The 71,815-nt window shown below is 44.9% G+C and overlaps 2 protein-coding genes across 4 annotated transcripts in view; one reads left to right on the top strand and one right to left on the bottom strand.

Annotated features, from left to right (window-relative positions):
• Window positions 1-18,833: 18,833 nt before the first annotated feature.
• On the top strand, window positions 18,834-57,732 carry PSMF1 (proteasome inhibitor subunit 1). 2 transcript variants are annotated; one of them, XM_080685665.1, is made up of 8 exons: window positions 18,834-18,952; window positions 19,058-19,201; window positions 24,958-25,110; window positions 26,470-26,552; window positions 38,516-38,701; window positions 52,624-52,677; window positions 53,790-53,948; window positions 54,487-54,957. In XM_080685665.1, exons 2-8 carry the CDS (start codon window positions 19,073-19,075, stop codon window positions 54,536-54,538), a joined length of 816 nt encoding a protein of 271 aa, XP_080541791.1. In that variant the 5' UTR covers window positions 18,834-18,952; window positions 19,058-19,072; the 3' UTR covers window positions 54,539-54,957. The 2 variants fall into 2 exon arrangements, with proteins under 2 accessions (XP_080541791.1, XP_080541792.1); XM_080685666.1 differs by lacking the exon at window positions 54,487-54,957 and adding an exon at window positions 55,694-57,732 and having other exon boundaries at window positions 18,898-19,201.
• A 12,531-nt stretch (window positions 57,733-70,263) lies between these two features.
• Window positions 70,264-71,815, bottom strand: part of TMEM74B (transmembrane protein 74B) — a 5,324-nt gene continuing 3,772 nt past the window's right edge. For both annotated transcript variants that reach the window (XM_080686868.1, XM_080686869.1), the window contains exon 2: window positions 70,264-71,243. In XM_080686868.1, the coding sequence (XP_080542994.1) occupies window positions 70,504-71,202 (699 nt within the window). In that variant the 5' untranslated portion in view covers window positions 71,203-71,243 and the 3' untranslated portion in view covers window positions 70,264-70,503. The remainder of the gene's footprint in view (window positions 71,244-71,815) is intronic.

A 71,815-nucleotide genomic window follows, 5' to 3' on the forward strand; every position in this document is an offset into this window, starting at 1 on the left:
CAAACTCATTAGTCAACAGAGCGGCAAACCTTTGTTCTAGGCCGCAGTTTGCAGACCACTGGCCTAGAACAAAGAACCACCCTATAGAGGGTCCTGGGAACACTGCCTGTCACCCATTCTCTGCCCCTTCCATGTGTCCTCTGCAGCCTGTTCCTCACAGCTCCTCTGAGGACCCAGTTCCCACCCTTATAGGATCAAGGTTGCAGCTGGGCCAGTGCACAGCCTGGGATAGACCTGAGCCTGAAACATCTGTACATGTGGGGATAGGGCAGCAGAGGGAGCAAGATGCTCAGGAGCTGGGGAATGTGGGGCAGAATGAAGAGGCAGAGGATGGAAAATTCAGGAAAGTAAGAGGAAAGGGAGGAATGGGGAGGGAAGAGAGAATCAAATAGGCTAGATACAGCATGTAAACAACACTTCAGAATCTGGCTTCTCTCCTGGCCCATCCCTGTGGATCCCATTCTATAGCAACCTAGGTAGCTCCAGCCTTTGATCCCAGGGCTGCACAAAATAGTGACAGTCATCCAGAAATCCCAGCAGCAGTTTGGGGATTCACTCTAATTGGCTCTCAGTGCCCACATGCCCAAGCCAATCACTGTGACTAAGAAATACTTAAGTCCAGTGCTCCATTCCCAGTCCTCCTGGACAGAGGGAAGGAAACCAGGGCATTTGCCAGGAGAAAAGGGAATGGATGCTGGGAGGATGGAGTCACAACCATGAATGCCCCTTTAGAATTTACTGGCTGGTAGGATTTCCTTTCCGGTCCCTTCCTTGTACAAAAGGAGAGATCAGGTTCAGAGGGGGGAGGGATGTGCCTATTGTCAGACAGCTTGTCAGTGGTGCTATGGCCTGAATGGCTGTGAGCCTCTAAAACTGATATGTTAATGCTCTGACCTCTAACAGAATGGTATTAGGAGGTGAAGCCTTTGGGAGGTAATTAGGATTAGATGAGGTCATGGGGGCAGAGCCCCATGGTGGGATTAGTGGCCTTGAAAGAAGAGGAAGAGACCAGTGCCCTCTCTCTCTTACTGCCACGTGAGGACACAGCAAGAAGTCAGCTGTCTGCAGAACAAGAAAAAAATCTCATCAGACAGTGACTCTGCCAGCACCTTGATCTTGGACTTCCCAGGTTCCAGAACTGTGAGAAATAAGTGTTATTTAAGTTCCCCATCTATGGTATTTTGTTACAGCATCCTTAAGGGACCGAGACAGTGACAAAGCCTGGGCAAGATTCTAGGCCCTGCTCTCTGGCAACTGTCTCCTCAGGGGCAAGCCAAAAGAGCCAGGCCCCCAGGGAGCCAACGGGTCTGAGGCCACCAGTTAAGATGTCCAGGGAGGGGGCTGTGAGGTCTTACCAAGGGCTTGAAGTATGGGCCGACTTTGTATGTGTGGAGAGCAGGGAGGAGGACAGGGATTTCCTCAAAGGGAGTTCTCTCTCCCGGCTTTCTCTCCTTTGAGAACCTAACAGTCTGGTGGCCGAATAAGACAGGTGGACAGACAGTCGCCACAGAGTATGACCAAGCTAGAATGGGAAAAGCATTTAGAGAGGGTGTAGGGCCCTCGCCCAACTTGGGGAGATCAAGGAGGCTTCCTGGTGGCAGTGATGTTTAAGCTGAATTTTGAAAGATGAGCACCAGTTAGCTAGGAAGAGAGGAAAGGCCTTACCAGTGATGGGAACATCATGTACAAAGGCATAGAAACACAAAAGCTCATGATGTGGTTGTAAAACAGAAAATAGTTCCCTATAGCTAGATGTGCCAGAGAAAAGTAGGCAAGGAAGCTGGGGATGTAAGCAGGTGCTGATGGCACAAACTGTGTCTGAAGCTGGCCAGAGCCCTAACTTTATTCCCCTAGCTCTGGGGGAACAGGGAACGGTAGAGTGTAAGATGGGCAGTCGCCACTCGTAAATATACAAGTGGCTTTGCTCTTGGGAGGCCTGGAAGTGGCACAGGTATGTAAATAAGGACTCCTGGTTGTAGGGGGCAGAAGCTGGCCAACTCAAACCGTCTTGGCCCAAAGAACAGTTTGGGAAGGATTCTGGGATGACTTATGTTATCCATCCAAGTTGTGTGAAACATCTGTGGGGAGATGACTGTGTAACTTGGTACTTTCTTTCTGGAAGACAGTTGAGCAATATGAGCTAAAGCCTAAAACATACATATTCTTCAAACTTCAAATTGTACTTCTAAGAATGTATCCTAAGAAAATTAGTAAGGATGAAGGCAAAGGTTTAGCCTCAAGGATGTTCATTGCAACACTATATAGGAAATAACTGGAAACAATCTGAATGTCCAACAAATAAGAGTCTGGTCTGGAAATCTGATGATGGGCTATGCTTTACTCATTTGATCTGTTGCTGTGGTCAAGATTGACAGTTCCCAGATGTTTGTCCATGGGCCAAGGCTGCTCAGTAAAAAGTGTTTGCTAGTCTGTGGCAAAAATCAGAAAAATAGGAACAACAAAAAGATGTTCATAAAACTTTTTTTTCCTGTAACATTATCTCCATTTTACTTCTTTGGCTTGATGATGATCATGGATAACTTTTTACTTCTTTCCAAGCTGCACATAACAAAATATTATTTCCAAGGTGGCATAAACAAATAGGAGCTTATTTTTTTCATGTTAAAAGAAGTCTGGAGACGGTGACCACAGGGACGTTTTGGTGCTCAGCAATGTTAGGCAGATAGGAGTCTCTGTGATTCTTTTGCCCTTTCCCTCAGGTCCCAAGAAGGTTGCCACTGCTCTTGGCATTCTACCCATGGGTCAAGGTAGGAAGAGGGGGGATGAGATGGTACCAATGACATTTTGTGTTTTACAGGAAAGCAGAAGCATTCTCAGAAGTCTCCAGTAGACTTCCTCAATGTGTCATTAGCTAAATTAGGTCACAAGGCCACTCTTAGCTGCAAGGAAGTCTAGGAAATCAATAATCTGGCAAAAGGAAATGAGATTACTATGTTGGGTTTACTAATGACAATTAATTGTCTGGGATTGAGTACATGGCCCCTCAAATAAAACCAAGAAAAAAAGGGGTAGAGAGGTAGGAAACAACTATTGAGAGGGGAGCGAGCCATGCCTGCCACACTTGATGAAAAAATAGTTGGTAACTCTAGATTTTTGGAAGGTAGAATTTACTAGTCCATGAAATGGTAAAGACTAGGAACCAGGGGAATAAGATGACTGGTTTTCAAATCAGATTCCTGTGTTGCCCAGAGTTATGTAGAGGCTACTGTTGCGTGAGAAAGTGGCAAGAAGGGATGGAGGTACTAGCCCCCAATCTTTCTTTAACCCAAGCACTTACACATTTATCTGAATATTATAGAGTATCCACATAAAAATCTACTTGATGTATGTGTATATGTATGCTTGTGTATATCTTTATACATATTGGTACATGTACATATATGTGTACTTTAGATAGATTGATAGATAGATGATAGATAAATAGATAGATAGATAGATGATAGATAGATAGATAGATAGATAGATAGATAGATAGATAGATCTAGTTAGATAGGCAGCAATGATTTCAAACTGGTGACCCTTGGAGCCCAATTCATAATTTAAAATCTCTTTAACTTTTAAATGTCTACACTGGCTATCTATTACTCCACAGATTCAAACATTTCTGATATTTTTAAGATCACATTTCACATATTTATATTAATTTTTATATAAATTAATTTACCCTACTCACACATTTACATTCATTTTAATACCATCCAATTCACATTACATTAACTGCCTGGCCCCTGAGCATTTGGCTTATGACTCCTGAATATGCCAGGCATTAACAATGGCTCTCTCTGGATCATGGTCGTTTTTAATTTTTTCTTTTTCCTGGTCTGGCCTTTCTAATTTTGCTAAAATAAACAGACATGGCTTTTGTAATAAGGGAAAAAGACGCCCTTTTAATTAAAAAGTAATAACAATGCGGCCTGTGATCCTGAGGGCTGTTTGGGCCACGCTCCATCTGCCCCCACTGAGCCTGGCTCTTCTGACTGCTGCCTCCCCATCCTGCCTCAAATGTGTCGCCAAGTGAGTGGCTGGGGTCACGCCCTTGCCCTATGAGTGAGGCTCTCCCCAGAGGTGTGAGTGGGAGCTGGGGGCTGGACAACCTCTGAAGAATGGGCCTTTCCCAGAAGAATCTGTAAACCCAGTTGGAGTCTGAGGCCCTTTCGAACACCAAACTCAAGCGTGGGGGACTCAATTCCTACAAATGCCAACTGCTTTGCTCTGATGACTGGGGCTGTTGATAGATATATTGCTCTCAGCTAGTGTGGTATTATCACACCACAGTTTCACTCTCTGCTACTGCAAGTCACCAGGACAACATCTGCTTTGAATCTTTTCTCATTATGATCTAAAAAAAAAAAGAAAAGCTGAAATCTAAGCCACCCCTTAACATGCTGTGTCTCTTCCTCCTTTATTCCTCTTCCTTCTCTTTCTCTCTCTCTTTTCTTTTTCACTCCAGAAACTTCACACCAGGTCTGAGTTTTGAAACTGTCCAGCCCAAGTGCCCTTCTGCCAGTTCAGCAGATGAGAACACTGAGGCTCAGTGAGGAGCAGGGATGATATCACAGAGGTTCTTAACTGACCTGCTAAGTAACCAGTGGCAAACAGCTTGAGTCCCTCCGTTTCCTTATCTACAGGGCAGGATGGTGCTAACAACCCTCCCACCCCATCTCCTTCCAGGATCCCGTGCAATAGCAGATCCGATGGTGGACAGAAGGCCCTGGTGATCAGCAAGGCTATTGTCATTGTCACTCAAGGGCTTCTAGGTAATTTGAGACAGAATTAGGCATTTCTAGAACTCAAAAATCCCCTGATTTCTAATTGTGGCATCCTCTACAATGTACTAGGGAGGAAGGACTGAGAAGACAATAACAATAAGATCTTCTAGCCTAGAAGTGTTAACTCAGTGCCTTACACAAAGGGCAGCTTCACATACGAGCAACGTTCTGCAGTCAAGCTCTGACCTCGAGCAAGCACAGCACTCTCTCTAGCTCATTTTCCACAGGTGAAAAATGAGGGTGAATGGTGCCTACCTAATGAGCTTAGTATTAGGATGAAATAAAAGCATGTGAGCCCAAGGTAGCACAGGCATTCAACAAAATCACGTAGCTTCCAAGACCAGACTGATTCGGGTCTTCCCCCAGTTTGTACTTACTTTCAGAGCAGCTGCCACCTTTGTGAGTCTCAGTTTCCTAATCAAAGTTTATAACAGTCTCCTCTGTAACAGGTTGTGAGGATGAAATGAGGCAACACACACAAAAACACGGTCCTTCAGCATGGGATGGCTTTTCCCCACAAGAACAGTCTGAACCCTAAAAAGAGACAACAGCTTGCTCTGTGCGAGGCCCCATTCTAAGCACTCTACCAGCTCACTTCACCTTCACAACCACCTGGGAGGCAATATAACTAGTAACCCCATTTTGCAGATGAGGAAACTGAAACCCAGAAAAGTTGAGAAGAACAGCACTTTCCCTGGGTGAGAAGTCTGGAATCTCCGGGCCAAAATGGGCTACAGACAAAATTATAGGACACCCTTCTGCGGTCTGATTCTGGCCCTGCTCATTGTCTTTGAGCTCTGTTGTGCCTCTTTGGATAGTGTAGGTAACTGATACAAATTCTGTCTAGTCTGATACAACTGACTTTCCTTCCCTTGTGGAAAAACTAACTGCCTCCATTTAGAATTCAATTCCCTTACTCTGTACACATTTGCACTTTTCTTACTTTCCCTTTGAACCAATTATAACATCTATCTGGTTCTCTCACTGTTTAACAAGTAAAATAAAATCTTTAACACATGATCATTTCTATATTGGTAAGAGAGTCATGATTTTACCATGTAATGAAAGTTTCTTTTAACGGGGCTTTAGAAATCAGTGTCTGATTCTTATGACAATAGTCCCAGATATCAATCCTTCCATTGCCCCCTCCTCACCTCTAGGGCTCAGGACTCAGCCCTTTCATGTGTATTTTCTAGATGATCCTCATACAGGTAGGAAATTGGAGCCTAGAGAGGCAAGGCAACTTAGCCACAGTTACACAGCTAAGCCAACACTTTCTCTTTCTGGAGGAGTGTGTGTGTGTGTGTGTGTGTGTGTGTGTGTGTGTGTGTGTGTTCTGCCTCCTTGAATAGATTGTGAATCCAGCTCCAGGTAGAAACCAAAGAATTCATTTGGACCCAGTGATCCCACTTCTAGGAATATATCCCAAGAAACTAGAAACACCAATCAGAAAGGATATATGCACCCCTATGTTCATAGCAGCACAATTCACCATAGCTAAGATTTGGAAACAGCCTAAATGCCCAGTTCTTACCATTTGTAACAACATGGATGGAGATGGAGAGCATTATGCTAAGTGAAATAAGCCAGGCAGAGAAAGATAAATATCACATGATCTCATTCATTTGTGGAATATAATGAACAACATAAACTGATGAACAAAAATAGATCCAGAGACAGAGAAACAGCAATCAGAATGTCAAACCTCAGGGAAGGTTGGGGAGGGTGGGGGTAAGAGGGAGAGATCAACCAAAGGACTTATATGCATGCATGTAAGCTTAATCAATGGACATAGACAACAGGGGGGTGGGGGCATGAGTGGGAGGTGGGGGGTAAAAGGGGAATAAGGACACATATGTAATACCTTAATCAATAAAGAAATTTAAAAAAAAAAGAATTAATTTGGGAATTTCTAGTGTGTGATGGGAGCCAGGTGATGCTGTGGTTAAAGAGCAGGTTCCAAAGGCGTTGGCAGGTTGCTCAATCTCAAGGGAGTGAGGCTGCAGCATCACGGTTGGTGGTGTCCTTAATTCCTCCAAATCCTGAAAAACAGTCCAGGCCTATGTGGTGGCTCACTTCTGTTCCTTCCTAGATCTCTCCACTGAGAAACTTGCCCAAGGTCTTAGTATTTGTAAGTGATGGAGACAGGCCTTAAACCCAGAAAGTCTGACTTTGCTTCAGTCTTCAAGACCTGGACTTACACCCAACTTTGTTCTTCTCCACTGTGTAATCCTGGCCAAGTTACTTAACCTCTCTGAGCTGCTTAATCTTTCATAAAGTAGTTACAAAAATTGAATCTATATCTATAAAAGCCTAAGTGACCAAATGACCGAATGACCAGTCAACCAGTTGCTATATGCGCACTGACCACCAGGGGGCAGACGCTCAATGCAGGAGCTGCCCCCTGGTGGTCAGTGTGCTCCCACAGTGGGAGCACCGCTCAGCTGACCCACAGGCGCCAGACACAGGGCTCACGGCTACAGCGTCACTGCAGCGTCTCTTCCAATCAGGACTAACTGGGCGTGAGCCTGCGGCAGGCGCAGCAGGGCCGGGGGATGAGCAGGAGCGGCAGGCAGGAGTGGCAGGCGGTGTTGGACTGCTGGTTTAGGCCCGATCACCACAGACCACACCAAGGGACCCCACCAGTGCACGAATCTGTGCACTGAGCCTCTAGTTAGATAATAAAAGCCAGTGTCAGACACATGGTAAATCCTCAATAAACAGCAGCTGCTTTCTAAGGACTCATTATCTCAAATAATGAGCCACCACTTAAGAGCCCCTGGCATGTGTCAGGCACTATGGGAGGCACTTTAGTGGCATCACCTTTAGGAATCATCCCAACCCCTGGGAAAATACCGTTATAATCCCTATTTGACAATTGAAATGATGTGACCAAAGTTGCACAAAGGGTAAGTAATGAGGCCGAGATGTAAACCCAGGTTGCTTGACTCCAAGACCTAGACACTTTTCCACTCTGTACATTCACTAATTTATTCATTAATTCAACAAATTTTTATTGGGCGCCTACCATGTGTGCCAGGCACTGTTCTAGGAGCTAGAGGTACAGCAGTGAATCAAACAGACACAAATGTCTGTGCTCATGAAGCTCATATTCTAGTTAGGGGAGCATCAATAAGACAAAGCTTCTGGCCTTTAAAGTAAGACCAGTTGCACATCCCCCCTGCCTGACCAAGGTGGGGCAAGTGCCTGAGGGGGCTTTGGGGCTGAGGCTGGACATGGCTGGTGTTGGAGGCATGGGAAAGGATCAGAACCAAGTCTATGAAAGGATGGATACAAAGATGTCTGCTGAAGGGCATGGAGGATGTGGGAAGGAGAATGGTCTCAGAATCAAGCACAGCTGACCATCTGTGCCCCCGGGGACTTGGGTTCTCTGAGGACTGTCTCTCTTTGGGGGTCAACAATGTCCAGAGCTCAAAGCAGGTATTTCCATGCATGAAGACTGTGACTGCACTGAGGACAGAGCCTGCGCAGGTCCCCCAGTCTGGGGCTCCCCTGAACGTACTGGTAGTCAGGATAAAGGGGATATGCACCTCACCGCACGGCTGCCCTTGGTGGGCATTCGGGTGGGCCCAAGCGCCCTCTTGTGGCTTCCCTTGTCTGCATGGACCCTCCATGTGTCCTGTGGTTGGAGGGGCTTCCCATGCTTGGATCATTTCTCTGTCCCCAGCCTGGATTCTTTTCCCTAACTCAGCCTTTCTTGCCTCCAGCCCAGGCCCAAAAAGCAGTTCTCTCCCCCTTTCCTGTGTAGACCTCAGAACACAAAGCTTGGGTGCCTGCAAGCCCCTGTGATGCCATCACGGGCACAGCCGTGTGGTGCCGTAGCATATAGGCGGAACATCTGGTTCACATTTTGACTGCATCACTTAGGAGCAATTGTGCAACCTTGCTGTGCCTTACTTTTCATATTTTAATAATGAGAGTCCTGATTTCTTTTTATTTCAAATATTTAATGAAACATACTGCCAAGATGAAAGAGCAGGGGTTCTGTGCAAGCTGGTTATAGATCCATTTCCTAAGTTATTTGCAGATGAACTATTATTTGCAGTTTACATTGACCTTTCTTCTGTCCTACCTTAAATCCCCGATCATAATTCATACTCAAAGTCTGTTTTAAATATAGAATCTTAATATAGATATTAAATATTTTTAACTTTGAAGAACCTTAGGGAAAATAGTACACAAAATAGTTTTTTTTAAATTAGCTTTTATGTTATCAGTGTTATACACCAACCTATTTTAAAGAGTTAAATGAGTCTATGAAACTTCATAATAGCTTCTACCTTAAAGAGTTGTGGGATTAAATGAGACAATACTCACTGTCCAATTTGTCTGTTAAAACCACAAAACAGTTGGTCTCCCACCGGCTCACTCACACACCTTCTGTATTGCAGGGGCCTGCAGTCTGACATTTCCAGAATGACTTGCCCACAGGGTTCTGGGTTAAATTCAGCCAACAGGAGGCAGCAGAGGCACATTATTGCTTCTCCAACAGCAATGGCAGAATCTGGAGTTTCAGGGTTCAGTCTTGCAGTCACCTCTGCAGGTTTTGAACTCTGCCTTGGGACAGGAGGGCAGCTGTGGTCATTGCCGGTGCTTTCCTGCCGTCCTTGCAACTTCCAGACTCCCTGAAAGCTGCCTCCAGCCTAATCTTTACATCCCAACCCACCCAGTGGTTTTGTGAGTGCCACATTTTTCATATTAAAGCCTTCCTGCTGGATGTGGAGTGGCCAGGGCTCTCACTCATGGCTTATAGGAGTGTGAGATGGTACAGCCACTTTGGAAATCCACTTGTAAGAATTTACCCAAGACTAATGAAAACATATGTCCCAAGACCGGTATATGAATATTTATAGTAGCGTTATTCATAATCACCCCAAACTGGAAAAAAGACAAGTGTCCATCAAGAAGGGAATGGATAAACTGATACATTCGTACAATGGAATATTACTCGGGAATGAAAAGGAAGGAACTGATACAACAACATAGATGAACCTCAGATATAATGAGTGAAAAAATGCAGGCACGAAGAGTATTTTAAGTGTTAGCCATGGAGGGATAACAATCTCTCTTCAAGAAAGAAACTGCCAATCAGCTACGCAGGGTAAAGGTCGCCAGCAACCTCCAGCTGTAGCACCTTTGGAATAATGCTCCAGGCCATGCTCTTCACAGCAGCCCATCCAGAGATGGGCACAGAGGGGGTACAGAGGGACACCTCGCCACTTCTGCCTGACATGGGAGCCTGTGGGGCTTTGTTCTGGGGCTCCATGTTGGGCTGGCTGAGACTTTCTCACAACTGCATTGAAGCCTGAGGCCCCTCCTTTCCAATTCTCATTGTTCCCCTTTTTCCCAGGTGTCAGACCTGCATCATAGTGTGAAAGTCCTCCCCACCTACTCCTGTTCTGCACCCCCTTTTTGGTTTTAATTTTTCCTTTTTTTTGTTAAATTTATTGGGGTGCCCCTCCCCCCTTTTTAAACAAGCTTTATCTGTTGTAATTCTCTAGTATACTAACTCTATTCTGAGATCGCTTCCCAGGGTCCCAAACCAACAGATACATTTCATTTTTGTGAAATTTCAAGAGGCTAAATTAATCAACAGAGACAGAAAGCAGACCAGTAGTTGCCTGCACCAGAGGTCGGAGACATTGGCTGCAGAGATGTCTGAGGAAACTTTTGGAGCAATGTCAACGTTCTGCATCTTGATGGTCATGGTGACACTGGTGTATACATTTGCCAAAACTTATTCGAATGTACAATTAAACTTGTGGTTTTATTATATGCAAATTATATTTCAATAAAGATATTTTAAAAATCTCTGCCTTCTGAAAATATCTAGAGTGCCTGATAGTTACAGGACTGTGTACATTTGTCAAAATAGAATTGTACATGAAAAAGGGGGATTTGTACTATATATAAGTTATACCTTCATGAAAAAAGAATGAATCAGGAAAATAATTTCTATTTAGTACTATGTGACTATCATTTTAAAGAATTTTGTCATATAGATGGGGGATCCATTGAAGGACTCACACTTCTTGTTTCAAACTTTATTGTGAAGTTACAGTAATCAAAAGAATGTGGTACTAGAATAAAGGTAGGTATATAGACCAAAGAAACAGAATATAGAGTCCAGAAATAAACTTTTTCATATATGATCAAGTGATTTTTGACAAGGATGCCAAGACCATTCACCCTTGGAGAAATGACAGTCTTTATAACAAGTGGTTCTAGGAAAACTGAATATCCACATGCAAAAGAATAAAGATGAACCCCTACCGCACACTACACACAAAAATTAACTCAAAATGAGTCAAAGTTCTAAATATAAGACCTAAAACTATAAAAGTATTAGAAGAAAACATAAGGTAAAATCTTCCTGACATTGGATTTGACAATGATTTCCTGAATCCAACATCAAAAACACAGGCAACAAGTGAAAAAATAAACAAATTTAACTTATGAAAATGAAAAGCTTTTATACATTCAAACACACTACAAACAGAGTAAAAAGACAACCCACAGAATGAGAAAATATATTTGCAAGTCATATATCTGATAAGGGATTAATATCCAGGCTATATAGAGAACTCTTAAAAGTCCACCAAAAAATTTCAAGCTCTATATGTGGAACACTACAAAACTCTGGTGAAAGAAATCGAAGAAGAATTAACTGAAAGAAGAGAGATTCCATGTTCATGAGCAGTAAGACTCAATATTGTTAAGATGTCAGGATTTCCAAACTTGATTAATAGATTCAATGTAACCCCAATCAGAATCGCAATCAATTATTTTATGGAAATTGATGAATTTATTCTAATATTTATGTGGAGAGGCAAAAGACCCAGAAAAGCAAACACTACATTGAAGGAGAAGTTGAAGGATTGACATTATCCAACTTTAAAACCTACTACAGAGCTACAGTATTCAAGACACTGTAGCCCAACCAGTGTGGCTCAGTGGTTGAGTGTCGACCTATGAACCAAGAGGTCACTGGTTCCATTCCCGGTCAGGGCACATGTCCAGGGTTGAGGGCTCAATCCTCAGTGGGGGGCCTGCACAAGGCAGCTGATCAGTTATGTTTCTCTGTTATTGATGTTTCTATCTCTCTATCCCTCTTCCTTCATTTCTCTCTAAAAATCAATAAAACATAGTTAAGATATTTTTTTAAAAGACAGTGTAGCCCTAGCCAGTTTGGCTCAGTGGATAGAGCATCAGCTTGTGGACTGAAGGGTCCCGGGTTCAGTTCCGGTCAAAGGCATATGCCTGGGTTGTAGGCTCAGTCCCCAGTAAAGGGCATGTAAGAGGCAGCTGAAGTTTTTCTCTTTCTCTCTCCCTCTCCCTTCCTCTCTGAAATCAATAAAAATATATATTTTTAAAAGACAGTATAGTATTGGTGATGGTATGAACAAACAGATCAGTGGAACAGAATAGAGACCTTAGAAATAGACCCAAATAAATATGGTCACTTTATTTCACAAAGGCAATATAATGGAAAAATGGTATTCTTTTCAACAAATGGTGCTGAAATGGGCATCTGCATGAAAAAAAAAATGAAGAAAACAGAATCTAGACACAGACTTTACATCCTTCACAGAAATTAGCTCAAAATGAATCATAGAACTCCTGAAAGATAACATAAGAGAAAATGTAGATGACCTGAGGTTTGGCAATGATTTTTTAGATACAGCATCAAAGGCACGATTCATGAAAGAAAGAATCAGTAAGCTAGACTTCATTAAAATTTTTAAATTCTACTCTGCAAAAGACATTGTCAAGAGAATAAAATGACGAACCATGGTCTGAGAGAAAATATTTTCAAAAGACATCTAATAAAGGACATTAATCCAAAATATATAAAAAATTCTTAACAATAATAAGAGTTGTTCAACAATAAGAAAACAACCCAATTAAAACTTGGGTCAAAGACCAAAGAAAATATACGAAGGGCAAATCATATAAAAAGATGCCCCACATCATACATCATCAGGGAAATGCAAATTAAAACAATGAGATACCACTATACACCTATTAGAATGGCCAAAATCCAGAACATTGACAACATGAAACGCTGGTGAGGATGTCGAGCAACAGAAACTCTCATTCATTGTTGGTAGAAAGGCAAAATGGTACAGACAATTTGGAAGACAGTTTGGCAGCTTCTTACAAAACTAAACATACTCTTTCCATACAATCCAGCAATTATACTCTTGGTATTTACCCAAAGGAGTTGAAAATTTATGTTCACATTAAAAAACTGCACATGTATGTTTATAGCAGCTTTATTCATAATTGTCAAAACTTGGAAGCAACCAAGATTCTCTTCAGTAGGTGAAAGGATAAGTAAACTGGCACATCCAGACAATGGAATGTTATTCAACACTAAAAAAAAAATGCTGCCATGAAAACACAAGGAGGACTCTTAAATGCATATTACTAAGTAAAAGAAGACAGTCTGAAAAGACTACATACTGTATGATTCCAACCATATGATATTTTGGAAAAGACAAAACTATGGAGACATAGTTTGCAAGATGAAAAGATCAGTGGCTGTCCGAAGGTAGGAGTAGGGAGGGCCAAGTAGGCAGAGCACAGAGGATTATGGCACTCTGTATAAAATTGTAATGGTGGAAATATGTCATTATACACTTGTCTAAATCCACAGAATGTACAACACCAAGAGTGAACCCTAATGTAAACTATGAACTATGCTGATAGTGATGTGTCAATGTAGATTCACCAGTTAAAACAAATGCACCACTCCGTGGGGGAATGTTGGTAAAAGGGAGAAGCTATTCATGTGTGGAGACAGGGGCATATGGGAAATCTCTGTATCTTCCACTCAATTTTACTATGAATCCAAAACTGCTCTAAAAAAAAATGGCTATTTAAAACACAACCTAATTCAGAAATGGGCAAAGGACTTGAATAGGAATTTCTTCAACGAAGTTATAGAAAGAGCCAAAGAGCACATGAATCGATGCTCAAAATCACTAATCATTGGGGAAATACAAAACCACAGTGAGATACCACCTCATACCCATTAGGATGGCCACTATAAAAACAAAACAAAACAAAACAGGAAATAGCAAGCGTTGGCAAGGATGTGGAGAAAAGGGAACACTTGTACACTGTTGGTGGGAATGTAAATGTTACAGCCATTGAAGAAAACGGTATGGAGGTATCTCAAAAAATTAAAAATGGAACTATGATTGATCAGTTACTAGTATTCTATTTCTGGGTATATACCCAAAATAATTGAGATCAGGGTCTTAAGCAGATATTTGTACCCCCATGTTTATAGCAGCATTATTCACAATAACCAAAAGGTGGAAGCAACCCAAGTGTCCATCAACAGATGAGTGGATAAGCAAAATGTGATAGATATAGATAGAAGTTTTCCATTGTACATATATTAATGCGGATAGATATAGACATAGACAAGAAATATTATTAAGGCTTAGAAAGAAAGAAATTCTGCACATGCTACAACATAGATGAACCTTGAAGGCATTATTTTAAGTGATATAAGCCAGTCACAAAAAGACAAATCTAGTGTGATTCCACTAAGATGAGGTACCTAGAATAGTCAAATCCTTAGCGATAGAAGTAGAATGGTAGTTGCCAGGGATTGGGAGGAGGGAGGAATGGAGAGTTGTTTAATGGGCACAGAGATTCAGTTTTGCAAGATGAAAAGAGTTCTGAAAATAATGGTGGAAGTGAATGCACAACTATGTGAATGTACTTAATACTACTGAACTATACCCTTTTAAATAGTTAAGACAGTTAAATTTTATATTATGTGTATTTTACCACAAAAAAAATCTTTCAAAAAAAACGAATAGAGTGATATTAGTTATATTTTTAAAAAATAGAGTTCTCTCTTCCAGATGTCAAATATGCTGGGCACCCCACTGAAAAGGGGAATAGGAGGTCTTGGGTTTCAGGTAGTACTGAGCAGTACTAATCATGGAGAGCTTCCTTGAGGAGGTGAGGTGGTTGGGCTTATGCTAGGCACAAGGAAAAGAAGGATTCCAGTGGTGAATGATTCTACCTCTGGGTCCACATGGGACCTGCCCCTTAGCTCACCTCTATAGTTTCCAGGGAGACGGTTTCCAGAGAACTCGGAATACTCACATTGCTGTCACTTGGCAACCAGGAACTGGTGGCTGCAGCCACCTGCCACGTTCTTCCATCATCCTGGGCCCATGGGCTCTGCACTGCCCAGGCAGCGGGTGCCCAGCTAACGAGGCACCTGCCACCTGTTTACCTTCTCAGCCACACACAGGCCTCACAGGAACAACTGAGACTCTTGGTAACAGAGGTAAGTCCACAGAAAGTGCTGGATGGATGGACCAGGGGCAGACATGGACAACATCCAGCCCCACGGGACCCTCCTGTTTGTTCCCATCCGTGGAGAACCATGGAAACCCTGAGGTCCAGGGTGGACAGAACACAGTCCTGGCCCTCAGGGGACTCACAGCTTAGTGCAATAGTCAGAGCTTACCTTATTCTTTCCGTATACAAATGTTAGTGCCTACTCCATGATGGCTCCTGGGCCAGAAACTTTCAAAGACCTGGCTCACCCTTAATGGGGTGGCGGCGGGGGGGAGGTAGCAGATGCCACAGTGCCCCACTCACACCTCACCACTCGTCACTAAGCACCAAAAGCTGCTTTCTCTAAACTCTGCAATTCTCTGCCTGAGGGCTTTTCATGCCCCCAGAAGCAGCCCTCACTCAACCTGGGGCAGACAGGGAGTGAGGGAGACACCCCAGTTCCTTTGCTCTCAATTGGGACAACTCATGTCCAGGTGCCAAGGGGTGAAACCTTGGCTTGATCACATAACACCTAAGGCTTCCTTCCCTTCCTTGTCTCACTCCCCTCCTCCCTTATTGCTATTTCCTGGAATCAGGTCCCAAATAAACCCTTCAAATCCTTGTCTCACATTGGCTTCTGAGGGAACACAAGCTAACAGGGATGATGATGTATAACAGAGAACCAAAATTCTGTGGGGTTCAAGTTATAACCAATTGTACACAAAGCAGTGGACAAACCAAGGGGGATGGGGAGGAGTCTGCCCAAGTGCAGGCAAGGGCAGGAGCACACTGTCTGTAAAAAAAACAACCACCTTAAAGCAATAATAAAACTGATCAACAGCCAGTCTGCTTTTTATTATCACCATGAACAAGACATTTTAATCATCTTGAATGATAAAATTCTCCTCCCCCCTGAGTCTGCTAGCTCTCTCTGTCCCATGCCCGCCCTTTGGCACCCCCACTGGCCAATGGCACTAAGGAGAGAGTAATTAATTTTGGGCAGAGGAGATGAAGGAAAGCCTCATTCAGGAGGCAGCATTGACCCTGTAATCACAGAGTATTGGCTGCATTTCACACGTCCAAGCCTTTGCATATGCTGGTCCCTATTTCTGGAAGACCTTTCGCTCCCTATCTTCCACTTCAGTTCAGTGCAGTTGGGCATCTCTTCCTTTATGAAGCTCTCCATGACCCCTAACCTGAAATAGTTGCCTCCTCTGGGCTTGCACAGACCTCCAAGTGTCCCTCTGCCATAACAGTTTTCACACTGGGTTTCCTTTGTCTGTATTTTTTTTTTTACCACTAGACAGTGAGCTCCATAGTGGCAGGAACTATGGCTTGTTCATCTGGGCCTGGATCACAGTAGGCACTTAGGGATAGGGCTGCCACTGGGGTGGGCACCTTTGTGCAGTACATAGCCTGCATCACCACCAAGGGCAACCCAGCCTATGGAGGTTTAGTTAAAGATTAAATGAATGAGTTGGTGGAATTTTCCATAACTGGTGAAAGACATTGGGAGCAGAAGAGATAGAGCAAGTAAAATCAGGGATTCCTGAAAATGCAGAGAATCTTGGTGGAAAGAGCAAATAGCCTTATGCCACCCGCAATACATCTCAGGAGTTCCACAGTCCCCAGGAGTAGCATCACCCAGAGTGTGGTCAACATACCGGCATTCCATCTTAGACCTGCTCATCTAGAATCTCCACAGATGAGGTGTAAGAATCTGGGCATCCAAGGGTTACCTCAAGAACACAAAATTTTGAGAGATACAGGGCCAGCTAACAAAGTGAGTGGTGGAATGCAAAAGGGTGAGTGAGACTAGCCCAATCATTCATTCATTCATCATTCATTCACACATGCATGCATGCATGCATTCATACATTCATTCAATAAGTATATATTGAGCTGGGAATGTACTCAGGCATACCTGTATCCAAGACAAACATGGCCTCTGCCTCTTTTCACAGTCTAGTGGAAACACAGTCATTAAATAAACAAGCAGACAAATACCTAATGTAGTATCAGGTTATGATGAATACTTTTCAGGAAAGAAAAAAAAGTGGTTGCATGAAGGAGGTTGTTTTGGATGGGTGTCAGGGAAGCCCTCTGCTGAGGCTAGATGGAGATAAGGGAAGGAGTCACCTAAAAGGAAGGAATGAACCATGCAGATGTTTGGAGAAAGAGTACTCCAGGCAGTGACAACAACAGTACATGCAAAGAAAGGCCAGGAGAATAGAACATATGAAAGAGAGAGGCTGGGTAGGAGGCTACTGCAATAGTCCAAGCATGAGAGGCTAGAGAATCAGATCAAGGTGGAGGTAGTCAGACTCAGAATATATTTTGAGAGTAAAGTCGACTAGCTTTGCTGTTGAAGCAAATGTGGGCGTGAGAGAAGATGGGAGTCAACATTACTGCAACCAAGAATGCAGGTGATGAGGGGAGAGTTAGAGTAGCTAATATCAGAGAGAGGTAAGTGATGAGGGAGGGATAGGAGTGCAGACCACATGCAGGTTCCTGCAGACTATAGGGAGGACTTTACTTTTCCTTTGAGTGTGATGGGAGCTCTGGGAGTTTTGAGCAGAGGTGGGATGTGATCTATCGTATGTTCTAATGTAATCTATAGTTGTAGAACATAGAACAGACGTTCAGGAGAGGGCAGTTCAGAGGCTAGCATAGGCATCAAACTGAGAGATGATAATGGCTTGTAGCCAGTTGCTGACTGGGATGGGAAACTAGATTTCAAGAAACCTGTTGAAGAAATAATAGGTGGTAAAAATCATGAAGGAGACAGGCAAATAAACTATTGAAATTTAGTAGTAGATCAAGAACTTCAGCTGTGTCAGGCAGCTGTTTTCTTGGGGGAAGTGGCCTTAATTCTCTGAGCTCGTTTTATCATCTGCAAAATGGAGGTGATAATGGAACATACCTCAGAATTGTTGTTAGGGTGATGTAAAGGTTTTGGCACAGCATCTAGCACACAATAAACCTTTGATAAATGCTATCCTAGCCCAAGTGGTTGCTCAGTGGTTGCTTTGGCCCATTGATGGAAGAGTTGTGGGTTCAATTCCCGGTCAAGGGTACATACCTGGGTTGCAGGTTTGATCCCCTGCTCTGGTCCGGGTGCATAGATTAGGCAACCAATCCATGTGTCTCTCTCACGTTGATGTTTTTCTCTCTTCCCCTCTCCACTCTCTTTAAAAATCAATGGAAAAAAATACCCTCAAGTGAGGATTCCAACTAATAAAATGCTATCCTAGGAGCCAGTCAGCTAAGTCCCAATTCCATCTCTGCCACACTCACTGTATGGCTGTGTTACCTTGGTCAAATTTAACCCTTTGTGTTTTTGTTTACCCATCTGTAAAATGGGGCTATAATTAATACCAACCTTATATGTGTCACGAGGATTAAATAAATGAATACAAGTAGTGAAGCATTTCGAATAATGTGGCACGTAGCAAGAAATGACTAAGAGGCAATTACTGTTAATAATATATTTTTGCCATATTTCATAACATCTTCCCCCATTAGCATGCGCCTACCCCATTCTGCGGATGGGAAGTCTGTAGTTCAGAAAAAGGTGGCCTCTCCTCAGGGACGCAACACCCTACCTGTAGCGGTCCTGCTAGCAACCTGCGAACTTCCGGATTCCAGCTTTGAAGGGCCGCGCCCCCCGGGGTCCCTCCCCGCCCCGCCCCGCCCGCGCACTGCCTGGCGGAACCTTTCAAGTGTTGCGCTCATGTTTCCAGCCCGGGCTCGCTCGCGCGGCTGCGCCGCTCTTTAGAGCTACTTCCGGCAGCCGCGCCCCCTTACCGGAGGGCGTCTCCATTTTGGCGGTGGGTGGAAGCAGCCAGAGCGAGTGGATTATCGGTGCGGAGTCATCAGTACTCAGAGGGCCGGTCGGCTCACCGCGCTTTCTCACTTCCTTCCTCTGCCCGCAGAAGCCGGGGGCACGCATGGCGGGCTTGGAGGTTCTGTTCGCGTCGGCGGCGCCGGCGATCACCTGTGCGCAGGACGCGCTGGTCTGCTTCCTGCACTGGGAATTAGTGACGCGCGGCTACTACAGCGTGGGTGCCGGCGAACAGGTACGCCAGGGAGCCGGCTCGGAGCTAGGGTGGAGGGGCTAAGGTGTCTTCTGCCCAAACCCAGAGGACCGAAGGCCTGGTGCAGAGCTCTGACCTTCCCCTCTCTCAAGTCTCGGATTCATGACACCATTGGTACAGACTGCGGTTGGGGAGGTGCCCTACTGCCCCAACTCAGCTCAGAGCACCTCACAACACAGCTGTGTTGAAAACTCACGGTCAGAAACTTGCTTTCAGCACAGCCTGCCAGTCTCCGAGGCCAGGACTGTGTGGGCCTGGCACCGAGACGGGTGTAGCTCCCCTGCGCACTCCTCACCGACCTGAAGTGTCCGCTAAGTTCCTTCCCACACAGTCGGGGCGGGGGAACTGCCCTCATACTATTCCGGGGACCCCACCGGATAGCGGGATCCAAGCACGGGTGTCGGGGTGAGCTTGGACCTACTCAGCCCTTGTCAAGGGACCTTTCTTCACGCCTCAGCCTGGGCCAAGAGAGCTCACACCCTTCATCTTTTGCAGACCACTCGCTGCTGTCGTCCCCAACTCAGGCTCTGGAAAACAAGCACCTCACTCGTACACACATACACCCTGCGTATGCGGGCCAAGGAAGGTTTCCTCCCCACAGCTGTCCCTACAGGATCAGCCCCTCCTGCTCTCCCACCCTCACCGCTGCCTCCGGAAAAGAAGGGTCGATCACACACACACACACACACACACACAAGAGCCATTTCTCCCTCCCAAATGCCTCTTCGTGGCCTATTTACCCTGTACTTCAGACCTTGGGACAAGGTAGAGACAGTCCTCGCTCACAAGAGTCCCGTTTCCCCTTTCAGTGTATAGTCTGGCCAGCATTTCCTCACCTGCCCTACTTCAGCTTTCTAATCTTTAACACTATTTCACTTCCCCTAATCATTTCATTTCAGTCTTTCCTGGGAACTTCTCCCAGAAAGCTGATGTGTGGGATAGCACATGGAACAGTGGGATGGGAGAGAGGAGTTAGACTTGGTCATGACCTTGGAGCTCCTCCAGTGGCCCTCAGCTCTCCCCCCCCCCCCCCACACACACACCTCTTTCCTTGTCTTTCAGATCTAACATGCCTGCCCTGCTCTCTGCCCCTTCTCATGTACCCCACTCTCCTTATCTCCTGCCAGCTAGCTACTGCTTCTCTAACGCACTGTCAGAACCTCTCTCCCCAGGAACAGATTTTTGTTACAGAGGGCCTGTGTGACTCCCTCTTCTCCCCATGCTAAAAAGACATGTCAACACTGCAGATCTGCTTCCACCACTCTTCCCTCTCACATCCTGTCAGCAACTCTGATTCAATTCGACAGCTTAGTCAGTGGTCGGCAAACTGTGGCTTGCGAGCCACATGCGGCCCCTTGAGTGTGGCTCTTCCACAAAATAACACGGCCTGGGCGAGTCTATTTTGAAGAAGTGGCGTTAGAAGAAGTTTAAGTTTAAAAAATTTGGCTCTCAAAAGTAATTTCAATTGTTGTACTGTTGATATTTGGCTCTGTTGACTAATGAGTTTGCCAACCACTGGCTTAGGTTATTGCCTCCTTCCAGCCAGCACCATCCCCTTTGCCATATACTCTGGACTCCAAAATTTTCAGGTGAAATGTGCAGAAAGAATATGATCTCATTTTAATACTTATTTTAGAAAGTAAATAAAAGATCCTTAATTCCCAAAGGTCCATCTAGTTCCACTCTGTTCGTAGTGCTATGTGCTGCGTTCATACAGAAAATGGTGCGCCTCCACACATCATAGGGGGAGGCCAGGGAGAGTGGGAATGAGGGTTTTGGAAGGCGCTGCCCACTGTTCATATGACTACCCAGCGCTAAAGCGTGCATGCTCTTTGAGGGGATGGGTGTTTGTATTGCACGTTAGAGTATATCTTTGCTGCTTTTGGCCCCTTTTTTATTAACTGTCATTGGAGCTCAGGTTGCATGTGTCCTCCTCTCACTTCTGCTGAGTCTGCTTCTTCAGAGTTGAGCCATCTTTCCTAGTAATTTGTTTAAGAGAGGGTTTAATTTTCTGACCTGGGACCAGAAGACTCAGCAGAGACCAGTAGTGTCTGCCAAGCTCAGAGGATGTGTGTGTTGCCTATCCAGCCACCTCCTGCTCCCCACCCTTCTTTGGGTGATAAAAGAGAGAGGAAGGTCCCAAAAGTGTGTATGTGCTTGATTATATAATATATTGGCAATTAAGTAAAAAGCTAAATTGTCTCCTCTCTTTGGTTTTGTCTCCTTTGGTACTGGGAATTGTGTACATAATACTTGATTAGGAGAGCAGTGCATTCACTGGCTTCAATAAAAAGCCAATATTTGAATTTGTATTTCTTTCTTGAAGTCAGCGCCATGCCTCATAAGAGCTTTACAGCTGTGTCAAGTGGCTTACGTGGCAAGGGATAGAGATGGTCATAGACTTAGTTAGGGAATATTGTTTTGTGTTGTGAGAATCTAAAGATTATGATGAAAGAGAGAAAATGCCCAGAATGATCAGTTTGAGTTTTTTTGGGGCGCATTTTAGCCCAGAGGCACTGGGATGAACTCAAGACCATTAAAGAATGCATCCAGCCCCAGCAGTTTGCCTAAGGCAGTGGTTGGCAAACTCACTAGTCAACAGAGCCAAATATCAACAGTACAACGATTGAAATTTCTTTTTGAGAGCCAAATTTTTTAAACTTCTTCTAATGCCACTTCTTCAAAATAGACTCACCCAGGCCGTGGTATTTTGTGGAAGAGTCACACTCAAGGGGCCAAAGAGCCGCATGTGGCTCTCGAGCCGCAGTTTGCTGACCACGGGCCTAAAGGGACAACTATATTTCCTTTCTTGGAGCCAATTTGGTGGTCCTGGCTGGGAAAAATCTTCTCCAGCCATTACCAGGGCAACCAGAAGCTCTGACTACCGAATCCAGCTCTGTCCCTGACTTACCATGACTTTGGGCAATTCTCGGGCCCTGACAGCCCTTTCTTAGATTTTCCTCCAAGGGAAGTAAACTACACAATTGCACTTTGGCTACTTTCCAGTTGTAGCTTTCTGGGAGACCTGATACTTGTTGTCAGGGCCTAGAGGGCAGTTGAATGCCATATTTGGACTGATATCACTGGGGCCAGTCCCTCTCTGTCCCACCTGTTTTCCCCACATCAAGGCTGTTTTCCCCATATCAAGGCATCCCTTGGGCTGAGGAACATCAGTTCCACTGCAGTGAGAGGCATCACCTCACTTGGCCCCAGGATTCTCTCTTCCTCTGGATGCCAGAGGTTATGAGATAGTGAGCAGACTGAGTTACCTATAGTCTAAGAAAGAATTCTGATGGGTTGCTATAGATGAAGGACATATATTCAAAGGCCCTTAACAAAACAAAGACAGGTATATTATCAAATTCTTGTCTTCCAAAATAAATCTTACATCCACAATGCTAAACATGTTACAGGAAACTTACCCAGTTGGGATTAAGAGAGTTTCTCTTTCTCACTTAGCAGAGTGGTTTGATTAGTTTCACTTTTGGTTTCCTTCACTCTCATTTCTCTGCTTCAAGCCTGGGATTTTCCTTGTCATCCAGCCAGGGTTTAAACCATGCCAGTTGCAACATCTTGACTTTTATTTGGAACCTCTCCCCACATTGGATTCCTGAATATCAAGGGTGATCAAAGAGGAGAGGCCCCCAATTCTCCACTCTTGGCTTCCCCCTTTCCTTGGGGTGTGTAAGGCCTATGTTGCTGGACTTTTGTCTTTTGCCCTTGTTCTTCATCTTTGGTCTCACTCTCTCGTACTATATTCTCATGAATACAGATCTTCGCAGTCCACTTTCTCCATATTTAGCTATATAAATACACATCCATGAAAAATATATATATTTTATGTGCATTTTAAAAATGTGTGCATAAATGTCACCCAGCTGTAAATCTCATTTTTTCTTAATCTTTCTTTGTCATATATATGTATTTTTTACTTTTATCTGTAATGCTACAATTAGATCTAGTTTGTTCCTTCTCACTGCTATATCATGCTCCTCTGTGAGGATATGTCTCATTTCCCCTCCACTTTGGTGATGAAAATTCTTTGTCATGTCCTCTGTGCCTCTGTGCACAGGGTTTCTTCCAGGAGTGGAGGTCATGGCGTGTCAGCTCACCTCATTGCACTGAATACTACCAGATTGCCCTCCAAAGTGGTTGGAAGAGTTGAAGTGGCCACCAGCAAGCAGTGTCTGGGGGTTCCTATTCTCCCCACACCCTCACAAACACCTGACAAAAAGTAGAAAATGGATAATAACCAATCTGATGGGTGTAACCTGGTATCTCATTATTTCAACCTGTGCTTCTCTAAGTGCTAGTAAACAACCCTGTATACACTGCTAGCTGCACTTATCTTTTGCTTATTCTTATCTTTTGCCAGTTTTTCAAGTGGGTTCACAACTTTTATTCATTTCCAAGCATTTTCTTTATGTGCTAATTATTATTCTTTTCATTTGTAGCCATGGCAAATACCTCATCCTAACCTGTGGCTGCCTATTTGTAGTGTCTGTTGTTGAAGAGAAGCTTTAAATTATGAATAGTCTCAAAGGCAGCACTTGATTTCTTTTGTCAGTTTTGTTTAAGAAATCTTTCCCCACCTGGAAGTCACTATATTAGTTCTTACTATAGAAATAGTTTGAGAACTGTTTTTCAGACCCCCGTGTATAAAAGGAGAGCCCTAGGGTTGCTAATAAGAAAAGGAAGGAAGACATCACAACTCTCAGTGATGCATTTTTCACCCACCAGGTTGGCAAAAATATTTAAATGGGGCAATAGCAATGTTGCTGACCACATGGAGCAACAGGGACTCTCATACATTGCTGATGGGAGTGTAAATCAGTACCTCTTTGGGATACAGTTACATTTTATCTTATAAATTAAAAGTCCTTCCCCCAGACATACTGTATGGAAATTTATCCACATGTGTAGCAGGAGATGTGTACGGGAATGTTCATAGCAGTTTTATAATAGCTAAACGGATAAACTGTACACCAAATATCTACCAACAAGTGAAAGTGTAACTTGTATGATATTCATACAATGGTATGCTATATAGCTGTGAACTGTAGAGCAATGGAATGCTATATAGTGAATCAACTATAGTGAAATGCATTGACATGGGCGAATCATAGTAATTACCCGTGAGGGGAATTAAGAGAGCTTCATTGTGTGTACACTACTCAAGGCATTAGCAGTATTGGTGATATTCTATCTCTTAAACTGGTGGCAGATACATAGGTGTCCATTTTATAATTTTTTTTTATCTTGTACATATGCTGTATTTCATGTGTATGAAAATTGTTCATAATTTTTGTTAAGCCACTACAGTAATCCGGAGGGGGGTACATTAGAATCTGTATTTTAGTCAACACTTTAGTGATCATATTGTGGATGGCCCAAGTTCCAAACTTTTAAAAACACTACCTTAAAATTTCACAGATTTCCTTGAAATGATTGGCCTTATTCTTGGCAGAGGGATGGCAAGGAGATTATTGAAGCAAGGCAGATTCTTGACAGGTTCCAGTGCTGTGTGACAAAGGCAGTCAGAGATGAGAGAGGAGCAGGAGCGGGAGACCAGAGACCTGGGTCCCAGAGCTCTGACTTGTGGGGGGCCTTGGACATTTTCTTTCTCCTGACCTCTGTGCCCTCATCTGTGAAGCAAGCAATGTGATTAGATTGTAAGTCATTCATAGCTGTGTTCTGAGGTTGTAACCTTCCTCCTCTCAACCCTGGTGTCTTCTCAGCCGGATCCCAGTGATAGGAAATCAGAACTGCTGCCTGTCGGATGGAACAACAATAAAGACCTGTACGTCCTCCAATATGAGTCGAAGGATGGTTCCAAAAAGCTCCTTGTGAAGGCTGTCACTGTGGAGAAGAGCATGATCATCAATGTGCTGGTGAGTGTCTGAGACAAGGAGGGATCTGGTGATGAGAGTAGATGTGGTGAAACCCATTTAACTGTATGGATGAAGAGCCCTAAATATTTGTGAAGCCTTTACCCATTGATCCTACTTCTGGAACTTTATCCTGAGGCAAGAACCCTAAAGATAGAAAAGCTCTGTGCTCAAAGATTTTCACCACTGGTATTGAGGGGCGGGGGGTGGGGGGGGTTACCATCACAGGGGAATGGTTAAGTAAATTAAGATAAATTCATTCAGTGACAACCTGGGAGGAAAAACCGTAGCCCCTGAGGGATACTTTTAGTTCTTTAGCTAAGCTTCTCTTCTTGCTGCCTTGGAGCCTGTACATCTCTTGTTTCCTGTGCTGGGAAGCTCTTCCCCTCTGTGAGTGCCTCACATGCATACACACCCTTCATCCTTTCTTTAGCTGGGCCTCTGCCCTCTCTTAGTTCACTTCCTCAGAAAGCTCAGTCCTGACTACCTACTCTCACCTGCCAGAAAAATCTAAAGTGTACTTCTCTACGTCATCATTTCATTTTCCTGCCTGGTACCACAATGTGTACTTATGTACTTACTTACGCTTTGGGTTAATGTTTGTATTCTATTGCTAGACAGTGAGCACCATGAGGGCAGTGATTTTCTTTTTGTTCTGATTGCATGTGTTCAAGAAAAAGTATGTTTTGGAGGTCTTTACATAGGAATGCATATAGATATACCTTATTCACTAATTTACTATGCTGTATTCCATAATGCCATAATTTATTTATCCCTTTCCCTTTTGATGAACACTTAGATCTTGTATCAGACAAGGTTCTTAGTTTCAAACAACAAAATCCCCTCAGGTTATTTTAAACAGATTGGGTTTGTTGAAGAATTAGGATAGTTCCTTGAATTATTGGAAGGGCTAGGAAACAGGTTCAAATCTGGGCTCCAGGATAGTGCCCCAAACCATGCTGTTGAAACCCACTGCTGTGGCCACCACAAGGGTGTTAGGGACTGGCCAGTACTGCCAGCCTGGCGCTCCTTCTCATGAGCCACTGGTGCTGGAACCCCTCCTTAGTAAGATGTCTATCTCTTGCTCAGCCTGCTTCCCCATGTTGCCCACCTCCATGTCGAAGTTGTGCATCTTTTTGGCTCCTCAGTTATATGCCTGTGCCCAGGCTGCCAAAGAGCCTAGGAAGTAGGTTTTCTGGGCTCTGCCTCAAAAAAAGATATTCCTAAATCAGAGAAGTCCCCAAGCATTAGAAGGGTATTTCCTGTATTACAAACAGTCCTTATCTATGTCTCTTTGTGCACATACATGTTTCTTTAGCCCAGAAATAGTCCATCTCTTACTTTTTATTTTTATTTTTCTAGGAATATGGCTCACAGCAAGTGTCAGATTTGACCCTCAACTTGGATGATTATATCGATTCAGAAAACCTGCATGACTTCCCCAGGTACTTCTAAGTGATAGCTTTTCCTGGCGGGGGCAGGAGAGAAGGGGGTAAAGAAAGAGAGAGAGAGAGCCAGTGGCCAGATATAAGGAATGGAGTGGAGGTATCCAGAGAATTAAGGAAGGTTAACAGAAGGATCTTTCACTCCTGGGCACAGTCACTTCTCAGTTCTCTTTTCCTATTTTTAATTTATTTAAAGAGAAGACTCATGGGAAATGTCACGTGAAATAAAATCATGCAATCAAGAGTCTACAAGTGCTATAGTAGCTACAGAGTAGAGATGGGGCTGGGCCAAGGGGGTCATTTAGAGTAAGCTCCTGAGAATAAGTGTCCCTAATCAGGTCTTCATTCCACCCCCAACTTTTTTTTTTAATCCTCACTGAAGGATATGCTTTTTCATTGATGAGAGAGAGAGAGAGAGAGGGGGAGGGGGGGGACATTGATGTGAGAGAGAAGCACCAATTGTTTGCCTCGAGAATGTGCCCCAACCGGGGATTGAACCCACAACCTGGGTATTTGCCTAACCAGGTCGGGAATAGAACCTATGACCATTCAGTGCATGGGAAGACACTCTTAACTACTGAGCACAACGTTTGGGGCCCAACTTATTTATTTAATGGATTATTTTTAGAGCAGTTTCAGGTTCACAGCAAAATTGAACAGCAAGTACAGAGTTCCCATGTACTTCCTGCTCCCCCTCCCCCCACAGCGCACACACACATGCACAGCCTCCTTCACTATCTGCATTCCTCACTAAGATGGTGCATTTTTTTAAATGGATGAACCTGTATTGATGCACATTATCACCCAAGTTCCATAGTTTACTTTAGAGTTCACCCTTGGTGGTGTTGGAGTATGTTTAGGTTTATAAGAAACTGCCAAACTGTCTTCCAAAGCAACTGTACCATTTTGCATTCCCAGAAGCAATGAATGAGAATTCCTATAGTTCCACATTCTTGTTAGCATTTGTTGGTGTTAGTAGTTCAGGTTTTGGCCATTTTAATAGATGTGTAGTGGTATCTCATTATTTGTTTTAATGTGCAGTTACCTAATGACATATGATGTTAAGCATCTTTTCATATGCTTATTTACCATCTGTATATATTCTTTGGTGAGGCTCTTCAGTCTTCAGCCATTTTTACATTGTTTTCTTATTGTTGGGTTTTAATTCTTTATATATTTTGGATAACAGTCCTTTATCATATAGTATATGTTTTGCAAATATTTTTTCCTAGTCTTGTCTTCTCATTCTCTTAATTTTTTATTTTTAAATTTACAACTCTACAGAAAAAAATGGTTGCAAAAATATTACAGTGAACACTCATATACCCATCAACTAGATTCACCAAATGTTTTTAACATTTTGCCATATTTGCTTAATTTTTAGATGCTTTTTTGTTCTTGAACCATCTGAGAATTATTTCCAGACTTTATGGACCTTAACTCCTAAATATTTCAGCATTTATCTCCTTAAAGGGGCATTCTCCTATAACCTTAATAGAGTTCATCACCCTCAGGAGCTGTAACATTGATACATTAGTATCATTTACTACATAGGTCATGTTCAGATTTCTGCAGTCAGCACAGCAATGTCCCTTTTAGCTAGCTAGTTTTTTGGTTTGGGGTTTGAGGGTTTTTTCCTTATCCAAACAAGATCACACCTTGCATTTATTTTCATGTCTCTTTAATTACCTTTAACCTAGTCAGTTTCTTAGACTTTTTGTGTGTGTGGCATTGGTATTTTTGAAGACTTGAGGTCAGTTGTTGTGTAGAATGTTCAGATTTTTTCCTCAGGATTGAATTGATCAGATTGTTTCCTCATCATTTGATGTAGGTTGAACATTTTACACAAGAACACTACATGGGTGAGGCTCTGTTCTCAGTGTTTCACATCAGGCATGTGACATCTGTCTCACAGTTGATTTTGTTCAATTGTTCGCTTGGTTATGATACTATATTTCAGTTTTCTCTACATTAAAGGCATGTGGTTTTCCTTGTGTTTAATAAGTGATCTGTGGGATTATATTAGCAGACTGACTAATCTGCTTCCCACTGGTCTTTCACCCAGTGGTTTTAGCATCTATTGAAGATTCTTGCCTGAATCTATTATTATTGTGACTAGAGGCCCAGTGCACAAAATCCGTGCGGGGGGGGGGGGGAGGTCCCCTCAGCCCAGCCTGCATCCTCTCCAATTCGGGACCCCTTGGGGGATGTCCGACTGCTGGTTTAGACCCAATCCCGGGGATCAGGCCTAAACTGGCAGTCAGACATCCCTCTCACAATCCTGGACCGCTGGCTCCTAATCGCTCATCTGCCTGCCTGCCTGGTCGCCCCTAACTGCCCTCCCCTGCTGGCCTGATTGCCCCTCACTGCCTCTGCGTGCTGGCCTTATCGCCCCTAACTGCCCCCCCTGCCAGCCTGGTCGGCCCTAACTGCCACCCCCTGCCGGCCAGGTTGCTCCCAACTGCCCCCCTGCCAGCCTACTCACCCTTCACTGCCCCCCCACCAGCCTGGTCACCTATTACTGCCCCCCTTCCAGGCCTGATCGTCCCCAACTGCCCCCCTCTGCCAGCCTGATTGCCCCTAACTGCCCCCTCCTGCTGGCCCGGTTGCCCCATGCAGCCTGCTGTTCAGTCATTTGGTCGTCCCTCACTAACCCCGCTGCCGGCCTGGTTGCCCCATGCAGCCTGCTGTTCAGTCGTTTGGTCGTCCCTCACTAACCACCCTGCCGGCCTGGTTGCCCCACGCAGCCTGCTGTTCAGTCATTTGGTTGTCCCTCACTAACCCCCCTGCTGGCCTGGTTGTAGGCAGCCATCTTGTGAGGGCATGAGGGTCAATTTGCATGTTACCTCTTTATTATATAGGATAATTATAAAATAGTAGTTTTTTATTATTCTTTCTATATTTATTAGCATTTTTTAAAAAAGATTTTCTATTCTTGTCCCTTTTGTTTTTAATTTTTAAAATATCAGTGTAGACTTATGGGGTGTTTTTTTGTTGTTGTTGTTGTAATTGGTTTTTGTTTATTTTTTCAGAGTTATAGTCCATTTCTGTCATTCTTTGAATGCTCAGGTTGTTCCAGAGTTGCCAGTAGGAACCTCTTCAAGCTGCTTCCTTTATCCTTTTGACATGTCCTCATCCTTCTTTGAGTGTTTTCATACTTCCTGGCACAATAAGATGTTCTAGACTCATCTTGCACTTTCCTTGCCCCTGCTTTGAAATTAGCCATTTTTCTAAGGAACCATGATTTCTGTTCATAGGGAATATTATTATTATTTTTTTAAGTATATTTTATTGATTTTTTTACAGAGAGGAAGGGAGAGGGATAGAGAGCTAGAAACATCAATGAGAGAGAAACATCGATCAGCTGCCTCCTGCACACTCCCTACTGGGGATGTACCCGCAATCAAGGTACATGCCCTTGACCGGACTCGAACCCGGGACCCTTCAGTCCGCAGGCCGACGCTCTATCCACTGAGCCAAACCGGTTAGGGCGGGAATATTATTTAAAAACCAAAATCTTCACCCTGAGTTATGTTCATTAAGACTAAGGATGTCATTGCTTCCAGGTCTTTTCAGAGAATAGAGGTAGGCAGCTTTTTCCTTAAAGTTTGTCTGTCTTAAATTTCAAGCTGATACTTCTACTTTTTATCTAATTCCATGGGATTCTTATTCTCTTATTCCATCCTTGTATCTATCTCCCTTCTGTGGTGAGAACTCTAGTGCCCAACACCACCAATATATTTACTTATTTGTTTGATCCTAAAATATACACAAATAGTTTCTGAACTGCTACATCAGTACCCACCAAGAACAAATCTATTAAGTAAAGTTTCAGATATGATTTCTTCCCAGGTCTTTTGTCCTTTGTGGGTATCCCACTGAGGATGTATAAAGTCAAGAGTATTGTGTTCAAAAGGTACTTAAGTTAATGCATGTTTTTCCAGTATAATGAAATTACCTGTTTAATATATAGTTTGTCCCATTTACTTCCACTTTATTCTGTTTAGGGACTTTTTCCCCATTTTCATTGACCTCCTTGGGATTTTGGAGGAAGCCTGGCATCACTATAAATTGACAGTAATCAGAAATGCCTAGAAACTCTGTTGCATTTAGTTGTATCTAATCAGCAATAACCATTTTGAATCTTCTGTACTCCTCTCAGACTCCCAGACCACCTACCTCCATCATTCTGGCTACCCCTCTTTGTCTCCTCCCCTCTTCCATACAACCTCTGTGTGAGGAGAGCCCAACTTCCATTCCTGCTTACCACCTTCCAGTCGGTTTACCACACAGCAGTCAGACCAGCCTTTATAAAACAGATCAAATCATGGTTAAAAACCCTTGCTTGAAACCCTTGAGTGAAATCCTCCACACATTAGGATGGCTACTATTTTTTTTAAAATCAGGAAATAACAAGTATTAGTGATAATAGGGAGAAATTGGAAACCTTGTACTCTATTGGTGAAAATGTAAAATGATGCAGCCACTATAGAAAGTGGTTCCTCAAAAGATTAAATTACTGTATGATCCAGTAGTTCCACTTCTGGGCATACACTTGGTAGAGTTGAAAGCAGGATCTTAAAGACATATTTGTACACCCATGTTCAGAGAAGCATTATTCACAATAGTCAAAAGGTGGAAGCAACATAAGTACCTATGAGTACCTAGGACAGGTGAATGGGTAAACAAAATGTGGTATAACATACAATGGAATATTTTCATCTTTAAAAAGGAAGGAGGATTTCAGCATGAACCTTGAGGACATTAGACTAAGTGAAATAAGCCAGTCATAAGCCAATCAATATTGTATGATTCCACTTATATCAGGTACCTAGAGTAGTCAGATTCATAGACATAGAAAATAATATAATCATTGCCAGGGGTGGGCGAGGACAGAATAGGAAGTTACTGTTTAATGGGTACAGAGTTTCTGTTTTGCAAGATGAAAAGAGTACTGAACATGGTTTTTGTTGGTGGATTGCACAATAATGTGAATGTACTTAAATACTACTGAACTGTACACTTAAAATGTTATATTGATACAGTGTTAAGTATTTTTTAATTGGGGGAAAAAAAGATTAAAAACCCTTCAGTGAATTTTCATTTCTCTGAGGATAAGGAACAAAATCCTTGATGAGGCCTAATGACTTGTGCTTAAGCCTTCCAACCTCATCCTGTGCCACTTGCCCCTGTGTCTTAGCCATGGTGCCATGCTTCTCCTCCCTCTTCAGAGTTCTTCCCTCTGCCTAGCATGCCCTCCCCAACTACCTCACATAGCCAACTCCTATTCTTTCAGTTTCCATTTAAATGTCGGTTCTTTGGAGAAGCCTTCCCTGCCCTACCCCACACTTGGTGTTTTGAAACAACCTTTTAAAAATGTAACAAGTGGATATTTTATGATTAACTTTTTAGAGTTGGTTTCCCCTGTTAGGGTGTGATCTCCTTAAGAGCAAGCCCTGGGTCTATTTTGCATGTAGACCAGCAATTTTCAATCAGTGTGCCACAAGAATTTTTAAAACATGCAATAATTGACTGTTTAGTCAGGCACACTGACCTCTTTTCCCTTAGATTGTCAAATTAAAAAATGAGCAGCATCCTGGCTTGTGTGACTCAGTTAGTTAGAGCATTATCCCCTGCACCAAAGGGTCACGGGTTCAATTCCTGGTCAGGGCACATGCCTAGGTTGTGATTTCAATCCCCGGTTGGGGCACACATGGGAGGCAACCGATGGATGTTTCTTTCTCTCTCTCCCTCTCTCTCCCTCTCTTTCTCAAATCATAAAAGCATATCCTCAGGTGAGGGTTAAAAACAAAAAATGACAGCCATCAACACAATAACCATTTGTGAATGAATCAAAATTATACCTTTTTTTTTTGTCAGTTCAGCAAAATATATATATTTTTTGGTGTGCTGCAGGATTTTAGTAATTTGTGTGCCATGAGATGAAAAAGGTTGAAAATCGCTATAGTAGACAAAGGAATCAAGGAGTGAAGTGAGGCCAGGCCTGGCCTTGGGAGAGCTGCCCACACCATGACCCCACCAAACCCCTTATCAAGATATAAGGGAAGAACATTTGGAGTGTGGTCTCCGGTGGACTTCTTCATTCTGGAATTCCACTGGGAGAGAAATTGACAAAACTTGTGGGAAGAATCCAGGCCTGTATTAAGCTGTTCATGCACATTAGGGCATTTCCTTGCCTCAGCAATACTGAGAGAGAAATAGTAATAATGTTTACTTATTTTTTAAAATACATTTCTTGCTAGGTCCTGTGTGGGTGGGTGTTTTGTTTTTTGATTACTGTGAAATGAGGGACACAATAGTACTATTTCAGCTGTTGTTCTGAGAATGAAATGAGCTGTCAGCACAGAGTGCTTAATGCTGGGCCCAAGCTCTTAGTAAATAGCAAAGGGGAAAATCTGATCACTAGGAATCATCTCCATGGAAACGGAGGCTTTGAGAGCTAGGGTATGGGATCTGCCTCCTAATCATAAGGCCCGCCCTCCCTCTGCCTTACTGTGCATAGCACTGAGCTGTCTGCTTCTAAGTCCCCTATCCCCCTGTGGCCCTCCCTGTCAGGTCATTATGGCATGTCTTGTCTGTTTTAGTTATTTATTTGTGCCCCTTTGTGAGCAAATTGCGATTTGCCAAGGAGTATAAACCTGTTTTATTTGCCATGCCCCTTCTATGTTAGACAGGATGACAAGATGTCTTTTGCTACTACCAAAGTGGCAGTTCTACTGAGACTTGGGAATTGTGAGAACTTCTCTTGATAGTTTCTGAATCAGACCTGAGTTCTACATGTAAACATTTTACATAGCGATATCAGAGGTCTTCTAAATGCATCACACACTGTTCATCTGATTGGAAAGGAAAGAGGAGTTAGATTCCTTTATCCATCCCAACCAACTTGGTCAGCGAAGCAGTAAAGTCCCCAGAGTTCTGTGTTCTAAATAGAAACCTATTCTTTGTAGGGATGTATGGACCCCACAGGCCCTTAGCACTTTCACGCCATTGAGGGTATTACGACTTTCTAACCATAACTCTTTCTTCAAGCACAGTGTTCTTCAGGATTAATATTAAACTGGTTAAAGCAGAGGTGCTCTGGTGGAAAGGGGAGCAGAGCAGGAAATGGAGGTTCCTATGCCCCATCCACTTGGCTTTTCTCTTGCCCTCCCTGGACCCCCCTTCTATGCTCTGCTAAAGACCTGAAACCACTGGTCTAGTCTAACCTCCGTTTATTTTATGGTTATACAATAAATGTAATTATAATTAAACTTTTAAGAAATAATACAGAGAGACTGTTTGTGTCCTTTATACTTTTTACCTTAATCATAACATTGTACAAACTATACTAGACATTATGACCAGGATTTGACTTGGATACAGTGATACAAAGCCACCACAGGATCGATCCCTCCTGATGCCTTTTATAGCCACAGTTACTCCTCCTCCCTGTCCCTAGCTCCTGGCAACCATTACTTACTCTTCATTTCTAAAATTCTCTCATTTCAAAAATACGTATATAAATGGAATCATACAGTATGTAAGCTTTTGGGATTGACTTTTCTCATCCATCCGAGTTGTTGCATGCACCAATAGTTTGTTTCTTTGTGTTATTGAGTAGTGTTTGTGGTATGGATGTACCCAGTTTGTTTAATCATTCATTAGTTGAAGGATATCTGAGTTATTTCCAGCTTTTTGCTATTAAAAATAAAGGTGCTATGAACACTCATGTACAGGCTTTTGTGTGGACAAACTTTATTTCTCTGCAGTAAATGCCCAAGAGTACAATGGTAATTGCATGTTTAGTTTTTTAAGAAATTGCCAAACAATTTTCCAGAGTACATATACCATTTTACACTTCCATCATCAATCTGTGAGTGGTCTCTGTATCTTCACCAACATTTGGTGTTATCACTATTTTTCATTTTAGTTATTCTGGTAGATATGTAGTGATATCTCATTGTGGTTTTAACTTGCATTTTCCTAATGGCTAATGATGTTTAGCTTCTTTTCATGTGTATATTTACCATCTGTACATCTTCTTTGGCAAAATGTCTTTTGCCCATTTTCTAATTTTTTTTACTCTTGTAATTTTGAGAGTTCCTTATACAAGTATATATTTCAGATGCAAGGCCTTTGTTAGATGGGAGTTTATAATTACTTTATTCTGTAGTGTGTTTTTTCTTTCTCTTTACAGGGACTTTTTCAAAACATGTTTTAAATTTTAATATCTATTTTATCAGTTTTTGCTTTTATTGTGTTAAGTTTTAAGAATTCTTTGCTTAGCCCTAGATTCCCAAATATTTTCTCTATACATTTTAGTTTTGTTTTACATTTAAGTTTGTGATTTATTTTAAATTAATTTTTAAAAAACTTAATTCTCACCTGAGGATATGTTTTTATTGATTTTTAGAGGGAAAAGGAGAGGGGGAGGGAGAGAGAGAGAGAGAAACATCAGTCGGTTGTCTTCTGAACGCGCCCTGACTGGGGATCAAACTTGCAACCTAGGTATGTGCCCTGACTGGGATTCGAACATACAACCTTTAGGTGTACAGGACAACACTCCAACCAACTGAGCACCTAGCCAGGGCTTAAGTTAACTTTTGTATAAGATGTGAGGTTTCTTGCCTGTGGATATCTTGCTTCAATACCATTTGCTCTTATATTGAATTGCTTTTGCAACTTTGTCGAAAATCAGTAGTCTATACTTGTTGTGTGAGTCTATTTCCGGGTTTTTGTTTTTTTCCATTGATCTTTGTGTCTTTCCTTATGCCCCTATCACACAATATTGATTATTGTAGATACACAGTAGACCTTAATATTGAGTAGGATGATTTCTCCATTCACTTCTTTGTCAAGATAGTTTTAGCTATTCTAGGGTTTGTGCCTTTCTGTATAAACTTTAGAATAAGTTTGTGTCTATAAAAAAACGTGCTGGAATTTTGATAGAAGTTGCATTAAACCTATCGATCATTAAACCTATGATGGGGAAACTTGACACTTTTACTGTGAACATAGTATGTCTCCATTTACTTAGATCTTAATTTGGTTATTTTCATCAACATTTTGTAATTTTAAACATATAGAACCTGAACATGTTTTTGTTATTTTTTGGAGGGATTAGAGGTGATTATAAATGGAGTTCTTTTTTAAAAAATATATTTTATTGATTTTTTTACAGAGAGAAAGGGAGAGGGATAGAGAGTTAGAAACATCGATCAGCTGCCTCCTGCACACCCCCTATTGGGGATGTGCCCGCAACCAAGGTACATGCCCTTGACTGGAATCGAACCTGGGACCCTTCGGTCTGCAGGCCGACACTCTATCCACTGAGCCAAAACCGGTCAGGGCTGGAGTTCTTTCTTAATTTTGATTTTCAAATGTTCATTGTTTGTATATAGAAATGCTGTTTATTTTTGTGTATTGATCTTATATGCTGCCTTGTATATTGAATATTTGGTGTACTCATGGTGTTGGAGTTTATACACTGAGAGGCCAGATTATTATGATTTCTGAACGCATAATAATCTGGCCACTCAGTGTGTGTGTGTGTGTGTATATATGTATGTGTGTGTGTGTGTGTGTGTATATATATACATATATATATATATATATATATATATATATATATATATATATTTATATTAGACCCGGTGCATGAATTTGTGCATGAATTTGTGCATGGGTGGGGTCCGGCCAGCCTGGCCAAGGGGAGGGGACATGGGTGTTGGCTGGCCTGCCTGCTGGTCGAACTCCTGGTCGAGGGGACAATTTGCATATTAGCCTTTTATTATATAAGATATGCACTGAGTGGCCAGATTATTATGTGTTCAGAGATCATAATAATCTGGCCACTCAGTGTAAATTCCTTTAGAATTTCAAGGTAAACTATCGTGTCATCTGCAAATAGGGGCAGTTTTATTTCTTGTTTTCTAATCTGTGTGCTTTTTCTTGCTTAATTTTTTTTCAGGTTTGAATGTGATTTTTTTTATTAAATTTTACTGGGGTGACATTGGTCAACATGCACATATAGGTTTCATGTGTGAATTTCTAAGTTGCAAAATTGAAGGAGCTAGAACTTTCAGTATTATGCTAAATAAGAGTGGTGGGAGAGGATATTCTTGCCTTGTTCCTAAAGTATTCAGACTTTCATTACTAAATATATTGTTAGCTATAGGTTTTTTTGTAGATGCTCTTTATCAAATTGAGGAAGTTCCCCCTCTGTTCCTAGTTTGTTGAGAGTTTTTCTCATGAATAGATTTACTATAGTGTCTTTTGTCATATTTTTTCTGCATCAATTGACATAATCATTTGATTTTTCTTAACTTATCAATATGGTAATATTGAACCAGTCTTGCATACCTACAATATATCCTGTGGTGTATATTTCTTTTTATATATTTTTAAATTCAGTTTGTTAATATTTTGTTGAGCATTTTTTGCATTCAAGTTCGTAGGAAATACTGGTCAGTAGTTTCCTTTTTTGGTACTTATTGTCTGGTTTTGATATCAGAGTATTACTGGCCTCATAAAATGAGTTGGGATATGTTTCCTCCTCTTGTATTTTTCTGGGAGTGACTATAAATTGATGTTCTTTTTAAAAAATATTAATTCTTTAAATGTTTGGTAGAATTATCCATTGAAATAATCTGGACCTGGAGATTTCTTTTTGGGGGTGCTTAAGTATGAATTTAGTTACTGTATTCAGATTATCTATTTCATTTTGGCTGAGTTGTTACAGTTTGTGGTTTTAAAGAATTGGTCTAAGTTGTTGAATTAAGTTATTCTTAGTAGTCTCTTATTATTCTTTCATTAGCAACAGAGCTGTTGTAAAATCTCATTTCTTTCTTGATAAGGGTGATTTGTGTCTTTTCTTTTTATGTTTGCCCGTCTTGCAGTAGGTTTATCAATTTTATTCATTTTTTTAAGAACCAGCTTTTTAATTAATTTCCTCTAGTACTTTCCTGTTTTATTGATTTCTGTTCTTTATTATTTCATTCTACTTGCTTTGGGTTTAATTTGATCTTCTTTTTCTAGGTTCTTAAGTCAGAATTTTCGTTAATCTCTCCTCCTACCCCCCCACCCCCACCTTCCCTCTGAGATTTATTATGATTTTTCCCCTCTTTTCCAATGTAAGCATTTAATGCTATGAAGTTTCCTCTCAATACTGCTTTAGCTATATCCCACATATTTTAATATGTTTTATTTTTATTCAATGCTTTGTATTTTTTTTCAAGACTTCGTCTTTGATTCATGGATTATCTAGACTAAATGTTGCTTAATTTCCATGTATCTAGAGACTTCCTTTCTGTGTTGATGTTTAATATTATTCCATGTGGTCAGAAAACATATATTATTTCAGTTTTTAACATTTGTGAGGTTTGCTTTTTGACCTAGGATATGGCTTATTTTAAAACACCTGTTACCCAACTCTGCCTCAATACCTCATCTATAGCTCACATTGCTTATCTCTCATTGGCAGAGAAGTGAGGCCCAGGGTAACCTTCCGAGGGCCCCTGAGCTAGTGACAGAACTAGACCCTGAGCACCCAGAGCCCTGCATACTTGGACAGAACCAAGTTTATCCTCCCCACAGAGCCTTTGCCTTCCATGATCCTTCCCATGACACATGATGAACACATAATTGAGGGTGGGATGGGATGGGGTGGGTACAGAGGAGTAGCCAGTCCAGGCCCTGTGCCCCTACACTCTCACCTCTTTCTAATGGGGTGGTAAATGAGGAGGGACAACTCAGATGCCTAAGAAGCTTAGGCGCAAATCTCGTAGACAACCTCGGGCTGTTGCCCCCCTCACCCAGGCCCGCTGGGCGGCCCATTCCCACCCTTGCAAACAGTCTAAGCGTACTTTCAAGAGCTGTCAAGGCCGCTGCAGCCACCAAAATTCTGTATTAAGGGTTGCCAGCCAGCAACAAGCAGTTGACACCTCATCTACCTCCTGTAGGACCTACAGGAACAGTGAGGAACTTCGGTCTCGTATTGCGTCTGAAATCATCACACCTCTTCAGGAGCCTTGGGACAAGGCTAGTGTAAGCAGTCCCCATCGAGAGTTTCCGCCTGCCACTGCCAGAGAGGTAGACCCACTCCGGATTCACCCACAGCACCCACACGTTAGCCGGCCTCCTTCCTGGTGAGTACAGAGCCCCCAGTGGGCAGCCATGCTTCTGTAGGATTCCAGCCATGACCATCTGGCCATGACCTCCTCACTGGCCCCTATGTGTCTTCAACAGAATTGTCAGAGTCTTAGTGTATGGAGATAGACGACATAAGTAGAGCAGTGAGTTCTTGCGCTGCCACTAGTCAGCTAACTACCCAGCATCTTAAGGCTGCCTGCCCCTTTTTAGAGTCCACAAAGAGCCTCTGAGTCAGCCCAAGGGTCAGTGCCCATGGGGCTTGTGTGCAATACTCCCAGGTGGCTGCCAAGTGCTTCATTTATTGATTCCAGAGCTCTTTGTGTGTGCAGGGCTCTGGACAGGCTTTTTGGGAAAATGCAAAGATGCAGAAGTACTGTCCCATAGAGGATGTAGTCCCAGTGTCTTGCCTGTTTCACTTTATTGGAGTCCCCTGACCCCTTTGACAACTTCAGAACTTTTCCAAAACAGCATGGTATATGAACAAATCATGTCCAAGATCTTTGCAGATGAGCATAGCAGCCTTTAGGGCTGGAGACTTATGCTCCAAGGGAGGAGAGAAGGACCAGGGAGACTTTAGTCTCTGGCTGAGACACACTTTCCAATTTGGAATCCACAATGTAGTAGTAATGGTAGGATTGGTAGGGGTGGGGGAAGGTTCACTTTGAGGCCATAATACACACTCAATAAATGTTGTCATTGTTATTTTATTCTGTTTGGCAATTAATATACTTTGATTAGTGTTTTTTTATAGGAAATTGATTTAATTATTATAATAAGTAATAATTGGCAGTCTCTTTGGCAATCTTCAGAAATACTGGGTCCTGTGGGAGATTAAGAATAATAAAAAATGGTTGAGAGGCTGGAACAGCTTGTCCAGTCTAACAATCTTATTTTACAGACAGGAACAGAGGTAAGATGACCTTTGTAAGGTCATGAGCCACTAAAAAAGAGACTGAGGCAGGGCTGGGGTCCAGGTATCCTCACATCCAGCACAATGCTCTGGCTGTGATGTAACCAGAATATGGTGGCAAGATTTCAGAATAAGGCCTGGGCAGCAGTCAAATTGGAGGAGATTTTTAGACCTTAAGTAGATAATAATTCTCAATTTTGGACTCCCTGCCCATTTCAAAATAAATATTCTGTGAAATCTCCTTTATTCTCTCAAAATGGAATTCATAGATATTGTTACTTACCAGATGTTCAGTTTCAAATAGAATTGCTATAAAATCCTAACTATAATATGAGAAATAAAGAGAGTAATCTATAATAATAAAAACATAATATGTTAATTAGACCAGACAGCCGAACGACCTTCTGGACATCATTGGATGTCCTTCCGGATGAAGCCGTAGTACCAGGGGCCATGGCAGAGAGAGGCGGTTGGGATGATCAGGCAGGCAAGCAAGCAATTGGCGGTGATCAGGCAAGCAGGCAAGTGGTTAGGGGCAATCAGGCAGGCAGGTGAGCAGTTAGGGGTGATGAGGCAGGCAGGCAGGTGAGCGGTTAGTAGCCAGCGGTCCTGGCTTGCGAAAGGGTGCAGGCTGGGCTAAGGGACCCCCGACCCCCTTCCTTCTCCCCTCCCCTCCCCCCATGCATGAATTTCATGCACCGGGCCTCTGGTTAATAATAAGATAATGTGTATTTCATTGTTTAGATGCCTGAGCAAAGATTTCCCTGGAAAACATAACATAGTCAGATATTTGCTGTTGTATGTGGAATTATCTTGAATTTGACAGCAACAAAAGCTGGCACATACAGATGAGTCGTGTCAGCAACTTGAGTATATAAACTGTGTTGCTATTGCTAACATGACTTTTCTGAAATGGTGAACAGCCCTTAGGAGAATGGCAAACAAAATAATGGATAGACAGTGTTTCTTAATTATATCAGTTATATTCCTGGAAAATTTTGTATTAGACCAGTATGAAAAATACTTTGTGTTCATATATAAAATAGTCTTGGACTCAGATAATTTATGTAGGCTTTACATCTCCTTTAATGTCTAACAAGTCTTTCAAAAGTTGTGTGGGATGCAGTGCATTCTTTGTTATGTGGGATTCTACTGTGAATTGTAGAGCAGGCAGCATCTGGTCTCTGTCTGTTAATGCCAAGAGGACTCTCCAGACACTATGACAAGCAAAAATACCCCAGAGCTTCCACAATTGGCACCTGAAGGCTGTGCCATCCTAATTGTGGAATCATAGACCTGGAGTCTAGAATTATAAAGGTAAAAAAATCCTGTCCTTGGAGGAAGTGGAAGAACTAGAAAATCACCATGTTGCAAACTTTGTCATACACATTGTCAGTAGTTGCTAAAACCATTAGATAAAAGGTTAATGGGGAATTTTATAATACACTTGAGGCCCGGTGCACGAAATTCGTGGGGGGGGGGGGGTTGTCTCTCAGCCCAGCCTGCACCCTCTCCAATCTGGGACCCCTTGAGGGATGTCCAACTGCCCGTTTAGGCCCGATCCCACTGGGTTGGACATCCCTCTCACAATCCGGGACTGCTGGCTCCCAACTGCTCACTTGCCTGCCTTCCTGATTGCCCCTAACCGCTTCTGCCTGCCAGCCTGATCACCCCCTAACCACTCCCCTGCCAGCCTGATTGATGCCTAACTGCTCCCCTGCCAGCCTGATTGCCTCTAACTGCCCTCCCCTGCAGGCCTGGTCACCCCTAACTGCCCTCTCCTGCAGGCCTGACCACCCACAACTTCTCTCCCTTGTAGGCCTGGTCCCTCCCAACTGCCCTCCCCTGCTGGCCTGATCACCCACAACTTCCCTCCCTTGCAGGCCTGGTCCCTCCCAACTGCCCTCCCCTGCTGGCCTGATCGCCCACAACTGCCCTCCCTTGCAGGCCTGGTCCCTCCCAACTGCCCTTCCCTGCTGGCCTGATCGCCCACAACTGCCCTCCCTTGCAGGCCTGGTCCCTCCCAACTGCCCTCCCCTGCTGGCCATCTTGTGGCAACCATCTTGTGTCCACATGACCACATGGGGGCAGCCATCTTGTATGTTGGAGTGATGGTCAATTTGCATATTGCTCTTTTATTAGATAGGATGGATCAGACTGATAGCATCTGAAATCACATCAATCTTAACACTGAAAGTAGTAGCCAGATTGTGTCTTCTATGAGTAAGTTCACAGCAACCTGAATCTAGATCGAACCTTCAGTTTCAGAGAAGCATAAGGGATAGAAGAACGAGTTAAACAGACACATGAGGATACAGCCAAACCTGGAACATGAAAAATTTTTACACAATAAATTGACCTTGGTTTTTTTTTCCCCATCAAATAAATGAATGGCATGGAGGAGAAAGGGAAAGAGAGGACTGTTAATAAAAGTCATATCAACTAAATACAGTGTTGGACTTTCTTTGGATCTTGATTCATAGTAATTCTAAAAATTATTTTTGAAACATTTGGAGAAATTTGAACATAGACCAGGTATTAGGTAACATTAGGAATTACTGCTAATTTTGTTAAGTGAAACAATTAAATTTTGGTTATATTGAAAGAAAAGAAGTCTTTATCTGTTAGAGGTATACATTTTACAAATATTTATAATGAAGTCTTTTTCTTTAAAGTAATTTCACCCTCCAAAGAATCAGGCATTAGTATAGGTGAAACAAGAGTGGTAGAATATTGATAATTATTGAAATTGAGTGGAAGGATGCATGGGGATTCATAAATTATACTATTTGTACTATTTTAGGCCATTTGAAAATTTCCTTAATAATTATTTTTATTAATACCAATCTTTCACAAACTCCTTCAGAAAATAAAAGAGGAAGGGACACTTCCCAACTCATTCTGTGAGGCCAGTATTACCCTGATACCAAACCAATGATATCACAAGAACACTACAAACCAGTATCCCTTCTGAATATACATGCAAAAATCGTCAACAGAATACTAGCAGAACAAATCCAGCAATATATAAAAAGGAGTATACATCAAGAGCAAATGAAATTTATTCCAGAATTGGTTAGCTTAACATCTGGAAATAAATCAATGTAATACACCATGTTAATAGAACAAAGGACAAAACCCACATGTTCATCTCAAATAGAGAAAAAGCATTTACAAATTTCAACACCCTTTCATGGTAAAAGCCATCAGCAATAGAAGGAAGCTTTCTGAACCCAATAAAGAACACCTGTAAAAAGCCCACAGCTAACCTCCAACTTAATGGAGAAAGATTCAGTGCTTTCCCCGTAAGATCAGGAACAAGCAAGGGTATCTGCTGTAGGCTCTGCAATTACTCAAGAAATCAAAGAATCCAGATTAGAAAGTAAGGAGTAAAACAATCTATTTGCGAATGACATGGGGTCTTATATGTAGAATATGCTAAGGAAATTTAAAAAAAAACTTTTTAGAACTAATATACAAATTCAGCAATGTGACAGGATACAAGATCAATACACAAAAATTGCTTGTATTTCTATACATTAGCAGGGAATAGCCCGGAAATGAAATTAAGGAAATGATCACATTTACAATAATGCCCAAAAGATTAAAATACTTAAGAATAAATTTAACAAAAGAAGTACAGGATTTATACATTGAGAACTACAAAAGATTGTTGATATAAATAATGGACATCTGTGTTCATGGGTAAAAAGTCTTAATATTGTCAATACTCCCCAAATTGATCTACATATTCAATATAATCCAAATCAAAATCCCAGAGTGTTTTTGTTGGAAGGTTTTGTTAGTGTTGTTGTTTTTTAGAAATTGGCAAACTGATTCTAAAATTCATGTGGAAATGCAAGGGAACCAAAATAGTGAAAATAGTCTTGGAAAAAAATTTTGGAGGACTTATACTTCTCAACTTACTACAAAGCTACAGTAATTAAGACAGTGTGGGACTGACATATAAAGCAAGGGAATAAAATTGAGAGTCCAGAAATAATCCATATATACATGGATAATTATTTGAAAATTTAGATGCTGAGGAGCCACTTAGGTTCTTAAATCTGTGCTATTTATTCATTGAGCTCACTAGATCTAGCCCTGGGTGATTTAAGGCCAGTGACACCATCTGGGTTCTGCTCACATTTCCTCTTGTAGGGGAACAGCGGGGTACTTGGGAACACATAAGAAGCGGAACCTGAACCACACTTGTGTTCAGGGAAGGCTTCCCCAAGAAGGGACTGACCTCTAAACAGGAGAGAAAGGGTGCTCCAGTCTGAAGGCCTGTCCTTTGCAGAGCCCTAGAAGGACAGGCAGGATACCTAGAGCTGGGTGCAGATGGAGTAGGGTGGTGGTGGTGGTGAGTGGTTGCAGAGCCTATAGCAGGCTTCCCCACTCAGGGAAGGGACAGGATACAATACTCCCTATCAAGGATAATTACCAAGCAAATGGTGTGGGCCTGAGTTTAGGAACCTTTACTACGTGAAGGCTCTTGGTATTTGGGCTGAGAAAGGCTTTAGGGAAGATGTGGGCATTGTTCTAGACTAAATGTTACCATGTAGTTGGAAGCTGTGAGGATTAGGCAATTGTGGCATATTGTGTGCAAAGAGGTAAAGGCCCACAAGATGGAGAAGAGAGCCTGGGAATGGTGTCAGCCAACCATTAGCCTGCTGCCGGCACACCAGCTCTGCACTCTCCTGCCCTTTGTGTTTGTTTTGTTAGCCAAACCCCCTGGCCCCTAGCCTGGGGTTGACCCCACTCAGTTATTTTTGTCTAATCCCAAGATTATTGGCTTTTTTTTTTTTCAAGTACTACTTCCTTTGCCCCTCTTTTTCACCTCGTTGTAGCTCCATCATCTGGACTTATTATGCCTTGCACATATTTGATGAGTTCCCTATTCTGCAAATGTTTTCCTGTGGGTTAGAGATCCCTGGGGCTAGACCCCTACCCTTGAGGCACACACTCTCCCTCCGGCTTTGAAAACAAGGGAGTAAATTAAAGTGATAAGCGCCATTAACAGAGGTTAGTGCAGAGATCCTTCATGGATACCCTGGGAAAGGCTTTGTGGAGGAGGTGCTACCTCAGCTGTGTCTTCATGGGGAAGAGCAGTATTTTTTAAGCTTCTTTTCTTTTTTCCTTTATGTGTCGGAATTATTTCATAGCATTTCTTTCAGGGGGGCGGGGGGGTGTTCCATACTGAGGGAACACTAGGCCAGATGCATGGGACTGTCCCTGAAATTAGAGGAAGAATTTGTGTCTGGAGTCCTAGGATACAATAGCTGTGGAGGATGGGATAGATTTTGGAAGGCCCCTGATGTGGAGTACATGACTCTCCCCATGGGCAGGTGGAAACCACTGAAGGATTCTGTTGGCAGCAGTGCTTTTGGCTAAAGAACCTGGTGGGTTGGAGGGGGTACGGCAGAAGGCCAAGCCTCACCACACCTACACACCACTCTTAGCAGGCAGGATTTATTCCCCTTCTTTCTGCCTCCCATCCAACCCCCATGTCAAGGAGAGGGTATTACATGGCAGTTAGGAACACAAGCTTTGGAGGTTGATCAGCTGGGTTCAAATCCTGACCTTGTAGCTTTACCTGCCAGCACATGTAGCCTCTCAGAGCCTTGGTTTTCTCATCTGCACTTTGGGGTCATTATTCCTGTCTCAGAGGTTTCTTAGGATTGAATTTGATGAATGTCACATGTTGAGCTCTTTGCTTAGAATATAGTAAATGTTGAATAAATACTTAGCAGGTCCCATTCAGGTAACAGTAGAGATGAGAACAAGACTGAAGGTGTAATGAGTAGAGGGTCTCCCCAGAGAGAACCTTGTTTTATGTTTTTAATTACCTAGTATCCTACCCCCCACCCCCATAAAAGGATTTGAAGCAATGGAGCCACATTGGTGTGAGGGGATTGACCCAGAGGGTGTGTTTAGTGACTGTGTTTAGACCAGGCTCTTTATGGACATTGTTTCCTTATATCAACACTGGCAGCGATTTATCGAAGCCAGGAGTAAAGGCCAGTTCTTGGCTTTCATTTGTGGTTGCTCATCTTCCAGACAGCCCTACAAGATCAGTGCAACCCTGCTTTACAAGGCGGGGAGACAGAGGTAGGGCAGTAGCATAACTGCTCTGAAGTATCTAACTGGGAGGGTGAAGACTGAGGTTTGCCCCTCTGTGGGTCCGACTCAGCATATGCTTTCCTCACTGCACCCTTCAATTTAGTTCACGTAATCAGTTTGTATACAAGTTCAATGAGGGGCATATGGAGAAAACCCATCTCCTTCCCCCGCCCCATTAGGTTTTTCTCAAGCAAGCCTGTTTCCCGGGACTAGGACACTGAACTAGAAGAGATCATTGGAAGAGGAGGCGGGATGTTTAGGAGGTTTTTTGTCAGCCACTAGTGAGTTGAGCCTGTCAGGTCTTCCCTCTGTAGCCCTCTTTTCCCTCCACCCCTACTCTTTGCCAGCCCCCTTTCTTTGTAGCCCAGATGTCTCTAATATCCATTCCTTTATTATAGCCACCACCATCACTGCCACCATGTTGCTGGGCAACCCAGCACTCACACTTTTACCTTTTTGTTTTTCCCTCAAATGCTTAATTTGGGGGTGGGGCTTTTGGGTGGGGAGTAGAGAAAGAGCAACACAGCATCAGACCCATCTGGTACTGCAGGGTGTTAATTACCCAATCCCTGAAAAGCTTGGCATATGCTCCCAGTAGGAAATAGCAGCCTCTGCCTCTACCCATAGGACATAATTCTGTGTCTCACCCCTCACCTTCCACACCCTCATCTTGCCTGTCCCATAAACCTCCAAATGCAAACCGAAGTTGGGATGTCTGCCCTAGCGCATAAAGAGAGTTGCTTCTCTAACCGTGTGTTGAGGTGTGTCCAGAGCTTATCAAAGGCTACTGGGTCTGCTGGTTTGATGCTGGGTTTGATGTTGGTATAGATGGAGAGGACATTCCATTGTGATGGAGAATTGAGGGTAAAAAGTAGATCTATTCTACTTCTGAGATCTCTAAATGACTGAAAACAGCCCATCTGTAAGGGAGGTTGTCGTTTTATTGTTTGTTTTCATATAAGCCTAACTTTTTTGTTGTTATTACTTACAATTCTAACCCATTTCCCTTTGCTCCATCTGTCCTCCATCAGTCAGGAGACTCTGTCCCAAATCCTGTTCCCCATTTTGAAAAAAACAATTTTTCCCATGCTTAACCAGCTTTACTAAAAATAAACCCTTAGATATAAAGCTCTTATGTCATTCAAAATTCATTTTTAATCCCAGTCTGTATCTTTACATATTTTTAATGTTCCCAATATTTTGTGTTCTACATTTTTTAGAAATTTCATAATTCATTCACTAAAGTATTAAGTATGGTTTTTAGCATGTGATATTATATAATACAGCTATGTTATCATTTGCCTAACCTCAATGGGATATTTTTAGCATGTCCAGTATTTCATTTTAAATTGCACACTATGAACATTTCTGTGTGTGTGTGTGTGTGTGTGTGTGTGTGTATACATACTAGAGGCCTGGTGCACGACATTCGTGCACTGGGCGGGGGGGTTCCCTCAGCCCAGCCTGCGCCCTCTCACAGTCTGGGACCCCTCAGAGGGGTCCTTAGCGCTGCCGCAGAGGTGGGAGAGGCTCCCTCCTCTGCCGCTACGCTCGCCAGCCGTGAGCCCAGCTTCTGGCTGAGCAGCACTCCCCCTGTGGGAGCACACTGACCACCAGGGGGCAGCTCTTGCATTGAGTGCACTTCATAGTGACCAGTCATTCTGCCGTTCGGTCAATTTGCATATTAGGGTTTTATTATATAGGATATATATATATTTTTTTAACTTCCTTGAGTTATATTTCCTATGCTGGCAGATCCCAAACATTTTGGTCTTAGGAATCCTCTTGCACTCTCAGAAATTATTGAGGACCCTAAGGAGCTCTTGTTCACAGTATATCTGTCAGTGTTTATCATATAAGAAATTACAGCCCAAAATTTCAAAATACACATTTTGTCATTAATTTTAAAATGATGATAATAAACCCATTATGTGTTAAAATAAATAAGAAATTTTATTAAAATAACTATATTTTCCAAAACAGAAAAATATTAGAAGAATGACATTGTTTTACATTGTTGCAGATCTCTTAAATGTCTAGCATAGAATACAGACAGATTCTCATTTCTGCTTCTGTAGTTAGTCTGTAAGTGATAATGTTTTTGTTAAAGGTTGTTGGAAAAGAGAAGAATAGTTTAATATGCTTCGCAAATAATCATGGGTGTTCTTTGCATTTCACCAGAACTTGACATGTGATAGTTTCTTTAAGGGTTAGTTGTAATTTAGAATCCAAATCCATGTCAGTGAATGCTTTATACCTTATTAGAGGCCCAGTGCACAGACTCGTGCATGGGTGGGGTCCTTCGGTGTGGCCTGCGGGGATCGGGCTGAAACCAGCATCCAACATCCCCCGAGGGATGTAGTAGTGTGCGAAGCACCGGGGAGGAGCCACTCCCGCTCATCCTGGCCCCGTTCATACTGGTCAGCTGAGCATCTACCGCCACCACCCTCCCACCCCCCGTCTTCTACCGCCACCCCTCGCATCTCCTGGTCTGCTGCACCCAGCTATGGAGAAGTGGGTCCCTAGGGTGGAGCTCCCGTGGCCTCGCTAGAGGTACAGACTGAGGCTCAGAGAAGTGGGGTGAGTACCCGAGGGGCACCTGGGGTAGACCAAGGAGTCACAGTAGCCGTGCAGTGAGGCCACTCACTTCACGCATTGTCTTGCAAATCCTCGGGTGGCTCTGGTCTGATAGGAGGTGAGCACTAGGGACAGAGTTCGTGGTCTCTTTTTTCCTCCCTCCGTCCCTTGGTTCCAGCTGCCCAGGGAGGACGCGATCGGAGAGGTTGATGGGGGTCAGGGGCGCCACACCTCCCGAGTGGTGCCTGGGGAGCAGCAGAATTTGGGCCGATGGCCCGGCCGCCCAATGCGAACTGCAGCTCAGCCCCACCTGCTTGCAATCTTTCATAGACTCATCTTTTCATCTGTCCAAGTTGTCTGCTCCCTGGTGGTCAGTGCACGTCATGGCGATTGGTCGAATGGTCAACTGGTCGAACGGTCATTTAGGCTTCCATATTTATAGATTGCATTTAAACCCCACTGGTCTTTCATGCCTTTGAGTGGATCTTTTACCCACGCATGATATTAGAAAATCATGTATCAATTGTTTGGAAAATATTGGTTCACTGAGATGTGCAGATCTGCTAAATGTTGATACATTTTATTACACAATATAAAAAATCACATTCATTAATATTACCAATCTCATCAGAATCAGTATTGGGAAGCCACCAAGTTAGTGATAAATACATACTTCCAAATTGCTAATTTTCACTTAAAAGCTTGAATTTTATCATTGGCAACATATATTGTCAGTTGTTTTTCTGAACTAACAAGTTCACATAATCAGAGGGCTGCTGCAAAGAGTGTCTTGGAAGGACATACAAGAAACTGAAGATTTGGTAGGTTGGGGGAGAGGAGAGTGTGAAGAAGGTTTTTTACTTTTATAGAGTCCATAATCTCCTAACAATAATTCTGAAATCAAAAGAGATCTGAAAACCATGGTATTTTGTTTTCTTTGTTTTCCCCCAAAATCAGGTTGGTCCTGAACCTTGTTTGATAGGAAAACTTGACCTAAAGTGGCATGAAGCTCCTTATATTTTCATTTATCCCACTTGTGACTGTTCATTCATTTTGCAGAAATATTAGGGTATTGGGTACAGGGTGCTGCCTGGGAGCGTTGCACAATATATATTACATGTACTCACCTTGACCTTTCTAAAATATGAAAAATTCTGAATTCCAAAACACAGCTAGCCTAAGATTATGGATGTGTGTATCCTTTTTTACTCTTGAATTTTGAAACTGGTGAATGCATTACCTATTCAGAAAATTAAAGATTTTAATCTTTTAAAAACTAAATTTAGCACAAAGCAAGCTCATGGTAAATAGTGGCGGCTGCTGTTAATCGTCCCTCCAGGCCTTTCTGAACTGCCAGCAGATCTGTTCATGGCCACACTATGTTTCACCGTTACAGCAGCCCCTGTGAGTGTCACTACTTAGTTTTACATCTTAGACTGGGATACAGAGGTTTGGTGATAGACCCCTGCCAACCAGCTAGATAGTTTCCCACCCAGAGTCCAGAACCCATCTCTTAATCCCAACTCTGAGGCCGCTCCAGTTCCCCAGAGCACCTCAGCCATTGGCATGGCACCCACCGGAGATGTGTGTCCAGGAGAGTAGTGTTGTGTGTCTGGGAGGAGGGGGAGCATATAAGAAGGAAACTGTGGCTAGACTCACCTCAAATCCTTTAAAGGGGCCCCTTTTGGAGCTGGGACATACTGTCCTGTGGGCCAGCCAAGAAGTTGTGCCTGCGGGTTAATTATACAACACTCTTTCCTTCAGTTGATTACCAGATGAAGTAGTAGGGGCTTGATTTCAGGGACCATGTGCAAAAGTTACTTTCTTATTTTAAGCCCTAGAGCCTCAGTCAGCACATCCAGGACAGAGATATTTTAAAATGGATTCTGCACATGTGCCATAATGAGCTCACTGAAGTGTGCATGTGTTGAGTGTGAGCCTAAAGGATATGTTGTGACAGTTTCAAGTAGACAAATAATTGGGGTTGGCCTTGCGGCTGCCATTCTAGGCCCCATTGTTCTCCATTTCCTCTCTCCTCCCACCCTCTGTGGCCCAGGAGAAAAAAATAGAGATGGCTGCATGTTTCAGGAGCCATCAGACTCTGTTCTCCCAGGCATTTTTATAGCCACTAGAAGCCCCTATGCTTGCTGCCCTCTGGCACCAGCTGGTCTGACCAGTGAGGCAGGATGTTAGGAGGCCACCAGAGACTTTGACTGCCAGCTCCATGAACCACAGCTTGGGAACAATAACCTTCCCTTGGAAACCTAGTCTATCTAAATCCCACTATCTTCCAGTCATGAGGTAAGACTGATTGGAGAAGCACCTACTTTTGAATTTTTCCCCAGATCTTTAATTAGTGGCTTCTTACCTATAAGCTTAGATTAGGGGCTGTTTATGAAGAATCTGCCATGCCCCAGAACTGTCAAGTTCGGATTGCTCGCTGGGGCTCCAAGCAGATTCCAAAGACCACTTTTTCAAATACTAAATCTTTTTTATTACATTCATATCCATATCCTTTATAGAAGAAACTCATCACTGTTTGTATTTTCAGTATGCTTCTTTCCAGTTTTATTTATCCACACCCATCCACGCTTTTCACAGTTGATTTCTTAGGTATTGATAATCCCTTTTTCTCCCACAGTTAACATTCGAACATAAACATTTTTACACATCATTTTAAGACATCCTAAGAGCATTGTTTCCTTGGCCGAATTTAGGGATATGCCCTAATGTACCTAACTGGTCCCCGATTAGGCTGACCCATTTCTCTTGATTAGTTTGTATGGAGATATTTTAATTTGAATTAAGTGTTCTTTCTTTAAGATTGATACCTAGTCATAAAGTTGTTGGATCAAAGAATATAAAGATACATAAAGCTTTTCAGAGAGAGATCTATTTTGTAGGTGTATATATCCTATCTAATAAAGAGGAAATATGCAAATTGACCATCACACCATCACAAAGATGGTGGCATCCATAGCCACAAGATGGCGGCACCCAGTCCCCTCAGCCCCGCTGGAGTCCCACAGTCCTTTTAGCCCAGCTCGGTGGGGGTCGGGGGGGGATAAGTGGGGGGGATCAGGCGCACAGTGCCTTACTATAAGTCCCAGAGCAGCCAGGCACCTGGGCTCCCAGGAGCCTAACCCACCCTTAGCCCCCCAGCCACCCAGGGCCGGCCCGAGGTGCAGGCAAACCTCAGATGGCAGCTGCCCAGCTGACGCCCAAGGCACAGGCAAGCCTCAAATGATGGCTGCCCAGCCACCTAGGGCCGGCCCGAGGCACAGGAAAGCCTTGGATGTTGGCTGCCCAGCTGCGTAGGGCCAGCCCGAGGCGCAAGCAAGCTTCGGACGGCAACTGCCCAGCCAACGCCTGAGGAGCAGGCAAGCCTTGGATGTCGGCTACCCAGCCGCCTAGGGCCGGCCCAAGGCACAGGCAAGCCTTGGATGGCGGCTGCCCAACCACCTAGGGCCGGCCCAAGGCACAGGCAAGCCTCAAATGGCGGTTGCCCAGCCGCCCAGGGCTGCCTGAGGCTTGCGCTGCTGGCAGTGGCAGCAGCAGAGGTGTGATGGGGGCATTGCCTTCCCCTGATCGCCAGGTCGCCTCCCGCCCCTGAGGGCTCCCGGACTGTGTGAGGGGGCAGGCCAGGCTGAGGGACCCCCCTCCAGTGCATGAATTTTCATGCCTCAAGCTGCTAGTATTATTTAATACAGAATCTCCACTTATTCTCATAGCTCATGCATTGTCAATGAGGGTAATGGGGGAGGGGTGGAAAAAATCTTAGCGGTTACAATGGTTTGTGGCCTTCCAGTGGCCTACAGTGCATAAACAGTTATACAGCACTTGTGGTAGGAAAATTTCATGCGGGACCATAATGAAAAAAAAAAAGGTTGAGAAGCACTGTGTTCACTGTATGTGAGTACACATCTCATCTACCCTTGGAAGCTTTTAAATCTGAGCTTTTGGTTTTGGGTTTTAGAATAATCTTCTGGTCCAAAAGGCTTGGTTCTTTATCCAAAGTTTAAGAGTTTGAGAAGGGTGTGAATAAAATAAAATTTATGTGGCAGTTAACACTGTTAATATTTTTCTTTCTATATAGTTGGGATCCTCCATGTTCTGTAGCTTTGTATTCAGCCATTGTAACACTATCATTGTTAGTCTTTGCCAAGGGCCACTTTGAAATATCCCTTGTGTTATGGTTCATGCAGGGGTTTCCCTTGTCCCCAAGCCTGGGAGTCAGGTTCAGGCTCCTGGGAGCCCAGGTGCCTGGCTGCTCTGGGACTTATAGTAATTGTCCCTTGTTTGTTTCAGGTGTGATCCCCTGGGCCCATTTGCTGTCGGGGGAGAGGACCTAGACCCCTTTGGGTGAGTACTGCTGGAGAGGTGGCAGCAATACAGCTTGCTCTCCTGGCTTTTCAGCCCAGCTCATCTTCTAGTTCTAGAGCTTTTCATCAGTCTTCCTTTGTGGGGAAGGAGCCAGTCTGTTGCCGAGCAGCTGAGAAGTCATTGCCATTGTTCTGCTCTGCCATGCCTGGAGCTGTGCAGGAGTGCAGGAGCACTCTGAGTGTAGGGGAGGGGCTAAGCCAGCACAGCAGGCAGCTTCTCTGTCCTTTCTGACCCCTCCTGCGCTGTGGAGGACAGCAGCCCCCTCCTTGGAGGGCAGGATACCATGTGGGTTTATCAGGTGTGGGCTACAGACCTTAGGACATCTCAGGGCTACTCAGAGGTCACCTCGCTTGATAAGGGGAGTCTTTAATCCCCCAAAAGCTCTGGGTGGTTCTTGTCACACACCCACTAAAGTCATTACAGCCTGAGCTATGCACTGTCTTCTCTGAATGAGTCACACTAGATTTTAACCTCTGCTGTAAAGTGGCCCAGCTTGACCATCTGATTTTTAGACAGTGATGAAGTCACAGAAGTGCACAGTTAAGCTTGAACAGTGACCTCAAAGTTTAGGGGAATATCAGCACATGTGTCCTAGTTTGAGCACATGAGGTTGGGTCCATGGAACTCCATGAGAGAAATGCTGTCAGGAGCCAGATGGAAGACCCACAGGCAGTCCATAGATTGCCCTAGGGTTCTTTTAAAAAACAGCAGAAAAGCTAGCAGCATGGATTGTCTCAACGTTATCCTTAGGCCTTAGACCTCAAGTAGTGCCCTGCAGAGCCTCGTGATGGTTCTGCGTTGACCTTGGAGAATTCTGGCACCTGTTCTTGATCAAATTGCCCCCCTTGGGTACAGGTCATGGCAGGAGTCTCCATTTTGTAGGCTCAGGGACCCTGGAGAGCCAGAAGTCTAACTGTGCTGTTTGTGTTCTTGCCCACTTCCTGCTGGTGCTCAGGCAGCCATCCCCGCATGTCTGCTTGAGACACCATGCAGGAGTAGCCCAGGCATTCTTAGTCTGTTCTCACCTCCTTCACCTCTTCTCCAATAGCTCCCTGCCATACCTGCAGACCCATTTTTCCTTCTTGCCTCAGGTATCGAAGAGGTGGCATGATTGTGGATCCTCTGAGATCTGGCTTCCCAAGAGTACATGTTGACCCATCCTCGGGCCTCCCAAACCGGCTTCCTCCAGGCGCTGTGCCTCCAGGAGCACGCTTTGACCCCTTTGGACCCATTGGGACCAGCCCAGCTGGGTAGGTATTCTCTCAGGTATGCTGAGAAGTAGGACCTGATGACAGCTCGTCTCAGTGCTGCAGGATCGAAGGCATCACACCAGGCACAGATGCCAGTAGCTCCATCCCCCACTGGCAAGAGAGTGGAGCCTCCTCTAGGCCCTGCCAGATGCCCTCCCGAAGCTTTCCAGGAGCGCCCCGTTCCTCAGTGCCTCCCTCCCCCCAGTTCCCCTCAGAGAGGACCCAGGGGAGGAGGAGCGACTCCCTCACTGTGGCTGTGTCAGGAACTCACTGGATCCTTATCGATACTCATAGATATTACTGTCCACATTTAGTAGATAGAGAAAACCGAGGCCTTAAAGGATGAAGTAACTTAGCCAAGGTAGAAGAATCAGGAGTCAGTCCCAGTGTGTCTGGCTCTAGAGTACGCGTGTGCTCTTCAACTCCACGAACCACCCCATCATTCTGGAATATAGGCTCCCTCAGCTCAGGGCCCTGTCCGCCTGTGTGCCCCTGGCCCTCTGTCACTCCAACTCACCAGCCCCTCTTTCCATTCCAGACCTAACCCAGACCATCTCCCCCCGCCGGGCTACGATGACATGTACCTGTGAACGCCTCAAGAATGTAACATCCCAGCCTTCCCTCCACTCTCCTGGAGCTACCACCTCTGGCCCCATCAGCAACCGTGTTCTTACGGGCTGGGGGCAAGGGACTCTGCCCATGTGTTTGCAGGCTGGCTGGGATTGCCTCCCTATTCCTTGTCAGAGTCACAGCACCTGCTGCAGCTCTCCACTTTGCTGCATATAGGTCCCAAAGAGAAGTCAGTCTCTCTCACCACCAGCTCCTCCCCACTTCCCAAGGGAGACTCCGGCAACATATACCCTCTACCCAGTGCAGCACTATAAGAACAAAATGCATTTTGGATGTTATTATTAAGAACCAAATGTCAATACAGAAGTCATGTTGCCGTCTTCCATTTTTCTTTACTGCACAGTTCCTTCCAATTATGAGACTTTTGAGCTTGAATCTTTGTGGGGCTAAATGACTTTTCCTTCCCAGGCCCATTCTTACTTCTCAGGCACCTTCCCTTCATAAATTGCTGTTGGCGCCTGACATCACCAAGATGGGTCCCAGTATAGCTGCATGGATGAAATGAGTGACTGGAAACCTCATAGGCCACAAGGATGTTTTCACACGGACAGGCACATTGCAGAAAGACTGCATGCTTCTATGAAGGGCAGAACCCTCCGATTCCGCCTTACCTGACCCAGTCCTGAGTCTGTGACTGGGCAGTGGCAGCCTACAAACAGAACAGACCTGAGCACTAATCTCTTTTTACCAGTAACTTATTGAGTGACCCTAAGTCCCTTCCCCTCCCATGGCTTTGTGCCACCTATGGAATCTGAGGTGCCCTTCCCACTGAGGTGCCCTTCCCATTCTGATGTCTGCTGACCCCTGGGAACTGGGGCAGAAGGAAAAGAAGGAAGGTTCAAGGCTTTATGTGGTACTTACAGTGTCTAACTCTGTGCCTCTCACCCCCCGTGGGCCCAGCCGAGCACAGGAGCATGGGCTCCATCTGAGCATGGTGTGGAACTCCGGGAGGAGCGGGAGGCCAGCCTCAAAGCCATTGACTGGGGTGGATGGAAGAACTAGTCAAGCACAAAACAACCCAGGAAGGCATTTACCCCCAGGGAGCCCCACCTCTGGAAGCCTGTGCCCTCTGTCCAGGCCCGCCTGACCTTTGGTGTTCTCCGGATCCTTTTCAGCCCGAGGCCTGACAGATGTGGTCAGTGATGAACCTTATGCTGGAGTGGAGAGAGCACCATAGAGCACCAGGCTCAGACGCAAGACATCAAAGCACTAGTCACTTTGGCTCTACAACTAGCATTTCAGCCATGTTTGGGTCCTTTCACTTCTCAGCTCCTTGGGTTCCTTCCCCTAAATTAGGACATATTATTTCTCTGTGGGCAGGGGCTACCAGAGCCTTTCTGGGGTATCTGCTAATGTGCTTTAGCCTGGGACTGCCTGTCTGCCCTGCTGGAGAGTAGGTTAGGGGTAAAATAAATTGGCCCATAGGCCCAAGGTCAACCTAAGATGTGAAGGCTGGGCCAGGGTGGGGAGGCTAGCATGAGTGGGCTCTCCGGGCATTTCTGGCAGACCCCATCTCAAGCACTGATGTAGTAAAAGACCACCTTAGTCCTTTAGAACACATGTGCTCTGGAGAAGGACCCAAGGTGAGGCAGAGCTGCAAATGTAGTCATCAATCCTAGTTTGCTTCCCCAGGGGCCAGCGATGGTGGAATGTTTTTGTTTTGCAATTGGGTCATACCTACTACCAAAAGGACATGGGCAATTTACTCATAAAAGCATCCTTTACTATAAAAGGAGGCATTTAAAAGAACATCTGACCAGAGACCATCTGACAAGCAGGGAAGGGGGGTAGATCACTTTTAGGACCCTGACTCCGAGAAAAGACAAGATCGAAACAATAAATTTGCCACTTTGATTTACTAGTAGCAGAGGTCGAAAGGATAGTCCAATACATAATTCTTTTTTCTAAAAACAGAAACTTTAGTGATTCATCTGCAGAATCAGCCATTTTTGTGTGTGGGTCTCCTTGCATCAAGGACATTGAGTAACACAATTGATGTCTTAGTTCTGTGGGGGCTTTTAGGAACTTCTAGGTCAAGCTGTCTGTGCTTGTAGTCAGGCCACGTCCTTCCTTTCAGCCATAACTAATTGCCAAGCAGCAAATGGGAACGGTTAGGGTTTGTTTTTTGGAACCCTAAAGGTTGGAGCCTTAATAAATATCAGCACTTAATAACCTAGTTCTCTTTTTTAAATAACTTTGTATATAATTCACATACTTATGAAGTTCAGTCTTCTAAAAGTGTGCATTTAAGTGGTTTTTAGTGTATACACATTATGTGCACCCATCACTATATCTAATTCCTGAACATTTTCACCACTCCAAAAAAACAACCCCATATCCATTAATAGCCACTCTCCATTCCCCCCTTTCCAGCCCTAGGCAACCACTAGTCTATTTTCTGTCTCTAAAGAGTTGACTATTCTGGACAGTTCTCATAAGTGGAATCATATAATATGTGGCCTTTTGCACCTGGCTTCTTTCAGTTAATGTTTTTAAGGTTCATCCATGTTGTAGCATGTATCAGTGCATCATTCTTTTTTATGGCTGAATGATATTCTATTGTATTAATATACCACATTTTCTTTACCATTATCAGTTGATGGGTATTTGGATTGTTTACTTTTTGGCAATTATGAATACTGTTGCTGTGAACATTTGTGTACAAGTTTTTGTGTGGAGATATGTTCTTAATTCTCTTGAGTATAAACCTAGGAATGGAATTGCTGGATCATGATAACTTGATACTAAACATTTTGAGGAACTTCCAGACTGTTTTCCAACTTCGCTGTGCCATTTTACATTCCCAACAGCAGGATATGAGGATTCCAGTTTCCCTACATCCTTGCCAATACTTGTTAGTCTTCTTGTGTATAGCCCTCCTAGTTGGTGTGAAGTGATATCTCATTGTGGTTTTGTCCTCTATTTAAAAAAAAAAAAAAAGAATTTTGCCCTGGTCAGTTTGCTCAGTGGTTAGAGTGTCGGCCTGCGGACCAAAGGTCATGGGTTCAATTCCCAGTCAAGGGCATGTACCTCAGTTGCAGACTCAATCCCTGCCCCAGTCAGGGTATAAGTGGGAAGTAACCAATCGATGTGTCTCTCTGACATTGATGTTTCTTTCTTCCCACCGCCTTTCTCCCTCCCCTCTACTCTTTCTAAAAATAAAAAAAATAAAAAATCAATGGAAAAAAGATCCTTGGGTGAGGATAAAAATTTAAAAAAAAAAAGAATTTTGACCTAGGCCAAATAAGCTAGAGACCAGAGCCAGTCCCCCTTGGAGAACAGACCATGGCTTTGGTAATAACCACTTTGGGATGGCCATGGCTGAGGAGCCACAGAGGAATTGGGTTTGAATTTTGGGGAAGGTTCTGGGCTGGATGTGAATCGGACAGGTGCTGTCTGCAGTTAAGTTCCCATGACCTTTCCAGGTCTAGTGACATTCATGGCATCACTTTCGTTTGGTTTGAACTTTGTTTATCTGGTGGCTTACAAGTGAAATAAAGGTCTTATTCCAACTCCTGTCTTTTGGTGAAATGCCATAGACCATCTACCATCCCTGGCAGCCCCCATATCCCCACCTTCTCTTCTTGCCTTATCTCCTCCCAATTTTGAGCTGGCTGTGTTTCTCATTGCAGTCATCTACTCAGTCATGAGCTTCTGTCAACCTCCATTAAGAAGTCATGAGTCTCTTGAGACCCTGACTCCAATGTATTATGTTCAAAATGGAGACTTTATATTCCTGCTGGATGGTCAGTACCTGCTGACACATAGTTGGAAAGCGGTAGCAAGCTCCACACAACCTCACTCTTTGGAACTCAGCTTCCCTCACGGCTTCCTTTTCTACTGTCATGACAGTCTGTTACTGATCCATGCCTCTCTTCAGAGAAGGAGAATTAGAATGTGTGGGACAGTTAATGTCCTCTGTCACCTTCTAATCTTGTCTACTTTGGTGCTGTGCCAATACAACAGGCCTCACCACCAAGGAGAGGAAAGATACCCCCCCCACACACACACACACACATTCATATCCTCAGCTTTCTTATAAAACATGCTTGCTTGTGGGCCACTACCAACCATTGGAGAGATTCAAAGACAGGCAGCCAAGTCCTCAGCTTTTGTTTGTCCTTGGGATACTACAAGATACACCCTAGTCTCTCCAGCTGTGCTTGGTCCTGGATCTGACCTGGAGGGTGGGTCAAAGGCAGGAATGGTGAGCAATGATGGGTGGTAAGTCCCAAGTGGCTAAGGACAGACTCTAAAATGCAAAGAGGAGCAATGATAATGAGGTTCCAATATTCCACTAGTGGCAGGGCTGGGTAGAAGGTACCAAATGGAAGGCCCAGTCCCTACTGAGGCTAACTGTGCAGTCTAATAGATGAGCCTGGGTGGCCCCATAAGGCCATGTTCCATATGAACTGTATAAAGTAAGTGTGAGAGTGATGTGATGGGGAAGGGGGGGGGGGGTCCTGCTGAACTGTTTAGTCCAGTGGTTAAGCTGCAATAAACAGAAATGATTTGGGCTTAAAAAGGGGGGGGGTATAGAGATTTAGCAAGGTTACATCATCATTGTCATGATCTGGGGATCAGGAAACTACAGAGCCACACAGCAACTGCATAGATCCGCAACAGAAAGTGAACGCCCTTTATACTGCCATCTTGACTCCCACTCAGCTCAGTTCAAATTCAAGGCTTAATTGAATGTATCTGATAGAACCTATATCATCTCTCTAACCATAGCTGCAAGAGAGCCTGGGAAATGCCTTTGTCCCTTTTCCCACCTTTCATTCAGGAAGGTGCATTGGGACAGAGGTCTGGTGTCCTGGTCTCCTGTGTCTGTCTGCACTGCCAACCATGCTTCCCCAGCTCACCCGAACCAAAGAGTCTCCTGTGATGCTTGCTCAAAGTACACTGTACACCCTGAGCCCAAGCCAGACTGGGATGTAGATCTCAGGGAAGGGCCTTTAAATCCATGTTTATGAGTTCCTCAGGTGATTCACATTATCAGGCAAGTTTGAGAACTGAGAAGGGAGAAAAAGACTTTCTACATTGGTACTCAAATCAGCAGCAGCACCTGGAAACTTGTTAGACATGTAGACTCTCAGGCTGCACCCAAGACTTACTAAATGCGAGTCTTATGTGCATATTAAAGTTTAAGATGCTCTAGTGTACAAACTACAATGTTTTCCTTCACCTGGATATCAGGGGCAGTCTTCCTGGTTCATGGCATGCAAGAGCCCCTTGTTTTAAGTTTTTCTACTTTTACCCCCTGTATCCACTCCATTCGCTTGACCCGTGAATCAAATGTGTTTCATATGTTTTTATGCATACATTCTTGTAATATGAATACATTATATCTTCAAATAATAACCATAATGAGATACTATCCTCATTTTCTAGGCCAGAAAAAGAGACTTTGGAAAGGTCCAGTAATTTGCTCAAAACCAAGCTGGGGTCTCAGAATCAGGCAGGCATGGGTGCACTCTCAGCCCTACCTTTGCTGGTGTGTGGCCTTATCTGCAAAGTGAGCATCGCCTCTACCTTTGGGATTGTTGTAGGGTCTGGCCAGATGTGTCCTATAAACAGATAGTTGGAGCTCAGTGGCTACCAGCTATTACTATTACTGAGCCACATGAGTAGATAAGCCTGGGGGCTCATGGACAAGAGGAAGGGAAACTGCCCTCCAGTGCTGGAAACAAGCATTATCTGGTACTCGGTGTACTAGGCTTTTTTCTAGTCATGTGTAGTATCTTAGCCACCCCTGCCATAACACTGTTGACAGCACTGGTTGAGGTGCTGGACTTGCCCTCTTGGGGTGGAAGCATGATGGGAACCTGGGTCCGCCTGGTTCTAAAGCCAGTGCTCTTTCTGTAGAACCACTGCATGCTATGCAGGTGAAGAGCATGGATCCCTGAGCAAAACCTATTTCTGAAGCTGGAAAACGAAGTCAGGGCTTGTGAGAGACAGGAACATGACCCCAGGATGGCCTAAGACTCCTAACTCGGTCCTGTCCTGTTTGTGAGGTGTATCTCCTGTATCGGAGCACTTCCACATACAGCCACGGTGCCCAGGGCACCTAGGTTAGGGGCATCTTCAACCACCCAGCACAGGAGCATTAAATAGAAGAAACAGGCCCATGAAATCCCTGTTATGGTGAGCGCCTGAGTGCCTCCACGGGGCCCCAGAAATGGGCTTGGGCTCTGTGCAGGGCTCTGTCACCAAATAACGCTCACCTCAGCCTCCTGAGTTTAGTAGGATAGGAGCTACTCTCCCCATTGAACAGATGAAAAAGCAGGCCCAGAGCAGTTAAGTGACCTTTCCAGGGTCATGCAGACCACAGAATTTCTAGCTCCAAGGCTCTCCCTAGAAATGCCCCAAACAAGTTGGCCCCCAAGTGACTAAAATGTTCTTCTCTTCTACCTCCCTTTTCCCCCTCAGTCTGAGCAGTAAGAGGAAGGAGCCATACGGGTTCAGCACCTTGGTCAGCGCCCACCTTCCTCGAGGCTGCCAGAGGCAACCTTTAGCCAGGTTAGGTCAGAGTCTACTACCTAATCCAGGATGGCCCACTCCTGGAACAGACAGGCATCCCTAAAAGATGGGCACCTGGCTGTAGGTGTCCTTCCCCTCCTTCAGATTAGAACCACAGGAGCACAGTCTCATCCTGTAGACTGCTTGGTGCCCAGGGCATAAATTCAAACGAGAAGCCTATGAAGAAGAGAGGGACATGCAAGGGCCCTGAGCCATGGTGACCTTGGGCAAGTCCTTTAACTCTTCCCGCCTGTAAAATGGGGATAAAGGTAGGCCTGACTGTTGCCAAGGTCCTGTCCATCTGTGAGATTCCATGATTTTAAGTGGGCTGGGTACCTGACCAAGTTCAGTACTCCCCCACCTGTCTTCTCCCCCACAGAATTTTCCTGCTCACATTTAAACCATGGGCCTCAGAGGGGCAGCCCACAGCCCATATCTGTCCACAAACATGCTCTGACTGGCCTGCATGTTATTAAATTTAGTAAGATGCACAATGGCATATTGTTGAATTTGAGTCCTGACTGCTATTTACCAGCTCTCACCTTGTGACCTTGGGTAAGTCACTTAACCCACCTGTTCCTCAGCTGCCTCATCTGTAAAATGGAAGTAAGATAGCATCCACTCTCCAAGGTGGTTATGAGGTTTAAATAAGGTAGTAGATGTAAAGACTTAAAAGAGTGCCTGGCACAGAGAGGACACTATTTCATGTAAAAATTTGATGATCTAATGTGTGATGCATGACAGGCTCACTGAAATACAGTAACAGGAAGTCTTTCCTTTTTATTCTACCAACCTCTGTCAATTCCCTCTTTCTCATCTCAGCGGTGAGCGTCCAACCAATAGCTAACTGGTCAATTTGATTTTCAAACACAGTCCAATTTAAAACTTTCCTACTCACAGCCAGTTCTAGGATGTCTCCTCTGATCTCTTAAATCCTTGCTCCACTGTGGTGGGTTAGGGAGGATGAAGGGAGAAAGATAGACTGTCTCTTCACTGGCCATGATGTTGGGGATTGTGGGGAGGTGCTCTTATTCTAATTCACATGTTTTTGGTGTGTGTGTGGGGGGGGTTGTTTGATTGGTTGGTGGTTTTTGTGTTTGTTGTTGTTGTTTTGATGCTGGGGTCTCCAGTAGACATGAATAATTTGGGGAATGGTTAGAGCTTCATCTTAGACTCTCAGAGCGGAGTCGGGATAGTCAGCATTTCTGTCCAGTCCACCAGAGGCCCCACAGTCCATCTGCTTCTTAAGGAAATATGCTGGGCTACATAGCCACCGGTACCACCCCATGCTCCAGCCTCCCTTCACTGCCCTTCATCAACACTTGGATCCCAGGAATACCAGGGTCCTTCACCTCCCTCCAAGGCCTCAGAACACTGGGAGGGGATGCAGGACTTCCCTTCTTCCTCCCTAACTGTCAATACCACCATCCCTTCAAGCTAGCATGGCTGTTCCCATGGGCCTCCCACATCAGAAATTCTGCAGGTCAGACACAGACCTCGTCCCCATGTTCACAATAGCCCTTATGCTCCAGAAGATGCCTTTCAAGCCCTCGAGAACACCCTCCTTATATTTTTCATCTGTTTGGTGCTATACTTCCAAAACCAGCACAGAGTTGACACTCAGATCTTTGTTGGAAGAATGGATTATCTTGGAAGAGCAGTACTCGAGTGGTCTGCAGGCCATGCAGTTCAGCAGCCTCCAGCTGGGAGGCAGAGCTAGTCTACTTCCTGAGAGAACTCCCGTCTCTGTGAGTGATTTAGTAAGTCCTGGGCAGCAGGGCGGGTGGGATGCCTGGGCCCAGCAGGTAACATGCCAGCAGAACACTCCCTTGTCCTCAGATTTGGCCTGTCACAATTCTCAGGCAGAAGGATAATCCTTTTCTCCATCCTTTTACCTACACAAAGGTCCAGATGTCCAGCTGCTTTTTTAAAAATCATGAACTCTGGCAACCCTAAACCCATCTATCATAGTGCAACAGCCAGCCAGCGCTGACACAGGCGCCTCTTTTATTCCCGCTACTGCTGTCCATAGCCACCTGCTTCACTCGTGAATGTCACCTACAGGCAATGGCATTTGGGCCTCTGCTTTCATTTTTTATGGGGGAGGGTGGAGACTCTCAGGATGAGAGTCAGATGCTGTCGGTGAGTCAGCAATAATAACAATTCACCTGTGGGTATTTAACCCCTAGGAGTGGCTTCAGTAAAAGGAGATGTGGACACAGATAGGAATCAAAAAGAGAAGGGTAGGGAGAGATTGGAGGAAGAGAAGAACTGGGAGAGAGGGATGGCCTTTTCTGAATGCCCTTGACCCTACCTCAGTATTGGCCCAGATGCCCCACCACCCTGCTCCCCTGGCCAGCTGTCCTCATTACCCTTCCCCCAGGTCTAGGAGAGCAGCAGCTGCCACCTCAGCCTTGGCAGCTCAGATGCTGAGAAGGGACAGGCTGCCAAGATGGAGTCCTAGATTTTGAGGTCAGTTCCCTGGCTGCAGCTAGACAGTCCCAGGGACTGGCCTCCCCAGTGCCAGTGTCATCCCTTCAATACACTTGGTTTCCAAAGTCTTCCTGTCACATCTGCAAGCAATTGTAATAGTTGACTGAGCCTCAGCACATACCAGGCCCTGTGCAAGGTGCTGGACCAGCATGAACTTGAGTCCTCATAACAACCCTATGAGTTGAGGACTGGTCGCCCTCATTCTATAGATGATGAAATGCAAACTCCCATGATGATGCCCCTGCCTTACAGCATGCCTCATCTCGACACTCGAGCACAAAACCCACAGGCCTGCCTCCCAGTTTGCTTCTCTCCAGTACACACCGGGCTGTTTTATGCCCCTCAACCTCTGTTTATGCTGTTCCTCTGCCTGGAATACCTTTCCTGCCCCCCTCATCCAATACTGCCTCACTGTTTTAAGATTCCTATTAGATATCATCCCTTCCACAAAAGCCTTTTCTGACCCCAACTCAGACAATCCTGTACTTCCTCTGTACCCCCAGCCCCCAACACACACACACACACACACACACACACACACACAGCCTACTGGGCACTGTCCTGTTTCCCTAGATCAGTGGTTCTCGACCTTTTTAATGCCGCACCTTTAATACAGTTCCTCATGTTGTGGTGACCCCCAACCATAAGATTATTTTTGTTGCTGCTTCATAACTGTAATTTTGCTACTGTTATGAATCATAATGTAAATATCTGTGTTTTTCAATGGTCTTAGGCTCTACAGCAGCAGTTCTCAACCTGTGGGTCGTGACCGCTAGCAGGGTCGCCTAAGACCATTGGAAAACACAGATATTTACATTACGATTCATTAACAGTAGCAAAATTACAGTTATGAAGCAGCAACAAAAATAATTTTATGTTTGGGGGTCACCAAAACATGAGGAACTAACTGTATTAAAAGGTCGCGGCATTAGGAAAGTTGAGAACCACTGCCCTAGATGGTCTGTGACCAACTCAAGGGCAGGTGCCATTTGCCCCACAGTGCCTTGCCCAGGGAAGAATGTAGATTAGGTGTGAATGGACAGATGAACAGGAATAGCTAACATTATTGAGGGATTATGAAATGCCAGGCACTGTGCTAAGTGCTTTGCAGGTGTCAACTCATTTATTGCTCACCATGTCTTTTGAGGAAGGCACTGTCATTAGCACCCCCATTTCACAGATGAGAAAACAGAGGCTCAAGTGCATTAAGCAGCCACCAAGCATCCAGGGAATCAGATTCCAGAGCCCTGCAGGGCCTTTCTACTTTTATCTGATGGATGATCCCCAGTGGACCGCCTCCATAAGGGGCCCTGCCCCCGTCACTCAGAAAGCTCAGAAGTGCCTGGCCTCCTAGGAGGAGGGAGACGATAGTCTTGCCATCCTCTGCACCATTCAGCTACCCTGGCCTCATTAACAACCGGCCCAGGAAGAAGAATGATGTGAGGAAGAGGTATTCAGACCAAAGACAAGATGCAGCATGCCCAGGGGTGCTACTCTCTCTCGCCAGGCTCTGGTCACTGGGGCATTGGGTTTTCTCAAAGGAGAGGAGTTGGAAGCTTGGGAAGCCTCTTGACTAAATCCTGCCTGACTCCTCTACTCTATCCCTGAAGATACCCAACACTTGACCAGTAAATGCTAACATACCTCCACTGACAAGGAGCTCCCTACCACTCCAGCCCAGGCAGGTCTCAGCAAGCTTCTCCTTCCCTTAGCTGAAGTTTACCTCCTTGTGGACAGGGAAGCCCATTCTCTCCCAGGGAAACCAGCAGACTCAGCTGGTGGCGTCTCCTTGACTTCATCAGTACCACTGACACCCCACTTCTCTCCCAAACAGAACCTATAGACAGAAATCCACCTCCTGTGTGTCTCAGTGATGCCTCCCTTCCTCCCCTCCTCGTGCCCCTCCGAAGCTCTCCAGACACAGGGTAACGTGCCCGTAGCTTTGAAGAGCCTCTGCTTGGTTCCCCGTTTCCCTCAATCCCCAGAGAAGGCAGTGGGGAGGTTCCCAATTTTATTCGGAGGACCAGGGTGGTGGAATGATTTGCCCAAAGGCCTACAGGGAAGGGATGGCCTGCAGGACCCTGTTCACCTGGTTCCCAGCCCAGAACCACACCGAATTCCAGGTAGAAAATGCTCCCTGGACATCTCTCTGCTTCCACCCGTCAGGGAGCAGGAAGGATAGAGAGAGCAGCTTAGCATGGAGAGGGGAGGGAAACTTGCTGTGAGTTAGCATCCTGGGGACTGCAAGGCCTGTGGCTTCTTCTGAGAAAGAGAAAACGTTATCAATAACCCAGAGGCCACCCTGGCTGGGAGCTGCTTCAAGCACATGTGTCCTTGGCTTCTGAGCTAGGTCAGACCAGAGAGAGCTGTGTGTGCACGAGTGTATGTGTGTTCATGCACAAGGTGTGTGCATGTGAGTGTGTATGCATGCACAGGCATGTGCTCCTGCAGGTGTGCATGTATGTGTATGTGTAGGTGCATACATGGAAGGAAGAGGACATTTCAAAGAGAATCCCCATAATTTGATTTACAAAATAAACTGATGAATGGAGTGGATCCAGAGATTCGGAAGCATGGAACAGAGTGTGGAATCTCGAAGAGAAGGCCGGGGGAGGGGGAGATGGGAGGGGATTGATAGGTAGGAGATGATCAACCAAAGACCTTGTATGCATATATGCGTAACCCATGGACACAGACTATAGGGTGGGGGGAAGGACGGGCTGGAGGGGGTCAATGGGGGGAAAAGGGGGACATATGTAATACTTCAACAATATTTTTTTAAAGAAACATAAAAATAAATAAATAAATAAATAAATAAATAAATAAATAAATAAATAATAAAATCCCTAAGAAGGTGATGCTTATTCCCAAGGAATGGAGCGATAATGGTGGAATCTCCAGCAGCAGGCATTTTTAGCTGGGAGACGCAGAGGATGCCTGAGGTGGACAGATGCGGTGATGGATATTGGGGCTCCAAAAGTCCAGGCCTGGGCACTCCCTTGAGTGAGGGAGAATCAGGCTGGTGGATCTCAGGCTCCTAAACACCCGGCAAATGTCCCCAAGACTAGCTAGAACCTGGCTGTCTCCTGATAAGGCTGGGGAGAGGGGTCTTCTGCCATCAGGGAGACCCTCACCTCTCCCACATGAAGTGGCACCATGGTTCTGAAAGAGGAAGGCAAGGAGGTGAGCATGGCTTTCCTGGAATAAGCCAGAAGCAAGGGGTGGGAAATAAGGTCAGGGAGGCCCAGGGGCCATATTGCTTAGGGTTTTATAGACCACTAGAGGCCCGGAGCACGAAATTCATGCATGGGTGCGGTCCATAGGCCTGGCCGGTGATCGAAGCGCGAGGATCTGGCGTGGAAGGGCAGGTCCCAGGTGACTTCTGGGCCCTGGGCAGCACCTGGGTCCCCGGGTCCCTGTACGCCCCCCTCTGCCTGACTCAGGTACCTGAGTCCCCACACGAAGCTGTGGTGAATGTGGCCAGATGCCATGGGACAGGGCACACCGTGGGCCTCTAGGCCACCCAGTAGTGACACACGGAAGCTGGGCGGACAGTGTGCTCCCAGCCGGCCTCGCAGACCGGCTCCTGCGTGAACCCACGAGGACCGGCCCCTACGTCCAGGCAGCTGCAGCAGGTCCCAGTGGCTGTGGCCCAGCTCACCCGGAAGAGGCCTCATGGGGGTAGAGGGTAAGGGGACTTCCCTGGCGCCAAGCTCTGATGTCCTGGGGGAGGGTAGCAAGGGGAGTGAGAGCAAGCTTGGCAGACACCCCGCATTCTTACCGCACCTTCATCCCCGTCACCCCCACTCCCAGGTAGCCGGTGAGAGGTCACAGCGCATCGCCAACACCCGCCATGTTCCACGCTGCCCCCTGGTGGTCAGCACACATCATAGCGAGCAGTCTAACTCTCGGTCTCCCAGTGGAACTCCCAGTTGAACAACCGCCCGAGGGGACAATTTGCATATTAGGCTTTTATTATATAGGATTGTGAGGGACAGACCCGGTGTGGGGGACCTAAAACTTAGGCAATTTTTAGGGGGTCATCCTTTTAAAAATCAAAATTATAAATAAAAACTTGACTCAGGACCTTGGAGCCTATGCAAGTGAGGGGCCTTCCCGGTAAACCCTCCTCTGGCCAGGGCAACAACTTCTGCTTTTGCCTGGAGTGAGAGGGAGCCATCAGAGGGTTCTGAGTGGAGGAGTGACCTGCCCCAATTAACCTTTTAACAGGATTCATCTGGCTGAATAGAGGCTAACTTGGGAGCAGAGGGTGGGCAGCAGTCAGATTCTGAAGAAAGAACCAAGATTGCGGATGGGTAGGATGGGGTGTGAGAGAGAAAAGGCAGACAGTTGACCCTGAAATCCAGTTATCTCCAACTGAGCCGGGGATGAGAGCGAGCATTGACCAGACCTCGTTCCATGCAGGTCTCTATCTCATCTCTTACCACCTCCCTGAGCCCGAGCTTTCATTCTTCTCACTTACACCCGGAGGTGGAGCAACTTGCCTAATGTCACACAGCCAGTAAGGAGCAGAGTCTGGGTTCAAACCCAGTGTTCCCAGCTCCCACATCGCTATCGATTCTAATACACCCGCAAAAGCAAGACGTGCGCCCCTCGTAGCATGTCTGGTGGGAGAGGCAGTTCCTGGAGGTGAGGCCCGTTGCAGTGACCACAGGGTCCTGTGGGACCACTCCGCACTTACCCCCAAAAAGCCTGCAAAGAAAGTTCTTGGCACCCGATGCCTCTCTCCTTGCTGACTCCTCCCTAACCTCATTTCTCATCCACTGACGGGGAGATTTCAGCTGCAATCTTGGAGAAATGTTTTTGGCATCTCTCAGGTTTTCTTAATTCACTGACAAGGTAATGACTGCCTCAATCCATTACACACATTTTCTAAAGGAATTTCTGCATTAGGATGCAAAACAGGCTTCTCTGGCTTAGAGAAAACCTGAGATTCCTGGGATTTAATCTTCTGATTTAGCTCCTAAATATAATTCATTGTGTTTAAACTATAGGAATTGATGATCCCATGTGCATCTATGCAACAGGTTTAGTCTCCAAATGAGTCCCCCACCATCCCAGTAATCCATATGGCTTGACTTTGTGTTTTTATCATCGTTATGAATTTGAAGGGCCTTAGCTCATCATGTGGGATGCTCAATTCTACTGTCGTTTACCTAGAATGGCTCGTGCCACTTTGTGCATCTACTCCTCGCTGGGAGCCCAGGGAAATGGACACAGTGATGGAAGCCCTGACTTGTGAATCTTTCATCATCTTGGAAGCTTTGTTCTTTTCAAACCACATCCCTTCATCACCAGGAACAGCACCTGGCAGGCCAAGCTGAACAGCCCTGTGCCCTCCAGCCCTCCCCTAGCCCTCTGCTTCTGGCAAAACCTGCCGGCAGGAGCAGATACTTGATCTTCCATAGAAGCTGTGACGTTCACTGCCCAGATGTTCCACTCACCAGACTGCAGGCTCAGGTTACAGCTCTAATCAGGGCTGCTCCAGCCTACAGACCCCATGCCCACCCCACCTGCCCACCCCCAAGAGACAGTCAGGATCCAAGGCCCACATGGCCAGTGGAGATGGAGTTAAGTAGGACCACACGGAGTCAGGGGGCTCACTGAAATGACCCCTTTAAGACCTTCCCACCCGTGGCCGAGAAGGCATGTATTCTCAAAGCCTTCCAGGGCCATTCGGACTGGACAATGTCTCCCCTCGTCCTCAAACACCTGTATCTCTCTGCCCCCTAGAACTCACTTCCTTTCCTTGTCAGTAGTTTAAAAAGAGTCTGGACAGAGCCTGGAAACACTCCACAAGAGAAACGAACAAACCGTGATCAATGTGGCTGGAGTTTCCAGGCCCCCAAATGTGCCTGATTTCTCCCCAGATATTTTGGGACTGCACTTTACTGCTGAGGTTTGGGGGAGAGGGGGAGATTACAATTCAGAACTAAAAAAAATTTTTTTTTCTGCTATCAGAATAAAGTCAGGCCCAAGAGAAATACTGTGGAGGAGGGGGAGGCAATGCAGGCCCACCTCGTGTCCACAGAAACACAGCAAAGCCCTCACCCTTTCTTGCATAAGAGACCCCTCTTGTTCAGCGAGTTGGTGAAAACTGTGCACTTGACTTTGTGAAACGTGTGCTAAGATCCAGTCACTGCAGGAAATTCAATCCCAAGACCAAAACCAGGCTGCAGTAAATTTTGGATTTAACCTGGCATCACCGGGAGGCTTAGGGAACTCGATCAGGACCGCGAGAGCTCCTGCAGTGGCCCAGAAAACGGCACAGAGAATGGCCAGTACCTGCCGAACACCTCTCCCCCTGAAGGAGTGGCCAGAGGCAGATACTGGGCGCTCATCCTAGGGCAGGACTGGAGGGGCCCAAGGGATCGTCCGATCCAACCCTCACTTTACAGTCAGGGGACAGAGGCCTGGAGAGGGAAGGGTCACCCCAGTGCTGACTTCTCCCCTCATTGTGAAGCCACCTCCCACCTTCGATGGTCAGGGCTGAAAGGGGTCCCTCCAAAGTCACCCAGCACCCACACTTCGCTGATGAGGATTGCATACAGAGATTCTGGAATTTCCCAAGGCATGAGGAACAGGATGGGCAGCCTTTCAAACTGCTCTCAATTGTCAGAAATGCCAAGAAACCTCATCCTCCAAGGGCAGCTGTTTCTGAACTTCTGTATTTTTAGCAGCAGAAGCTATCTCCGAACAAAACTTATACAAAACCTCAAGCTACAAAACAGATCAGGGGGCCACCCTCCGCAGGGGAGCCTGAGCCAGGCCCTGGCCTCCCCTTCCAGCACCCAAGACTCCTGCCCCAGGCCCCTGTGTGGAGCTCGGTCTAAAACCCAAGGCCTTGGGGGGCTTGTAGCCTTGGGTTTCAGATCAGGAGAGCTCCTAATTAAGAGCCCTGGAGGGTGCGGCTGGTCTCTGAGACCTGGACAACTTCGTTTTCCACCAGGCCCTGGCCCCCATCCCCGCTGAGCTGTCTCATGCGCAGGTTAATGGAGCCATAGGTCTTCCTGGAGCCCCTGTAGGGGACGAAGGTCGGCCGGCGGTAGAGCTCGCCCTTGCACAGGGAGATCATGAGCAGCACGGACAAGAGCATGCCGCCCACTGTGAGCAGCCCCAGGCCCGCGATAATGCACTTGTCCAGGTGGGAGCCCAGGCGGGCGTAGTACATCTCTAGTCGTTCCATCTCCCGCGCTGTCACTGAGTCCGGGTTGACATGGGCCTCACGGGGAATGGCATACGCTGTCACCACCAGGAGGATCCCACTCACCAGGAAAACCAGAGCAGAAACAAAGCCATAATCCACGGGGCGGCTTACGGGCTCCAGGCCTGGCCCTTCTTCTGAATGCAGGGACAGGTCATCCCGCTGGGATCGGGGCCTTGAGGGTACACCCCCGGGAGGGCTGGGGGAGCTGCCGAGTCTGATGTCCCCAGCGTTCTGGAAATGGGTCTCATGCTCCTCCGAGGAGAAGCAGGCGTTCTCCACACCCCGCCGGGATGGGGCCACGAGGCCCAGAGGAGCTGGTCTCCTTGGGGTCTGGGGACCACTGCTCAGTGTCTTCAGTTCCAGACCAGGGGGAGATGCCATTGGGAAGCAGGGCCCCAGCTCATCCCTTGGCCCCTTGGCAGCTGGAAGAGAAAACAGAAAGTCAGTAGAATTTAGCAAACTCGACCAAGATCCTGCTGGTGTCGGACAGCACACTGGACCCCAAGCGATGTGCAGATGAGCCCAGGCACAGTTCCCACAGGGGGAGCCTGCCAGAGAGAGGGGAGGTGGAAATGAGACAAAGACAGCAGTGCGATCCGATCCTTGCTAGGATCCTCCCCCACCACTGGCTGGCATGTGGCTCTGGGCAATTCATTTATCCTTTCTGAGCCTCGGTTTCCCCATCTATTAAATGACAATACTACTACCCGCCCCTTACTTAAGGGCTGATGTAGGGGTTGAGATAATCCATATAAAGCTCTCATGCTTAGTAAGGATCAGCGACAGGCTATTTTATGATGGAGGGAACACAGACACAGTGGCTATCAGGTTTAAATCCCAGCTTCACCACCTGGGATTGGGCAAGCGATGTGGCCTCTCCATGCTCAATTTTCTTATCTGTTAAATGGGAATAAGCAAAGTGCCTCCCTCACAGGGTCAACTTGTGGATTTCATAAATAATGCATGTAAGGCCCCAGCCAGTCCAATTAATGGA

Source organism: Plecotus auritus, assembly GCF_963455305.1.
Source record: "Plecotus auritus genome assembly, chromosome: 8".
NCBI classification, from domain to species: domain Eukaryota; kingdom Metazoa; phylum Chordata; class Mammalia; order Chiroptera; family Vespertilionidae; genus Plecotus; species Plecotus auritus.

Excerpts from the sequence above, each read along its gene's own strand:
- PSMF1 (XM_080685665.1), top strand. The coding sequence starts at position 19,073 with ATGGCGGGCTTGGAGGTTCTGTTCGCGTCGGCGGCGCCGGCGATCACC. Across the intron at positions 25,111-26,469 it reads GCATGATCATCAATGTGCTG|GAATATGGCTCACAGCAAGT; the intron begins GTGAGTGTCTGA and ends TTATTTTTCTAG. Across the intron at positions 53,949-54,486 it reads ATTGGGACCAGCCCAGCTGG|ACCTAACCCAGACCATCTCC; the intron begins GTAGGTATTCTC and ends TTTCCATTCCAG.